The 72,089-nt window shown below is 34.3% G+C and overlaps 2 protein-coding genes across 4 annotated transcripts; one reads left to right on the top strand and one right to left on the bottom strand.

Moving 5' to 3' along the window:
- Positions 1 to 35,636: 35,636 nt before the first annotated feature.
- On the bottom strand, positions 35,637 to 71,589 carry LOC100250505 (uncharacterized). Its single transcript, XM_010646484.3, has 4 exons — positions 71,500 to 71,589; positions 37,035 to 37,082; positions 36,527 to 36,948; positions 35,637 to 36,437 (listed from the first exon to the last, which is right to left on the bottom strand). The coding sequence occupies exons 3-4, from the start codon at positions 36,911 to 36,913 to the stop codon at positions 35,823 to 35,825; spliced, it is 1,002 nt and encodes a 333-aa protein (XP_010644786.1). The 5' UTR covers positions 36,914 to 36,948; positions 37,035 to 37,082; positions 71,500 to 71,589; the 3' UTR covers positions 35,637 to 35,822.
- Positions 45,690 to 47,735, top strand: LOC132253463 (uncharacterized). Of its 3 annotated transcripts, none has more exons than XM_059735561.1 (4): positions 45,690 to 45,932; positions 46,051 to 46,357; positions 46,839 to 47,315; positions 47,506 to 47,735. In XM_059735561.1, exons 1-4 carry the CDS (start codon positions 45,909 to 45,911, stop codon positions 47,580 to 47,582), a joined length of 885 nt encoding a protein of 294 aa, XP_059591544.1. In that variant the 5' UTR covers positions 45,690 to 45,908; the 3' UTR covers positions 47,583 to 47,735. The 3 variants fall into 3 exon arrangements, with proteins under 3 accessions (XP_059591544.1, XP_059591542.1, XP_059591543.1); XM_059735559.1 differs by having other exon boundaries at positions 45,694 to 45,932; positions 47,398 to 47,735; XM_059735560.1 differs by having other exon boundaries at positions 45,697 to 45,932; positions 46,077 to 46,357; positions 47,398 to 47,735.
- Positions 71,590 to 72,089: the final 500 nt, after the last annotated feature.

Raw genomic sequence — 72,089 nt, 5'->3', positions numbered from 1 at the left:
GCCTCTTACTGCCACATTCCAAAAGTACTAGTCCTATCAAGTTTCTCTATTACAAATTTCGCATTAGTAACCATAGTTTCAACTAACAAAGTTTTTACCTTTTCTTTTAACTAGTGCAATAACAAATAACCTTGAACTAACCTTGAAACCAACCTTGGATAGAACTAATGCTCTTATACCATTTTTTTGTTCTTTAACCTAATCCCACAAGACTTCCAAAAGTACCAAATAAAATACAAACTAAACTAGTCCATAATATAAAGAGAAAATTTATGAGGTTTAGTAAGGATGTCTTACCTATATCATTAGACAATGATGATCAATCCACTAATCTTCAAATCAAAATTACAAAATCAAGTTGGGAAAGATTGTCTCACAAAGTGGCTGCAATTACAAAGATTGACTGAAGCTACTATAACAACTTTGCTAAAGTCATCCTCACACTACTATGATGAAAAGACTTAAGACTCATTTATAGAACCTAAATAAGTCCCTGAGCCTTGACAAAACTAATTCATAATTCTTATGGGACAAGGACTCATAACATATAGCAAATTATGAAATCATAATCCCTATAGGACAAGGATCCCTAAAATATATTAAACTCTTAATTGAGCTAAAAGCCAATACCTAATATAGAACCCACACCATATTTGCCATAACTCTACTTAGTAGATGGTTGTAAAGCAAAATTATCACTTTCAAAAGTTAAATAATCATTTATTTTTCCTTCCCTTTCCATTTTTCTTATCATCCAAACGACAACAATAAAAAATGTAGTGTAACTTTTGTTACTTTGCTACTTGTTCTCTCAAGTTACTTGCCTGCTTGTGAATGACCTCTATAATAAAAGTAAATGGAGAAATAATTTGGAGTTCCAAGATATAGGTAGAAAAGAGTGGAAAAAACCCTAGTTCTACAAAATAGTTTGCAATTTTGTCTCTAGATTTCTCATTTTCGTGGTAATGGCCATTGAAGATGTCATCACTGAGAAGATCACAAAGTAAAGAAGGCATGACTGAGGGTTGGTAGAGTAGAGAGTTAAGGTAGAAAATAGCAAATATAGGATTTTGACGTTTTTAGAATTTGTAAATAAAAAAAAATAGAATCCAAAAATCACTTTAAGAACATTAGGTTGAATTAGGGCACAAGGAATGGCTACCACATGTATGCTAGGTGAAATATTAGTGTTTTTTTCTTTTTTTTGTCATGGTTAAGGATTTGAGTAACTAAAGCCTCAATAAAGTCTTTGAGGTATCCACTAAAGAGCACAAGGAGTGTTGCATGGGGGCGTGGAAGAAGAATGTAAGTTACGTGTATCTTGTTTTTATATTTAGTAGATTGTTTGTGGTTGATAAACTATTCATGTAATGAGCTGCTCCCAACCGTGTAGATATCGCCCACTTTGGACCCAAAGGGGCCCTCATGGCTTTAAAATGCCTCTACAGAGTTAAGAGAAGTCCATACTTATATAGCGCCAAGAACTTTCCCCCCTATCCGATGTGGGATGTCAGAAACATCCCCTTCCCCATGTAGACACAATGTCCTCATTGTGTCCCACGAGATTGCGGGGCCAAACAAATGAACACCCCTACGGGGCCAAACAAACCCCCGAACTGAGGTCAAAGATCGACTTTGATACCATTTGTAACGACCCATTCCCAACCGTGTAGATATTGTCTACTTTGGACCCAAAGGGGCCCTCATAGCTTTAAAACGCATCTACAGAGTTAAGAAAAGTCCATACTTATATAGCGCCAAGAACTTTCCCCCCTATCCAATGTGGGATGTCACAAACACCCCCATCTCCCACCCTATTATATAAATATATTATTATTATTATTATTATTACTTTCAAAAGACCGTACAACACCATTACTCCAAGCCACCAACTACACCCATTATTATTATTATAATAACATCATATTTTTTTTCTTTTGTTTCTTCCTTCTTGGACATCCACATGCATTTTTTTTTCTGTTTTTTTTTTTTTTTTTTTGTGACATCCCACATCAGATAAGGGGAAGTTCCTGGCATTATATAAGTATGGACTCCCCGTAACCCTGTAGACGCGTTTTAAAGCCATGAGGGCCCCTTTGGATCCAAAACAGACAATATCTACACGGTTGGGAGCGGGTCATTACAAATGGTATCAAAGCCAATCCCCAACCTCGGTGTAGGGTTTGTTTGGCCTCGTAAGGGTGTTTGTTTGTTTGAACCCACAACCTTGTGGGACATAACGAGGATGTTGTGTCTACATGGGGGTTGTTTGTTACATCCCACATCAAATAGGGGGGAAAGTTCTTGGCGCTATATAAGAATGGACTCCTTATAACCCTGTAGATGCATTTTAAAACTATGAGGGGCCCTTTGGGTCCAAAGTGGACAATATCTACACGGTTGGGAACGGGTCGTTACAAATGGTATTAGAGCCGATCCCTAATCCTGGTGCGGGGTTTGTTTTGCCCCGTAAGGGTGTTTGTCTGTTTGACCCCACAATCTCGTGGGACACTACAAGGTTGTTGTGTCTGCATGGGGGTGGGGTGTTTGTGACATCCCACATCGGATAGGGGGGAAATTTCTTGGTGCTATATAAGTATGGACTTCTCGTAACCTTGTAGATGCATTTTAAAGTCGTGAGGGCCCTTTTGGGTCCAAAACAGACAATATCTACATGGTTGGGAGTGGGTTGTTACAATTCACGGATTTTTACACCCAAAAAGTTTTAAGCGGTTTTTTCATGTTGCATTTTGTGTCATATGTTTGATTGATTATTCCTATTCAAAGAATTGATGAAAAATTAATTATAATTGATATAGCTAGGTGTTTAGGAATGTTTCTATTTAAAGTGCTTTTAATTGAATTTTTTTAAGAAGATTTTTTAAAGAATCACATCTCAAGAGCTTCTCCAAAAAGCATTACAAGTGATTTTTAACTTTTTAAAGAATGTTTTCTAAGTTTTTCCAAGTGTATAGTTTTTCTCTAAAAACATTTTTTTTTTTTTTAATACCAGAAGCGTTTTCTAAAAGTACTACTAAATGGACTCTTAACTTTTAAGGATATTTAACTTAGACAACCCATTCATCCCCCTCACTATATAGTTTTGTGTCTCAAGATAAAAGTTCTCTCCTTTATTTTAACATAATCTTTGTTTGAAGAATTGTTCTAATTTTTACTTGACTTTTGTTTTTAATATGTCTTCCTAGGCTTTTAATGATCCCATAAATTGGTCAATGGCTATAGAATCCAAATATTTAGGCTTTTCAATAACAAAAAAATAAAAGATGAAAACTTTTTTTTTTAGTTACACAAATATCATTAAACTTTCACCATTTATTTTTACCTAATTTACATATGTCAATATTTTTGAAAAATAATCAAAGATTATCTTATATTTAAACTTTAAAATTCACTTTTAAAAGTATGAAATTGAACTTTAAAAAAAAAAAAACACTTATCAACACTTTTATATTTTTTGTAATATTTTTCATGTTTCCTTTGACCTAGTTCCACTTAAAATCATTTCAAAGGTGTCTACATCTATTTCTTAATAAATGAGGTTAAAAGCCTTCTTGTCTTTCTTTCTTATATATTCGAAAAGTCTATTTAATTTTGGGATAGATTGGTTTTATCCTATAGCTCCTTGTAGTTTTTCTCTACAATCTCTTGTATATCTTGCAACCAAATAAAACCTTTGTCTTGATATTCAAATCATCAAAATTGTTAAAACTGTCTTTATTGAGTTAAGCAACTTAATTGGATTACACGTCTTTTGAAAAATAAAATAAAATAAGAATCTTATCATACACATAAATTTCGTGAAAGTCTTGCAACATATAGGGGGTAGGCCTTGAAGTTACAGTGACAATTTATTCCACTAAAAATTTTGATCTCTACATTGATATCACAATTTTTTTTTTTTTGGGAGTAATAGGGATAAATACACAAATAATAGTACTATTAAAAGAGATAAATAGAGGAGGAAATTCAAAGAAATTTATTGTGTTTTTAATACTTTAATTGAAGTATTATATACAAAACTCCAATTACAATATGTTTTAATTCACTTTTAAAAACTAAATCAAATGTAATTTTTGAAAACTTCTTGGAACTCAAATTTAGATTTCGACGTGTGATTGAATGATAGGGATGATAAAAAATAGGTAAATAAAACATATGTAATATTATTGTATATTATTAATCTCTTCCATACCATTAGCATATCAATGGCATCTTGCTAAGAAGAAGAACCACCAACAACAGTCCATTATAACAGTTTCGGAATGAATGACATTTATTTGTTTGTATTCTATTGTTTTTCTATTTAGGCCATATTCACATGAACTGACTTTTTGTTTGGAGTAGTGTTTTAGTAGAGTATTCGTAGCACACCTAGATATAGCCTATGGGTTGCATTAATTAATGGTTTTGGCCCAACTTAACAAAATTCTATGCTATCATAAAGTAGCTGATTGCCCATGATTGCGCAATGCCATCATAAAGGAACTGAATGCCCAACACACGTACATGTGAGGTACCATATTTTTTAAGAAAGACAAGTCGGTTTGCAATTGATGTTAATATCTTTCCAAGGCAAAAACATCATTTTGTAGGTATAATTGAATTTGTTAAACTTAAACCCCAATTGACATTCTTTCAAGTAAAATCATTTTTAACCTATAATGCTCAACACTTTTATGAGAATCATAAAAGTATCAGAATCATAGAGAATTATTGAAAGTGATTTTGTAGTGTTGTTGATAATATGTCACATGACTATAAAAATGCTTTTAATATTAGTAGATTATAAAAAAGGACATCAAATTTAATTTCAAGGAAATATTATAATAAACTAATACTTTTTCATGATAAAAGAATATATAAACATTTATAGTAAAAGAATATATAAACATCTATATAACTAACAAAAACTAAAAGATAATAGTTCTTGTGATTATAAGAAAATTTTAGAAAATATTTGCAACATGATTTGGATTAATAAACAAACATCAATCATAATATAATAATTTTTAAAACAAAAAAAAATCATTTGATTATTTATTCACTTAAAAATAATAATTTTTTATTACTACAAAATTTTGAAAAATACTTACAAAAAATCTATATTAATAATGAAAAATTGAATAAAAACATATTAGTTTAGTTTCTAAAAAAAAAAATAGTAATTAAAAGCAAATTAGAAGACAAATTTTCTCATAGTAAAAAAATGAGAAAATTATATATATATTTTTTCATATTAGTGTTATAATAAAACATCAACAAGATATAAAATGACTAGCAATTCGATCACATTCTTCTTACATCTCTCTTGCATGATAGAACCATCTTTCTCAACTCATGAGTCCACTCTACTCTTTTTTTTATTAAAGCAGATGTTACCCTTGATCATCATCATAAGGTTTAAATTTCATATCTATCCTAGCATTAATCATTATTAAGTTGTAAAAACCATCAAAGTAATAACAATGTTGACTTATTTTTCAAGAGGAAAACTATGCATTTCTCATATTGTTCCACATCTATTCTTCAAAAAGGCAAATGTTCAATTGTTCTCCTCAAAGATGTCTATGGTTAAATATTTCCTTCTTACCTCTTGGTAAACTACTCCATCAAAATCTAGAAGATGGTAACACTCGCCCTTTAAGGGCCTAATTATATATCCACTCATTTGAGGATAACCACATTGAGTAAATAATATTTACCTACAAAACAAAAAATACTTATATATAAGATTATGAAAATCTAATCACAAAAGTAACTTTCACATTTTTAGTCAAAATCTCTAGAAGGATGAGGAAAACCCAATTCTAGCCTTTTTCTAATGCCTATGAAAAGACACATGCATCATGAGCAAAACCTTCCCATCTAGTCCCTTCATCCGTGGTTGGTGCTAAGACCATGTTCTAACACCAATAATTATGACTCAAGGAGAAGATGCAAAATTGAGAGAACAAATTTTTCTTATTGAGATTATTTTTCCTTTTCTTTCCCCATTACACTCTTCTTATTTTATATAGGAAACTATATAGAAATTAAAGATTGAAAGATCTTAGGGATCCTTTATTCCCTAATCTAAATAGAAACTAAAGATTGAGGGATTCTAAGAATCCCTTATTCAGGTTGAAACATAAAATTGATCTACAGTTTCATTGAGAGGAAAATAAATCATTATAAAAAACTATCTAAAGTCATATTATCATTGTTTGAGAAGGAGAATTGATTCAAATTTTAGTTGATTATATAGTAGAAACTAATTATATTGGTAGATTTTTCAAGGGATGTCCATATCTTCATCTTCATCACCATCCATTGATGAAACCCTAGCCCTAACCTTAAAATTAAATCTAACCTCAATTCCCAACTTCTCTATCACTTCCCTTAAGACCCACCATCACCAACCCATCCTCTTTGGCTCTAAAATCCTAGCATAATTCTGCTTCTATCACTTCCATTAATCTCTATTTACAACCTCATCTATGCCATTACCTTTGCATACATATTCCCAAAAAATTAGTTTTACTTTTTGTAGAAAAAGGAGTTGGAGTTGGGGGTGAAATCATAGTAATCCCATTCTTAATGGGTTAATCAATGAATGATAATAAAATGACATTTCAGTAGATATTTAAAGAAAGTAAGGTTGAAAAATAGTTAGAATAAAATTGTATCTCTGCTTTTAGTATATAGTATAGACATGTCCTTGGTTAAAGACTAAGAAACATGTGATAATAAATAAAATCCTATTAAGAACTTGTTTAGTAGTATTTTTAAGAAGAGTGTGTAGCATTTTTAATAATTAAAAGAGTTTATTTGGGTGAAAAATAGATGTTTGGCAAGATTTCAAAAACACTTTTAAGAACCTTTAAAAGAAAAAAATCACTTGAAGTAATTTTTGGAAAAGCACTTGAGAGATGATTATTTAAAAAATACTTTTAAAATTTTCAAATATAGCTAAAATAACCCTAAGTGTTACCCAATAACCCACTTTTTCCCTTTCAACAAGCATTCTCTTTCTCCTTCACTCTCCATAGTCCAAGCAGTCTTCTTCTACACTTTTCATGATTCCAATTCTCACCATTTTCTCATTAACAATGACTCTTTACATCCATAGTTGGAGGTACTTTCCGTTCCACATTTCTATTTAATTACTTAGAAAATGGAAGTAAAACATTATATGAGTCTTTTGATTACCTTGTTTTCCTTTGATTATATTTTCTTATAAAGTCCTTCTCAATTTGTTATTTTACTATTATAATGTTTTTTCATAAAATTAATTTTTTTGTGAATGATTGAAATCAAATTTTTGTGCACTGAGATTCGTGCTTTCTCCTACCTAGACTCAAATTTCATGAAATTTTTTTATGGGTTGCATCAAAAAAGAGATGTGGAAATGGGAGGGCAATTAATGAAGGAAATTACAACTACTAGGGGTGATATATTGATTTGGTTTGTAATTAGCTAAAATCTATGTTGTTTGTGTTAATAGTTGAGAGTGATTTATGCCCATGCGGATCAAGAAAAGGTGAGGAAGGCATTTGATGAAATGCCAAATAGAGATGTTATTAATTGGAATATAATATTTGATGGGTATGTTAAGGTAGGAGAGATAAATACAACATTTGAGTTGTTTGAGAAGATGACAGACAAGAATGTTTTGTCTTGATCCTTGATGGTCTTGGGTTCTAGCAATGCTAGAGATATGACTATGGAAAGAATGTTGTTTGAGAAATTATGTTTTGTAACCCTACTAAATTGAAGGTTTGACAGGCCTAGAAATGATGGAATATCATTAAAATTCATAGAATCTGTAGGTTTTAGAATCTAGAAGTGCTGGAAGCAACAACCAAAAGTTGTATTTGAGACAACGAAAATGTATACTCTTATTGAATGATCAATGCAACATTTATACACAAGGTTGCAACAGAAAAAAATAGAAAAGTAGCAAAAATAATTGGAACTAACAACTATTTCCTATAAAATAGCAACAACAACATAATAACTCCATGAAACTCTATCAACTTCATAGACTAAGTTGTTTTATGCTTGCAACCTCAATTTCAACATCTCTTCACACCTCAACAACCTTCTTAACAGATTCTTAAGCTTCCTTAGTTCACAACAACTTTCATACGTTTTCCAGCATGATTGTAGCTACTTAGGCATTTTTCTTAACACTCCTCCTTGGCTTGGGAGCTACAAACTCTAAGTATTTTTGCTGCGATATTCAAACCTAGCTCTTGGTATAGCTTTTGTTAGAATATCAACATTTTGTACTTCTATTTTACAATGTACCAAAGTTACTTCTCCATCATGTTGTATTTTCCTTAAGAAATAAAACTTGATTTTGAAGTGCTTTGTCTTGCCATGGAATACTGGATTACTTGCAATTGAAATTGCAGCTAGATTGTCATCAAAGACTTGTGTGCTCCTAGTTTGCTCCATGTATAAGTCTATTAGCAGCTTTCTTATCTAAAGTGCATGATTTGCAGTAGCAGTAGCAATGTACTCTGCTTCAACTGTGGATTGTGCCATGATATCCTCTTTTTTAGAGCACCATGAGAAAAAACTTGAACCAAAACTAAAGCAATAAGCTGATGTGTTTCTCATATCATCAACGTAGCTAGCCCAATCACTATAAGAAAATCTATGAAAATGAAAATTCTGCACCTACTTGAACTTGATGCCAAAGTCAATAGTGCTTTTTATATATCTCACAATACGTTTTGCTGCCTATAAGTGAATTTCCCTAGAACAATGCATGTATCTTGAGATTAAACTTACAACATGTACTATATCTGGCCTTGTTGTAGTCAAATACATCAAGCATCCAATCATGCTTTTGTATAACTCTTCATTTACTTTTTCAACACCATCTTCTTTGCAAAACTTTTCTTTTTGATTCATAGGTGTAGTTGTGGGCTTGCATTTCTCCATCTTGAATTTTTTTAGAATTTCCTTTACATACTCCTATTGACAGATGAATATCTCATGCTGATTTTGATGCACTTCCATTCCAAGGAAATAAGACATGTCTCCAAGATTTGTCATCTCAAAGACCTTCTCCATTTCATCTTCGAATTTATCCATTAATCATTGATTGCTTCCTATTACAAGCAAATCATCAACATATAATGAAATAATAAGTATGCCAGCATTAATTTTTCTAACATAAAGTGTGGATTCACTTTGACTTTTTTTAAATCCCAAACCAAGCAGATGTACATTAATCATGTTGTACCAAGATCTAGAGGCTTGCTTCAAGCCATACAAGGCTTTCTTTAGTTGATAAACCTTGTCTTCTTTGTCTTTTATTGCAAATCCTTTAAGTTGCTCCACAAAGATTTCCTCCTCAAGGTAGCCATTTAGAAAAGTTGATTTTACATCTAGCTGATAGATTTTCCAACCCTTTTGAGCAGCCAAAGCTAGCAACATTCTTATTGTATCCAACTTAGCTACAAGTGCAAAGGTTTCTAAAAATTCCACACTGAACATTTGAGCATAACCTTTGACAACCAGCCTGGCTTTATGTTTGTTTATAGAACCATCATAATTGAGTTTGGTTCTATAAACCCACTTGACACCAATGGCCTTTTTATGTGTTGGTTTGTCAACTAACTCATAAGTGTTGTTTTTATCTATCATGCTAGCTCCTCCCACATTACAACCCTTCTTTTTTTTTTTATCCTCAATAGTTTCATTAAACTTTATAGGCTCAAACACAGCCACATTACACCTATGATAAATATCAAAAAGTGATTTGGTGCTTCATACAGGAATGTCACCAATATTTTCATCAAGGAACTCAAAGTTCTGATTTTTTTAGCATCCCAACTCCATTTATCATCCTCCATGAATTTGACATCTATGCTAACAATGACTTTGTTAGCATGAGGCATATAGACGCTATAAGTCTTTGATTGGTTGTTGTATCCTACAAAGATCCCAATTTCTGCCTTTTTATCTAACTTGTCCTATTTCACCTGAGGCACATAACTAAAACAAAGGCAACCAAATGTTTTTAAGTTTAATGACAGAGGTTTATATCCAAACCAAGCCTTGAAAGGAGTCTTTTTTTGCAAAGCTTTAGTTGAGAGTCTATTCAGTAGAAACACTACAGTGTTTGCGGCTTTAGCCTAGAACTTTTTTGGTAGCCCTTTCTCATGCAAAAGGCATCTTGTCATCTCCATTATAGTCCTATTCTTCCTCTTTTCCACTTCATTCTGTTGTGGTGTGTAAGGTGCAGTCAGTTGGTGCTCTATGCCTGCTTCTTCATAGAAATTATTGAATCTTTCAGAAGTATATTCAGTGTCATTATTTGTCCTTATAACCTACATGACGACACCACTTTGGTTTTCTACTAGGGCCTTGTACTTCTAAAATACATCAGCAACCTCAAATTTAAAATTTAGGAAAAAATCCAACCATATTTGGTATAATCATCTATAAAGGCAATGTAGTACTTACTGTCCTTTAGAGACGGTGTTCTCTAAGGTCCTCCAACATCAGTGTGTACAAGTTGCAGCTTGTGTGATTATCTCCATGTAGATTTCTATGGGAAAGGAAGTCTGGATTGTTTTCCATACTGACAGGCTATGCAAGTAGGAAGATTTTGCTTTAGGTCAGGTATACCTACTACAAGTTGATTTTTCTTCATGTAAAGCACTCCATTATGATGAAAGTGCCCCAATCTCTTATGGCATAAAGCTCTAACATTATTTTCTTGAGAAACAGCAGCCTACTCTTTCTCAAGCAAATTCAAGGCAAAGTTTTTGCCTCTCATCTTGATCTTGAATACATTTTTTCCATTTGCATCCTTGATCATACAGAACTTGTCCTCAAATAGCACCTTGAAACCTTTCTCAAGTAGCTGCCCAACACTCAAGAGATTTTGATCAATATTAGGAACGAACAAAACATTAGGGACAAGTTTCAAACCTGAGAGACTTTCAATGGCAACAGTCACTTTGCCCCTTGCTGAGATGTATTCCCCATTTCCAATTCTTACTTTGGAAACGATTGTTTTTTCAAGTTCCTTAAAAAGTCCTTGATCATAAGTCATGTGGTTTGTGCAGCCACTATCTATTAGCTAACTTTCAGACATGTTTTTGCTAGCAAAACAGGTGGCAACAAACAACTATTCTTCGTGATATTGATCAACAACTGTAACCTTGATCTCTTTTTCTTGTTTTGTTTTGCATATCTCCTCCATATGACTTAATTGACCATAATTGTTGCTCTTGACATCTGGCCTCCACCAGCACTTTTGTGGAGGATGATTTGTTTTTTTGCAATGAGGGCAAGGTGGATGGGCTCATTTCTTATTCTTTTTGTTATTGCTTGACTTGTTTTTCTTTCTGTCTTTGTTGGAATCATTGTTTTGTGATTTGGCTTGGAATGCTCCCTCAACATATCCTTTTTGTCTCATCATTCTCCTTTGTTCCAAGGCCTGCAAAGCATTAACAATTTTTGCCAAAGATATACTTGACAAATCTTTAGAGTTTTCCAAGGAAGAGATTGTGGCTTTATATTTTTCAGGCAGAGTTCCTAAGATTTTCTAAACAATTCTTTCATTAGAAAATTCCTTACCATACAATCTTACCTTGTTTGCTATGCTAAGTAGTTGTTCAGCATAATCTTTGATAGTTTGAGACTCTTTCATTATGCTTATTCCAAATTCTCATATTAAATTCATTACCTGCATATTCTACACCCTTTCATTCCCCTGATACTCATTTTTTAGATACTCCCAGATTGCTGCAGCAGACTCCATTTGCATGATTCTGGTGAGAATGGAAGGTGAAACTATAGAGAAAAGGTAACCATTTCCTTGTTTTTATTTCCCTATGAATCTTCATTTGATTGATACTTGGATTGTCTCCAAGTGGTGGTACTTCATAATCTTCTTCTATTGCCTCCCAAAGATCCAAAGCTTCAAGGTGGACTATCATTCTAATAGCCCACGCCTGATAATTATCACCGTTGAAAACTGGTACTGACAGAAAGCTTGTATCTCCATCCATTTGCTATAGAATGATAGTTACAAGCTGTTAAAGGTTGTGTGTTTATGTTGGCTTTGGAGTTCAGTACGTGTGAAGGTATTTTGGCTTCACTCAATCCTCACAGGTCCCTTAAGATAGAAGGCTTTGATACCAATCTGTAGGTTTTAGAATCTAAAAGTGTTGGAAGCAACAACCAAAAGTTGTATTTGAAATAATGAAACTGTCTACTCTTATTAAATGATCAATGCAACATTTACACACAAGTTTGCAATAGAAAACAATAGAAAAGTAGCAAAAATAACTGGAACTAAGAGCTATTTCCTATAAAATAGCAACAGCACCATAACAGCTCCATGGAACTCTATTAGCTTCATTGACTAAGTTGTTTTATGGTTGCAGCCTCAATTTCAGCATCTCTTCACACCTCAGCAACCTTCTTAATAGATTATTAAGCTTCCTCAGTTCACAACAACTTTCACACGTCTTCCATCACGTTTGTAGCTACTAAGGCATTTTGCTCAACACTTGCCAAACCAACAAGATTTTAATCATAAGGTCATTAGTAAAGGATTTGATAATTTGGCAATGAAAATGATGAATTTTATTGTTTCTTTTAGAAAATTTATACAAGAATGCATTGTGAATTATACAAAGAAAGAAATAACAAGTATCCTAAAATTAAGGAAAATAAATATTATTTCCTAAATTAAGAGAATAAAATATTATTAATATTTGATTGTTCGTTATTTATTTAAAATAAATATTATATCCTAAATTAGGAGAATCAAATATTTTAAAGTTTCATTACCCTTTATTTATGAAAATATTAATTGAAGCGGATTTTTATCATCCTACGTGTTGCCATCCTATGTGCTTTTTGTCTTATTTTATTCTTTCCCTTAATATGCAAGCTCAAATTGGCGTGGGAAAGAATATGCACACCTAGCTTATCTCAAAACATGATGAATATATCCTTTGACAAGGACTTGACAAAATCATAAAAGTATATTTTTTTTTAAAGAATTGTGACACATAGAAAGCATTAAGCTTCTTCCTCTCAAATTAAAATTTATGCATTTTCAACCATTATGACCATAACTATGTTGTCCAAATAAAAACTTGTGCATACCCTATTAAAATTTTCTTTTCATCCCTTTGGTGGTGAGTAATTGCTTATGTCCCTAAAGAGTTGCTATGAATTGGTTAGAAAAGCATAGTAGTTTAAAAAAAAAAATTCATTCTATTATCCTAAACCATGAGTGAATCAACAAACTTTGTTTTGGTCTGAAATTAACTTTTGATTGTCGTGAGATTATCATATATATTTTTAAAATCTCTTAAATATTCTTGAAGAGATCATTTTTTTTTTCAACTATAATAGGAATCAATTACTCCTTAAGAGAAGTTTATACCTTATATATCTTATTAGCCCCAAGGATCATAATGAAAATGTCTTTTGTCATGGTTCTGAGAACTCATGAAGTGACAACTATGTTATTATTAATTGATTACTAGTCTTGTAGGATAAACCTTTTGCTTTCCTCATCATCTTTAATTCTTTAGTAGGTCTTTCTCCACCTAAGAGATGTCGGAGAACACACCATGAACTAAGAGGATGATTTGATTTTGCCATAGTAGAAAATTTATGGTGTTTAACTTGATTGAAATCAAACTAGAAATAACACCAATGAAAGGGTAAAACATTGATGAAAGGTTCGAACACCGAAGCCACAAGCTGAGAGGATGATTTGATTTCCCCATAGTAGAAAATTTGTTGTGTTTAGCTTGATTGAAATCAAATTAGAAAAAATGTTGATGGAAAGCTAGAGCACTAAGGATTTTATTTTATTTTATTTTATTTTATTTTTGAATGAATGAATGAAGAGGAAGACATTGTTTGTGTGGATAGGTCAAGTCTTTTAGGGTATTCAACCACCTTTGGAGAAAACCCAAGTTTGAGCCTCCTCCTCTAACTCTAATACCAAGAAGAATTTTATAATTTGAAAATAGACGCATTGTGAATTATGGAAGAAATAAATAATAAATATCCTAAAATTAAGGAAAATAAATATTATTTCTTAAATTAAGACAATCAAATATTATTAAAATTTGATTGCTCTTGATTTATTTAGAATAAATATTATATCCTAAATTAGGAGAATAAAATATTTTAATATTTGATTACTCTTGATTTATGGAAATATTAATTAAAGTGGATTCTTATCATCCTATGTCCTACCATCCTACGTCTTGTCATTTTGTGCCTTGTCCCATCATCTTGTGCCTTGTCCCATCATCTTGTGCCCTACCTTTCTCCTCTTTTATTTTTTTCCCTTAATAAGTAGGTGTGGATTAGTCTAAATAATGTAGCAATCTCAAGTATATATATTCTCCTTAAAAATAGGGTCTTGGAGTTGTTTGCACCTAGGGATGACAAAGTTTGATACGAGTCCTGGCATAACACAAACCTAACACGCTTTTCATGGGTTTGGGTCAATTATAAATGAGTTTAGGTAAAATTTGTGTCGACTTACATAACTCATTTAATAAATAAGTACTTTTTTGGTCAACCTGCATAACACGAATTTGACCCGAATGAACCTATTTAATAATCCCGCTAGTAACTTAATTATATTTTTAAGACGTTTGACCCATATTTGACTCATTTTAAATTTGTTTCTAAATAGATGGGTCAATTGAGCCAAAAACATCTTTTCTTGAGATATTAATCATATAGACATATAGAAGACCTAACTTAATCTGATTATTAAATAGTAGGACCTAAATATTAAATAGATTAAGTGGGTTGTACAATGTGTTACATGTTTAATAATTAGATTGTATTTAGGTTTATATTTTTGATATGATTATTAGTAGTGTCGGGGTTGGGTTGAGCTATGTAGTAGAATACCTAGGCTTTGACACAACACAAACACTATCCACCAACATGAATTGTCACCCCCATTTGCACCTCAATCATGGATATGCCCATCTTAAGCTTCTAATGCCTTTTAATAGTTTTCTCTTCTTTCTGTTTTTTCTTTCTTTTCCTTTTCCTTTTTTCTCCCTTACACTTTTTTTCCCACTTTAAAAGTTTAGGAATTAAACCTTGAGTCCCGATAAATTGTAATTGTAAAAAACGTTAATCTTTTCTCTTTGATTTAATATGTGAAGAAATATGTAAGCTTTAGGAAATTCAAAGTACACTCATATTAGATTTGAAGTTAAACTATACCCATCTATTCAATAAAAGTACTAAATAAGAAGTGGGTTTTGCAAATTTTAACTATGTTGGATGAGTAAAATGCTATCTGAAATTATTACTTGGTCCTCATTTCAAGTGTCCACTAGCACCCTAATTTTGTGTCAATCCAACACTTAATACTATTAAGAAATCCAAATCATTTCCTCCCTTTGCTTTAATTCATGGAGTTGGAAAATGTAGTGAAATATTAACAATTATCTTAAATTTAATGATTGACAATTTTAACCATTCATGTTATCTCATACTCTAATTACTTATTTTCCTCCTAAATCCTCTTCCATTTATTTTAAAAAAATTATACTAATTATGCATAATTTAATATTGAGATATCTCATTTGCCTCTTTGTTACTAACAATACTAAAGTTCATATAAAGCCTCTTATCCTTAAATCTTTCCACTTTTCTACCATAGTTTCTTACATTATTTAAAACATGTTTCATTTCTTATATTGGTAACATTAAAGTTATAAAAACAAAACCATGAAAGAATTTATTAGATGATATTTAAGTTCATTGAGTTAATTCAGTACTTCATAATGAGGCCATGATTGGATTCTTTCATGAGGAAAGTATTTAATCCATTTCATGAGGAATTCTTTTTCAAATTTTAGCAACCTAATGAAAAGAATTAATAAAATTACGATATTGTATATTAATTTATTCCATGAATGTGAGTCTTTCCTATTCAGTATTCCGAGATTCATTTTCCTCTAGTTGACCCATTTCTTTAAGGTTCACTTTTTTATGGGTCTCATTAGATGTCTAAACTATAAAATATAAAAGTACATTGACAACATTTGCTTTTAATACTTCTTTGTTCTTTACTTTGTTATTAGATTTCTAGCAATATAGTTCAACCACTACAACAAACAAGTGGTAAAGAAAATGATCAATAAAGCAAAGTAGATTGAATGATATTGTTGTTAATGCATATCTCACAGTTTGTGTTGCTAAGATTTTGGCTAAAAATAGACCAAATAGTCACTTTAGTAAATTGGATGGAAAAAAGTGATAAAGGTATTCAACAATCTACCTAGAAGAACCTACCTATATAAGCAACCTAAGAATATATTAAGTTCTCTTAAAAAAGATTGACAACTTTGGAATGCCTTGATTCAGAAAAAGATTGGCCTTGGGTGGGATCCTATGAGGCAAACCACTAATGCTAAAAATGAATGGTGGGATAATAAATTGAAGATACATTTTTATTTATTTACTAAGTTTATTTAGTTAATTTATATTTTGGTCATGAAATATAATAAATTGAATTGTTTTGTAGGAGAACCCCAAGGAAATAAATTTCACAGCAAAATGAGAGAAGAAGAAAGAAGATAAGAGATGGAACCAAATCTTGTGTTTTGACTATGCAGTTAGAGGCCATTTTTAAAGTTACATCTAGGGTAGATAAGCCTGGTTATAGCATTGTTAAAGTAATAAAAGTTATATGTGGCATGCTTGAAGTGAAGAATGACCTTAAGTTGTATATGAAAGTCACAGTTATTCAAGTTGTCAAGGGAAATAAGGAGATGTTTCTAGCATTAGAAAACTCAATTGACCAAATTGCATGAAATAAGCAGAAATATGTTTCACTATTTGAGTTATTTCTTATTCTAATGTTGAAACATATTTTGCTACCTAATATTGTTTTAAATTAGATTTGTATGTTGGTATTGAGTAAACTTTTTGAGTGAGGAAGACATATATGTCTATCACATGGTATATTTAATTGTTTCTTTCTCTAAAAGTTGTGACTATTAGATGACCTTTATAATGTATTTGATTTCACAACACAACACTTTTGAATCTAAAATTTTGTCTCAGTCAAGTTCCTAATTAGATGAGCTTTATAATGTATTTGATTTCTCAACACAACACTTTTGAATTTAAAATTTTGTTTAGTCAAACTATTAAGAATAGAAATGGATTGAAAATAGGGGTGTTATAGGAGGAGTCCTATCCTAGGGTGACCCACATGAGCTAGATTATTATTATTATTATTATGGAAAAATAGAATTATATGATTACATGTATTTCTACTCTTACTACTTTTCAGGCTATTATTTTTCATACTACTACTACTCTTGAATTTGCATGTTCAAATAAATTTTTAAATAAAAAATCCTTTTATTTTAGTAAACATGAGTTAGTTTTAGCTATATTAACATAAAATATACATTATTAGTTTTTTTTAATGTATTTCTTATTTTTATTTTTTGTATATATGTTTTCTAATTATAATAATAGTTGCAATCATAATATTAAAGATGAAAGCAATGGTGAAATGATTTTAATCAATTGGTGTTGGTTGGATGTGTTGTACCTGTAATACTTACTAACTACAAAAAAAATAAAAATAAAAATAAAAACCTTGTAGTACTTTTTCAAAATTAGAGTTGAGCAATTTAGAATGGAAAAACATGTATGCATTAATTATTAGAAACACTTATTAAAAGGCATGGTCTAAGAGAAGGTTTAGATATGCCCTTAATAGAGGCTTTAGCAATGTTTCTCACTACAATAGGTCATAGACTTGGCAACATGACGACCTAAGAAAGATTTTAGCACTCCAATGAATTTATTTCTAGATGTTTTGAGATTATATTAGATGTTGTTTGTCTTATAGCTATGGATATTATAAAACCAAGTGATTCATAGTTTAGGGTAATGGGTACAGTGCCTCAATCAATAGAAGCAAGATAGACTATCACTCATATGACATAAACTCCATTCAAACCAGGTTTTCCAAACTCAAATATCAAATTTTGAAGGTGAGAATTGGGAATTAGGAAAATGTAGGATTGGCTTCCTTACATTTAAAAGGAAGGGCCTTAGAAAGGTTTCAAGGGTACGAGGCTAGTAACAAGGAAATCAAATGGACACAATTTTATATAGATGTTGTTTCTAGGTTTAGCCCTAGTGTTTATGATAACCTTATGGGGTAAATAACCAAATTGAAATAGGTTTCTACGGTTATGGCCTACAAAAATTATTTTAAAGTATTGATGACCAAAACGAGTGGGTTATCAAAGGAATTTTTTATCTAGTGTTTCATTAGTATCTTGAAAGAGGCAATTAAAAATCAAGTCACCATGTTTCAACCGATCACACTAGCCCAAACCATCGAGTTAGTCTTGTTGCAGAAATGAATAGTGGAAGTAATTCTCAAGGAAGTCAAGGACTCTAATGAATGTGGGGATAGTACAATGAACTTTACAAGAATCATAATGAATCATAATAACAAATTACCACCTCTTAAGAAGATTTCAGTTGTAGAAGTGCAAGAGAGATGAAAAAAAGTTTTGTTATTATTGTGATGAGAAGTATGAGTCTGGCTATAAATATAAAATGAGACAATTTTTTCTATTAAATGGTCATTAAAGTGAAGGGAAAGCAACATGTGAAGCTAAAAATGATATCAGGAGGATGATCTTGTGGCTTTAATCAATGCAATATTTGGTTCAACATCTCATCAAACCATGAGAATCCGTGGCAACATAAAAAAGAAGGTCGTGACCATACTAATTGACTTAGGAAGCACCCATAACTTGATCTCGTAGTGGCCAAAAGAACAAGATGCTCAATACAAACTACCAAGCCCATGAAGGTGGCAATAACAAATAGAACTAGAATTACTAGTGATGCAATTTGTAGGCAATGTTAGGATAGACCCCTTAAAAGCATGACATAATATAATAAATTTGGAATTAATTATTTATTTAATGATATTCTAGTTTCACTTTTATCTATCCTTATTCCATGTATTATACTTTATAAGCTTTTTTGTCTACATCTTTTGCATTATACGTGACTTAGGTGCATTGGGAGTTGCACAGAAGATCTAAGTCATGAGTTCCTTGCAAATAGATGACTTGTTCACAACCAATTCATGGGTCTAGGCAATCCATTAGAGGTTTTAGTGCACCACTTCCTAATTAGAGGGATAACTGGTCTTGGCTATTGGGATGTGTTTCCCATGATGAGTGTACTAATATGTATGGATGCACATTGGACAGGACCGATGGTGAGTTATGACTTAAGGCTATCAAGTAGTCATGACTTCACCAAGTTGTTTCATTATGTTATCTCTCAACCTTGAGAGAATATTGCGTTTGTGTTGAAGTTAGTAGTGCCTTTGATCTACGGGTGAAATCGTAAACTAATCATATACTCCTTATGGATTGGATCACTATTGATGGATGCTAGTAGCAATAAGTATTCTAAATAGAGACACCATGATATCTCTTAGGAATAAGACAGTGTGTCTCCTCGGGTGATCCTAAGGAGGTGTGTTCATGGAAACTATGGTCATAATAGTTCCTTAGGTGGAACTTGATATAGGCTCTTTGAAAGCTAAGATATGTCAATTGAACACACAATAGGAGAATCTGTAACTCAAGAATGGTAGAGGTAGTCTTAAAAGGATTATAGCTTTCACTTTGTTAGACTACAAACACCAATTCATGGGGAAACTAAACACAATGGATAGTAGGTCATGGACCCGAGCACTTGGTGTCTTATTATTATTTACATAGGATATTTGAGTTCAGTTGATTCTTTATAGTGGGATGTTGAATCAACTTTAGAATTGGATTATGAGAGAACTGGTATTTCTATGGGTCCTAGTGGTCCCTATTTTGAGCTCATATACCTTGTTGGCACAGATTATGAGGGTCAGATTTGCTTTAGGTTCACTTTTGTACATAAGGGTGTTTTGGTAATCACACAAGGTTGCATAAAGGTAAGTGAGCAAGGTATTTGGATTGGGCTAATTGATTAATTAGTAGGCCTTATTAGGTTAACTAATCGATTAGGACCCATTTTGGGATAGATTAAGGGACCCAAGCCCTTAGTGAACTCAAGTCACTTAAGCCTAGTAGGAAACCATATAAATACCCCCTTAGGGGTTAAGGTTCCCATTGTTTTTTCTAGAGATCCATCTTCCATCTCCACAGAGAGAGAGAGAGAGATTCATAGCATGTACTCTTCCTTCTATCCCCACCGAAAGTGTGTCAAGATCAAGTTTCGAGTCATCGAGCGGAAGACTTCAAGTTTATGAGACTTCTATGATTTCGTTCTTCATCTTCACCACGTAGATTTGATTTAGAAACATCCGAATCTAAGGTATGGATTTTGTTTGCACTTTTTGAATCCCTTTAAAGTTTAAAAATGTTATTTTTCCATTGTGCAAAGGATTTAGAAAAAGCCTAGGGTAGTTATGCATATTCCTAACTTGATCCGATCATAGGAAACGAATAGATCCTAGTTTTTCCCATTAGGCAATTGACATGGAACATGCAAGGGAAGAAATTTTAGATAAATTTGAGGCTCATCCTTTTGAGTGGGTGCGATATGGTATTGGGAATTCAATGGCTAGATGAATTGGGAATTCAATGGCCAATTGAATTGGGACTTATATTATGGGATTTCAAGAATTTAAAAATTGAATTTATTGTTGATGGAAGAAAATTCGTGTTAAGAGGTACAACTATAGGTCCTAAGAAGTTAGTTTCAACAAATCAAATTCAAAATGATTTAAGGCATATGTCTCAAGCATCTACAATTCAAAATTTCACTATACAAGGGAATGAGGAAAATAAAGTTGAAAATGAACAACATGGCAACTGTCCAACTCATTTCCAAAAAACGTAACATAGAAAGTTGCTTACTTTCACCAAAAGTTTCCATAGTTTCAACCTTGAGGACAAGGCTTCTTTTGATGGAGGAGAGAATGTTACAACCTTGAATAAAGGATCCCTAGGATCCCTTAATCTTTAGTTTCTATTTCTACTTAGTTTTTACTTCTGTTTAGTTTCTATTTAAATTGGGGAATAAAGTATCCGTAAGATCCCTAAATCTTTAGTTTCTATTTCTATTTAGTTTCCTATATAAAATAAGGAAAGTGTAATGGAGAAAAAAAAATGAAAAAATAATCTCAATAAGAAAAATTTGTTCTCTCAATTTTGCATCTTCTCTTCATATCATAAAATTCTGCGTGTGGATTTTCTCCTTCTAAATCTCTATATAATACAAAATCAATTCTTTTTTACTCCAATTCCAAGTATGTATTTACAGAAATGGGTATGCTTTGACTCTCAATGAACACATTTTTTCAATTTTTCTACCTACCTAAGTGGAAATAACATAAGGCAACTAAACTTGCTTTGAGATTAATTGTGGTTTTGACGATACAAAACTAGGTATAGTACAAGACCTCCTAAACAAAGTTTCTAGCATTAATGAATTCAAAAGAAGCTGGGTAAAACAAGTTTCTACCGACCATCCCAAACATTCCTTTAGATGTATTGTATGGTAGAGGATTATTCTTTATTATTATTATTATTATTATTATTATTCTTTTTTCTTTTTCCTTTTAATGGTTTGGAGCATATTCAAATGGAATTATAGAAGTAGAATTTCCTAATTTAATTTGTTGAACAAATTTGTTTTGGTTTTGCTATATTTTGTGTTTTGAATACTTAGAAATTGAAATATAATAAGATAACAATTATAATGTGTTTTTAAGGGAAAAATGTTTTTATCTTCTATAATTTAAAAAAAAAAAAAAAAACCAACACCAACAACTACAATAATATAGACATTGCAATTTTTTTAAAAGTGTCTCTGTTAGGACATTGAGTTTTATTTGTATGTTGCCAATTTTGTTCCAATTTATTTTTTTGCCTTAGAAATCTTTTTAGATAGTGACTTACTCTCTATTGAAGATCAAGGATTGCTACTTGTCCAACTGGAAAATCACAGGCATGTCTAAAAGATTTGACTTGTGGCAAATTAGGGTTCTAAAGGGTATAAAGAGGATCGTTATTCTTTTTTTGGAATAAAATTGATTTTTATTTAACTTTGTCAAAAAGGCAGCATTGCTCGAGCAAGGAATAGTACTCAAGCGCTGGGACTGCTCAAGCACTTGACTAGCGCTCAAATGCCCAAGTTGCTCAAGCGATGGTTAAGTGCACTTGGCCTCGAGCTCTCGAGCATTCATACCAATTCTGCCAAAGATTGGCATAATATTTTTGGAGATTTCATGCAAATCCTTTTTGGAAACCTTGAGATACCAACTCTCTTCAACCTTTAAGCCTATATATACCCCATTATGGCCATTCTAAAGTTAGGAGATTGATTTATTATTGCCATTGATACAGAGTCTCCTAGAGAGAAAGCCTAATGAACCACACAATTCCTAATCTCTCATTTGAAGGATTCATTAGATAATCTAGGGTTGAAAACTTGCATCCCTTCAGTAAGGCTCAAGAGTACTTAGTGGAGGAATTAGAGATTATTGCATCACAGTCGTTGATGAAGTTGTAGGTATTAGAGGGTAAGTCTTTAGGATAAAACGACCAGGTAAATTTGTGTAACTTGATCTTGTATAGTGGATTTTGATTAGCAGTCTTAGACCTCGTGGTTTTTTATCTCCATAGTAGTGCGGGGATTTTCCATGTAAAAATCATTGTGTCCATTGTTATATCTTATGATTATCATGATTGTTTAGATTTTGTTTATCTCTAATATTATCTCACAGGGTAAAAATTGAGTATAACATATAATCTTTATTTTAGAATTCTTTTAATTACACCCATTCACCTCCCTCCTCTCTTTGGGTGTTACCATACTAGACTTGGCTTTTTCAGTCTCAAATTCTACATTAGCATTTTTTTACTTAAGTTATAAATGGAAAAAGTTATAAACCCAAGATAACTTGTTAAAAAAGTGAGAAATAATAAAGGACTCGTGTTAGAGTATAAATAATTAATCTATTCTAGGCTTAATATAGCTCCAATGTCAAACATGAATACTTAATTATTTATTATATTTTGAAAATAAAGTAAGTATTTTTTATATAAAAAACGAAACAACTTTTCTAGAACAACACAAGACACTAATGCATATAGTTGGTAACAAGTTGGAGAAAGAAAATAATGTGGAGAAATAAAACAACATGTAGAAAGAAACAAATTGGAGAGAAAGAAAATGACTAACAAAAAAGAAAATAGAGAAATTATAGAATATAAGATAATTAAACTTATTTTCATAAAAATAATATATTTTTGAAAAATAGAAAATTTCATTCATATTCTCTTTTTCACTTATTTTAAAAATAAAAATAAAAATTAATATTTATCAAATGCAAATATTAATAATTATAAAATTAATATTTATCAAATATATAAGATTAAGATTGAGATATAAAATTTTTATAATCTAAACTATTATTTTCATTTTAAACAAGAAAGTTCGATGTGACATAATAAAATTTGTACACAAAATTTAAATTATCTCTATTCATATAGAATTATATATAGGTATAGATTCATTTCAAAATTCAAATAATTATTTGAATTTTACATTTAAATTTTATTTTTAAATTTAAAACTTAATTATTTTGTAATAGGGTATGTGTCATAAAATTGAAGCTTATATATATAAATGCCTCCACTTCCATACCTCTCATAAAATTGAAGCCTACTTTTTTGTTTTCTTTTGTGTGTTTATAAATGTCTCCAATTCCATATCTAGCTGTGATATAGTTTTGTAGATGATTGTGATTGAAGTATAATATCTTTTGATTTTAATTTTATAAGAATTAAAAATCTTATCTAAGTTTGATTATTATTTTAGTTTTCTAAAAGTTCAGAGTATTACAAAGAAACTGTTGGGTAGAAAGATGTGTCACTCCATACATATATATTTAAAAAAAAAAAAAAAAAACACAAAGAAAGACAACAATAGATGAAAATTATTATTCATCTGTTATGTCAGTGCAAGATATGAAAGAGAAGATAGCAGCGTGCGTCTTCACTGTGACTGAGTATCAAATTCTCTTTGAGATTGATATAGTTTCATTGTTCGTGGAGAGTTGATTCAGTAGTGTCTTCCATTTGAAGACATACAGAAATGGTTAGAATAATCTATTCATTTCAAGAGATACCTTGCATCTATGACCCTTATACTCCCATGAACTTTGATCCGATTAACACAGTGGGCATCTATTATTTATAAAATATGGATGAAATTAAAGAGAATTAAAAAAAAATTCATGGGAAGTGTATTTTGGAAAAAATAATTCTCGTTTGATACATTGGAAAAGTGTCTACCTTACATTACCCAAAAATGTCATTATATGTGTACATGGGTCATCATCCATAGTAACCCAATTCACATGAGGATGATACATCATTCAACCAATAAAGGTACTTTAAGCTCAAAACAGTGGTACATTATAATCAAAACAATATTACTTTAATATCAAAATACATGTAAGGACATTTTCAGGTAATGTGAGGTAAATACTACTATAATACATTAAATAAGAATTATTTTCCCAAAAATGTACTTCCCATGAAAATGACTTATGTAGATTTTCTTTTATTTATATTTTATAATAGTGCATGTTTACATAATTCCCTCATTAATTAATATAATCATCTATACCTAATAATTAAGGAAATAAAAATTATTTACATACTAAGCAAGGATAATGGAAATTAAAGAGTATGTCAAAAGAGAGAAAAAAAATATTAAAGATAAATTAAAACTCTAAAATACAAGCCTTCATTTGCACATATAGGCCAATATCTTAGGAGGTATTTGATTAAATAATAATAATAATAATGATTAAAAAATGGAAAAAATTATGGATCCCATTTTTTAAGTGTTTTCAATAACATAATTATAAACCTCTTAAAATTTAAAATCATTTATTTAAACCACTTTATTCATTTAGCAACAAGGACTTAATTAATCACTAATATCAAACACAATGATTTATAATTTTTATAATTTTTTCTTCCATTACTATCATTTTTTTTGTTAATAAAATGAAGATTTCTATAGATGAATTTTTTTAATAATAAAACGTAACTTTTTTTAAATTAAAACCATTTATTATTAAAAAAATTTATTTTAATTCATCTATGGGATTCTTTTAGAATTTTTAGAATTTTTTTATTTCATATTTAAAGATAAAAAAATTATTATGAAATAATTTTATTCATTATAAAAATTTTCTTTCTTTTCTAAATCATAATTTTTGTCATGTCCATTCATATAATAAAATTAAAATTATAAATAAATAAAAAAACCTATTTTAATTGACAGCATCATGGAATCTCTCCATGCACACTCATGCAGCCAGCCATCAGTTCCCACGCCAGCCACGTGTCTTCCAACAAGTATATTCCATTTCTTTGGTTCTCCACGTTTGTGTTCTATTTTTATTTATTTATTTTATCTTGATTAGTAGTTCACAGAACAAGCATGCATGACAAGTAGATATGTCATGGCTATGATCACTTCTAACACTAAACCCTCTTAAACCAAGTGAGGTACGAATGCAGTATGCAAGTCTAAATACTGGTGAAAGAAAAAAAATGAAGGGAAAAATCATCGAGAAGGGTGAACCATGGGTGATAACCCACTTTAAGGTTCATCCTTTGGATAAATATTAGAAGTTAAAAGAGTATAAAATGTCAACATATGTCGTCATTTTTTTTTTTCACTTTTAAGTTAAATATATTCTTATTGTTATAAATGAAGTAATGAATGTCACCATATTTATTATATTAAATTTTCATTAAAAGCCTATAAAAATGTTTCCTATCCCCTATAAAATGTATCCCAAGCAAAGAAAGAAATTTTCTTTCTCTCTTATTTCATTTTATTTTAATTTTTTATTCTCCATATCTTTCATTCTTTCAACTCTCTTAATTCTCTTTTATGATTCCTTCCTCTCCATTATATATTATTATCAAAATAATATATAGTTGTTCTCTACTTTTATTTGCGTTGCATTTATCCTCCTTTTACAACACGTTATTAGCACGAATTGCTTTGAAGGTAATTCTCGTATCTTAAACTTGAAGTTATTTATATAGAATAAAATTTTACATATTTATATTGCTATTGTTAAATTCATTTAATTTGTGTTATATATTATTACAAGCTATAAGCAAATTATTTGATTTTTATTATAATCAAAAGTTATACCAATGCTATTAATTTATAACTAATTCTAGTAATATTATTTTTTCCATATATCTGAAGTTATTTAACAATGTCAAATCTCACAAAACTCGAATTTGTGGCACTTGACATTTAAGAAAAGAACTATCTATCTTAGATCCTTAATGCTGAAATACATCTTGATGCAATGAATCTTGGAGTTACGATTAAAAAAGGAAATCAAGCATCCTTGTAGGATCACACAAAAGCGTTGATTTTCCTTCGCCATCTTCTCTATAAAGGTTTTAAAAATGAGTATCTTATAGTAAAGGATGCTTATACTCTATGGAGTAATTTGAATGAAAGATATGGCCACCAAAAAATTGTGATTCTCCCAAAAGCTTGATATGATTGGATGCATTTGAGGTTGTAGGATTTTAAAACTATTAGTGAATATAAGTCTACACTTTTCAAAATCAGCTCTCAATTAAAGCTATGTGGAGAAAAAAATCACAGAAGAAGAAAAAACTTTACTACATTTCATGCCTCGAATGTGCTCGTACAGTAGTGATACCAAGAGCATAGATTTACAAAATAATCTGAATTAATATCATGTCTTCTTGTGATTGAAAAAAATAATGAGCTTTTGATGAGAAATCACTAGTCTCATCCATTTGGATCTGAACCATTTTTTGAAGTGAATGCAATATCGTCCCAAACTCGTGGATGAGGACGAGGAAATGGTCGTGGTCGTGGAAGGAATCCCCGATATAATGGTTATTATGGTAATAATTCCTCAAATTCTCATAAAAGAAAAGCTTCATTGCACCACCAAAAGTGGAATAATACTGAGGCAAAACAAGAAAATGGGAAGTGTTTACAAGATAAACCTCCAAAGAACCATGAGAATAATTGTTATAAATGTGGTATGAAGGGCCATTGGTCGTATACCTATCATACACTCAAACATTTGGTCTACCTTTACCAAACATCAATAAAAGAAAAAGGAAAAGAGATAGAGATGAACTTTACCAATGGTGATGGATTGGACTTAACCTACTATGACATTGATTTCTTTGGAGGTCTTAGTGAAAAAACAGACTATTTAATAAATTATAAGAATGCTAACATTGATTGGTGTTACTTAATATATCAAATAATATATTATTATGTCTTATATTTATATCTAATTATTATATTTTCTTTTATATTGTTATTTATATTATGCCTTATTTTTTTAATACTAGTTATATCTAAAATCCACATGTTATTTGGTCTCAAGATGAATGAGGATGATGTATGTCTTGCAGATTGTGAAACCATGCACACAATTCTTCAAGATAAAAGATATTTATTTAAATAGACATTGATAAAAGCTAATGTAAGTACCATATATGGTACTACAAACTTATTTAAATGATGCGTCAAATAATTGAACACTCACATGGGCATCCACTAAAGAACCTAAAGAGTCTTTTGCCCAATGAATTCTCATGTGTTGCTTGCTGACAAGGTAAATTGATAGTCAGACCATCTTTTACTAAAGTCATATCTGAGTCACCAGTATTTTTAGAAAGAATACATGGGAACATTGTGGGCCTATCCATCCACCATGTGGACCAATTCGTTATTTTATGATCTTAATAGATGCTTCTACTAGGTGTCACATGTTTGTCTCCTTTTTACATATAATGTTGCCTTTCCTAGACTCATTTCACAAATGATCAAATTATGAGCACAATTCCAAGGTTATCCTATTAAAACAATACGTCTTGATAATGTTGGCGAATTTACTTCTCGAACATTCATTGACTATTGTCTATTGGTAGCGATAAATATTGACCATCTTATTATTCATAGTCATACCCAAAATGGTTTAGCAAAATCCTTCATCATACATCTCCAATTAATAGCTCGATCATTACTAATGAAAACCAAATTACCTACTTCTACCTAGGGACATGCTTTTATGCATGCTGCAACTTTTGATCGTATTCAACCTACAACTTACCATGAATACTTCCCTTCACAACCCATACTTAGTGTTAGGAATTTGAGGCTAATCCAAACTATGGTAATCACCCTAGAGGGGTGGGAAGGGGGGGGGGGGGGGGGGTGGTAAATAGGGTGATGGTCTCTTTTTCACAAATTTAAACTATGCAAAAATAAGAGACAATTATATGCAAATATATAATAAACAAAATAAAGACAATTGCATATAATTTAAAAGAGTTAGGGAAGAGAGAGTGCAAACACGAGAGTTTATAGTGGTCCGACACTTCCTTGCCTACGTCCACTCTCCTCAACCTCCTAACCGAGTGAGGGTTCCACTATCTTGAAGCTTCAACCAAGCTTCCAATCTCTTTACAATTGGACTATGGTTCCAATTCACCCTTTTGGACTTTTGGCTCCAAGCACCCTTTACACTTCTCAAGAGTTATCCCACTCTTGAACAACCTCTCAAGTGATACCCCTCACTTGAGAAAATTCCTCTCAAAAGATATACAAAGATTGATCTCACAAAAATCCTAGTAATAAAACTTTAGGCTCAAAGATACAAGAAAAACTAGGATTGAATGGTGCATTAAAGATATGCAAGTTATGAAACAATGGTGCACTAAAAAACACTCTTCCAAGGCTCAAATATATTCAAGAATGATTTGGGAAGGTTAAGCTCATGAAACAATGAAGATTGGAGCCTTTTTATAGAAGAAAAAAGCCAAACTAGCCATTGGGGGTTCGACCGGTCGAGCTAGGGGTCGACCGGTTGACTAGCCGTTAGGAAAAGTGACTGTTGGGCCTCAACCGGACCTTGACCGGTCCTCGACTGGACCTCAACCGGTTGAGGTTCAACCTTGATCGGGAAGAGAAGGTCATTGGGAGAGAGAGAAACTTTTTGGCCTCCCTCAACCGGTCCTCGACTGGACGAGCACAACTAGTCGACCTGTTGAACAAGTTAAGCCATTTTTTTGGCTCAACACTCAACCTTTTTCAACTTAAAACCTTTTAACACAAGTTTGAAAATCATTTAACACAAGGTTTTAGTTGAAAACATGAAATCATCCAATTCTTAAGATATTTAAAACAATATTACTCTTGGATGATTTTGGTGTATAAATAAAGAATGAAATGCATGAAAGTCCTAGTGCACCAACAACCTTACAAAGAGATCTTAAGAAGCTTTGGTCTTGAAAAACTCTTCTCTTAGAGGTGGTCTTCTTCTTCATGATTTCTCCTTGGCTTGATTTGTCTTTGGATTGCCACTTTGGAAGTCGTCTTGCCTAATCACTCTTGAAATATGATCATTAGTTCTAAACCTTGTTTTGTTATCATCAAAATCAAGATTAACCAAACCTTGGTTTCACACTTAGAAAAAAACTAAATATCTCGCTTACGAATCTTTGGTTGTGCAGTATATGTACCAATTGCACTTACACAATACACTAAAATGGGTCCCCAATGAAGACTTGGGATTTATTTAGGTTTTAATTCTCCATCTATCATAAGATATTGTTAGAAAAATTAGGCTAATTCAACCTAGGGTAATCACCCTACAGGGGAGAGGGGGGTGAATAGAGTGATGGTCTATTTTTTCAAATTTAAATTATATGAATACAAGAGACAATTATATGCAAATATATAATAAAACACTATAAAGACAATTGCATATAAAGTAAAAGAGTAGGGAAGAGAGAATCCAAACACATGATTTTCATAGTGGTTCAGTGTAACCCAACCTACGTCCACTCTCCTCTAACTTCAATCCCAAGCTTGAGGTTCCATTATTTCAAGGCTTCCAAACTAAGCCTTCAAGCAATACAATTGGATTATAGTTCCAATCCACCCTCTTGGACTTTTGGCTCCAAGAACCCTTTACAATCTTCAAGAGATACCCCACTCTTGAACAACCCTTCAAGTGATACCCCACACTTGAGAATCCCTAAATGATATAACACATTTAGACTTCTCTTCTCAAAGATTTACAAATGAAGATAGGATTGAAAGGTGCACTAATGATATGGAAGTTTTATAATAACGGTGCACTAAAAAACACTATCCCAAGGCTCAAATATATTCAAGAAGGGTTTTGGAAGGTTAAACTATTGAAACAATTAAGATTGAAACCTTTTTATAGAGGAAAACGACCAAACTAACCATTAAGGGTTTGATCAGTTGAGCTAGGGGTCGACCAGTTGATTAGCTGTTAGCATTTAATGCTTGGCAGGTGACCGTTGGACCTTGATTAGACCTCGATCAGTTGAGCAAGCGTTCTTGATGAGAGAAAAGGTTTTTGCACCCTTCGATTGATTGAGCTAAACAGGTCGACCAGTTCCTCATCTAGTTCAACAAGTTGAGCTGTTTTTGGCTCAACAACCATCATTTTCAACTTAAAACCTTTAAAACAAGTTTGGAAAACATTTGACATAAGGTTTCAATTGAAAACATGAAATCATCCAATTTTAAAGGATTTAATACAAAATTACTTTTGAATGATTTTGGTGCATAAAGTAATAATGTAATGCATAAAATACCTAGTGCATCAACAACCTTACCAAGAGATCCTATAAAGTTTAGGTTTTGAAAAACACTTCTCTTTGAGGTCTTTTTCTTCTTATTGATTTCTCTTTGTCTTGATTTTGTCTTTCTAGTTGCCACTTTGGAAATCTTCTTGTCTAATCACACTTGAAATATAATCATTAGTTCCAAACCTTTTTTTTTTATCATCAAAATCGAGATTAACCAAACCTTGGTTTCACAAATATCTTGAACCTTTGACAGGCGATGTTTTAATAGCCCGCTTTGCAGATTGTCATTTTAATGAGAGTGTTTGCCCATCATTAGGGGGAGAAAAGTCAATTCCTGAAGAACGGTGAGAAATTACTTGGAATGCATCTATTATGTCCCATCTTGATCCTCGTACAAATCAATATGAACTAGAAGTTCAAAGGATCATTTATTTGCAAAATCTTGCAAACCAATTACCAAATGCATTCATTGATACAAAGAAAGTGACAAAGTCACATATCCCGACTATAAATACTCTAGCATGGATTGATGTCTCTGTAGGACAATTAACAAATGAATCTAAGATATGCTTGAAAAGTGGTAGACCTGTCAACTCAAATGATGTAACTCCCTAAAAGAGGAGAACACAAGAAAAACTTTGCACTGTAGAAGAGGTCCTTGAAATGATTGATTAGTCTAAAATTGATAAATCTATAGCCCTAAAAGAGGCACAAATAATGTCAAAAGCCCTTGAAAAGGTACATATTGAACAAAAAGACCTTGAAGAGGCACATATTGAACAAGAAGCTCCTGAAGAGGTACAGGTACCTGAAAATTGTGAGATCCCAGTAAGTTATGTACACACGGGAGAAAAATGGGATCTAAATAATATTGCAATTAACAATATTTTTGCTTTTCAAGTGGCCCATGATATCATAAGAAATTATGAAGATCCCGAACCACGAAATGTGGAAGAATGCTGACATAGAAATGATTGGCCAAAATGGAAAGAAGCTATGCAAGCAAAGTTAAACTTATTAACAAAACGAGAAGTTTTTGGACTTGTACTCCAAACACTTGAAGATGTAAAGCCTGTTGGGTAAAAATGGGTATTTGTATGAAAACACAAAGAGACTAATGAAATCATAAGATATAAAGAGCAATTAGTAGCACAAGGTTTTTTTTAGAGACCAGGTATTGACTACAAGGAAACATACTCTCTCGTCATGGACGCAATCACATTTTGTTTCTTAATTAGTTTGGTAGTCTCATAAGGACTAGATATGCGCTTCATAAATGTTATTACAACATATTTATATAGATCTATAAATAATGATATATACATGAAAATCCCTAAAAGATTTTAAATTGCCTAAAACAAATAATACAAAGACTTGTAACATGTACTCAATCAAGTTACAATGATCCTTGTAAGGATTAAAGTAAGTTAGATGCATGTGGTACAATCACCTTGGCAAATACTTACTAAAAGAAGGTGTGTGAATAACCCTATATGTCCATGCATCTTCATTAAGAAATTAGAAACCGAATTTGCAATTATTGTAGTGTATGTTGATGACTTAAATCTTGTTGAAACTCCTAAAGACCTCATAAGAACAAAAAATTACTTAAAAAAGGAATTTGAGATGAAGAATCTTGGAAAAACAAAATTTTCTATTGGTCTGTAAATCGAGCATTTTCCAAATGGAGTTTTAAGATATCAATCAACATAAATTAAGAAAATTTTGAAGCATTTTTATATGGATAAAGTGCATCATTTAACTTCTCCAATAATTGTCTAATCACTTGATGTGAAAAATGACCCATTTCGGCCTTGCGAAAAAAGTGAAGAAGTACTTGGTCCTAAAGTACCATATATTAGTGTTTTTGGTGCACTTATATATCTTGCCAATTGTACATGTCTAAACATTGCTTTTTATGTCCATTTATTATCAAGATACAGTTCCACTCTAACTTGAAGACATTGAAATGGTATCAAACATATATTGCGCTATCTTTGCAAAACTACGGTCTATTTTACTCAAGGGAATCAAGTAACAATTGCTTGGATATACAAATGCAGGATACCTTTTAGATCCACATAAAGGTAGTTCACAAACAGGGTATATGTTTAATTACAATGGTACTATTATTTCATAGAGATCTATCAAACAAACAATGATGACCACATTATCAAATCATTCAGAAATACTTGTAAGTCATGAAGCAAGTCATGAATGTATATGACTAAGATCTATGATACAATATATTCGAGAACCATGTGGACTCTCCTCTATCAAAAGTGACTCGACAATATTATTTGAAAATAATATTGCATGCATTGCACAAATAACAGGAGGTCATATTAAAAGAGATAGAACTAAACACATTTCATCAAAATTCTTTTATACACATGAACACCAGAAAAGTAGTGAAATTGATGTGCAACAAATATGCTCAAGTCATAATCTAGCATATTTATTCACAAAGTCATTGCCAACCTCAACATTGAAGAAGTTAATACACAAGATTGGAATGCATCAACTCAAGGATATTGACATGAGGGCGAGTATGCTTGTAAAAGGGTGTTAGTGTACTATACTTTTTTTTTTCCCTTCGTCCAAGTTTTGTCCTGTTGGGTTTTACTAGCAAGGTTTTTAATGAGAAAGTCCTAACATATCAAGATCAACTTAAAGAATTATTAGAATATTGTACTATTTTTCCTTTGCTAGGTTTTTCCTATAGGGTTTTTTTACTAGCAAGGTTTTATTGAGACATATTCTTTTAATGTGGTAGACATCCAAGGAAAAGTGTTATAAATGAAGCAATGAATACCACCACATTTATTATATTAAATATTCATTAATATTATTTATGACTTCCATTAATATTCATTAATGGAAGCCATTTGGAAAGCCTATAAAATGGCTTCCCATCCCTTGTAAGATGCATCCCAAGGAAAGAAAGAAATTATCTCTCTTATTTTCTATGTCTTTCATTCTTTCAACTCTGTTAATTCTCTTTTCTAATTCTTTCCTTCCCATTATATAATATTATTAAAATAATATATAGTTGTTCTCTACTTTTTATTTGTGTTGCATTTATCCTCTTTTTACAACACTTATTTTTTTTGTTCTTTTCTCTATTTTATTTTATTTTTTCTTTTCTAGTTATTATAATTATAATTGTTATTATTATTATTATTGTTATTTTATAAAAATAATATAACCTATCAAAAAATGATAATAATAACACATCTATAAATAATATAATAATTAATTTACAAATTATAGTTTCATTAGTTATTATTATTGTTATTATTATAATAATTATTATTTCAAAATTTTAAAAATATTATATATAACTTATACAATAAGAATAATAATAAAATAATTTTACAAATATTGTTTCATTCATGTATTGAAGACAGTTTTCTTATATAAACTTTCATAAATTTTCAATTGTTTTTTACAATATGATTATTAAGAAAATATTACAATAAAAAATTAGTATTGATAATTCTTATAATGATCATATACTAGATGCATTCTTATTAGCAATAATTCTTATAATAAAACTCATACACCTTATAAAAAAAATGTCTTATAAGGTTAATTTATAGTAGATGAAATGTTAAAAAATACATAAAATATATAACAACCATTCATCAATGCTTGTTTAAAAGGAAAACTTTAAAATAAAGTTAGGTTATGCAGTAATGTATAAGACATTTGAAGTATTCATGTTGTAAGATCATTATATTTTTGTGGTACGTATACGTTGGCTTTTATTTTAATACATAATATCAGTGTACTAGCATTATACATTTAATGAATCATTATTAAGCATGATTTTTATAATAAAGCCTATAAGTTTTAAGAATTAGATGAAAGAAAGATTATATTCTAAGATTGGTTTATAATCAATAACATTATAATAATAAAAATATGAATAATGATACATATGGAATATTAATGATATAAAACTAATATCCTAAATAATATGTTAATAATGATGATAATAATAAATATATAATTATAATTTTTTAAATAAATAATATAGTTAGTCTTAACATATAGTAAATAAAGCACAAAAGGTAGAAAAGAAAGTAGAAAAGTAAAGTTATATGGGAGTAAGAGGAAAAGACAAAATGTTGTAATTGGAATTATGAAATGATCAAATTATCAAACTATAACTTGTGAATTTGACAAGACTTTGGGACTTGGTGACCCTTAAGGGAGCTTATCATCACTTCGAGCTAGGTGACCTTTTTTTTTTAAAAAAAAATTGAAAATAAAGCCCATGAAAAATTTATTTATAAAGAATAATAACAATTTTGTATTTTTTTATACAAATTAGATATTTAATTTATTAGAATAATTTTGATGGTAATGACAAACAAAATAACTCCTTAAATAGGTGAAATAATTCATTTTCTCAATTTTATATGCAAAATTATTTTAAAACAAAAGGGACCATACATTATTTTTGTTCATCAATCCACATTTTGACTTTCACTTTAAAATCCAGCTATAAAAATCTCTCTTTATATATATTTGCCTAGATTGCCTAATCATCCATTCGTTCATTGTCTATAACTTCTTGCCTGATTATCAATTTAGATGTTCATATTTGCATATATTTATTCATTCCACCATGTATTTTGTTGGCTTATTTGTAATGTATACAATTTTGATGAAATGTTTGATTATTTGAAAACCGAATTTCCCCTAACCCACTAATAAAAAGCAAGTAAAAGTCCGACCAAGAGGGGTGTTCTTGGCCGGTGGCCTTCCTGATAAGTCACCTTAGCCGTAGACTAGATTTAGATTTTGCAATTAGTACCTTTCTTTTCCTTCTAGGAATCACTATCATCTTGACCAATCTAGCCATGTACCAAAAAGTCAATTTTGCCAAGTTTAAGAAGTTTGCTTTAAGCCTGTTCATCATAGTTGACAGAAGAGAAAATGTCCGCAGGAGCAGAGAGAGAGAGAGTGAAGGCAATACATTCAGTCATGAATTTGATGCAAATCCCAAAGTACGTAATTGTCTTGAATACTCTCACCATGATTGTCGATCTATCGGATCAGACGATTACTATGTTTGCCAAAAATGCCTGGGCCGTATGTGGAATAAATCAGTTCCACAAGGAGGGGAAACTGCAAATTTCCGTACAAGGTCACTGGAAAACAGGCTAATGCAGCCAAGGCAATAAGAATCCATGCCTTCTTTTCACCAAAGAGAAGATAGATTGCGCCACTGTAGGCTATCATCATGAATGTTACGGAGAGGAATAGAGTAACAAGGCCAAATATCAACCTCCTGGGAAGGGCAAAAAGAAAATCATCTTCTGCATATCGTGCCGTGAGAATGGATAGGCATATCAGCACCGAAGCAATGGATAGGAAGAGGGAAAGCGCATCCGAAACTGCAAAAACTTTGAAGGCAATTTCTTTGGAGAAATTTCGTATGCCAGTATCATCATGGTTGCCACCCGGGATGGTAATTGCAGCTGCAAACACTACAGTAGCAATAAGCGCTGCCGCCAATGTGTAAAATTTTGCTGTGCCTTTCATCCATTTCTCCCCTTCTTTTATCAAATTTTCATGTTCCTTTATAAATGCCATTTTCGGTTTATCTTTGTTTTCGTTCTCAGATTCACTGAAGGCTCTCGGTGCATATTTTTCAATTTCCTGTGTAAAAATCATAAAGTTTCTAAGATACAGAAAAAGAGTGGATATGTATAAGAAAATTAATTCCCCTTCAAAACAAAAATTATTACCTTAAACCAATGTAACTCGCGTTGCATTTGTAGAGCTGCACCAGAAACGAGACTGAGCCGGTGCGGAGGGGCCAATTTTCCAGCCAAATGCAAGATATTATCGTTATTTGTATCATCTCTGGTTCGTATTATAAGTTGTCTATGCATACCAGTTTCGCAGATGAGGTTGAAAATCTTTTCATAACGATTTAATACTACCAATTTGAATAGATCCTCATCCAGATACTCGAGTGCAAAAGGATATGACTTTATAATCTCTTCCAGAATCTCGGGAATCCCATATTTTGCCCCATTAATGAATGATTGTCTAAATATTTCCTTTGCTCTTGACACTTTCAAAACTTCAGTACATACGTGGTTAAGCAATTCAAGAGTCAGAGTATGCATTGTTTTTGTTTCTTGGATGTGCTTGATGGGTGGTACTGCAATTAAAATTATATTAAGGACAACATAACATTGCATTCAAGACTTTTGCATGCTTTAGTGGTAGTTTTGTTGTGTTCCTTACCTAACCATATAACCAGTTCCCAGAATATTGCATTCGCCTTTCGGCAAGCTGTGTGCAACGTAAAATTGAAGCAGTTCAGATGCAAAAGCAGGACTAACAGAAGAAAAAACAAAAAAGCAACCCTGAACCAAGTACCAATTAAACACTAATCTAAATTAAATTCATTGTGAGAAGTTGCCAACTCATATTGGCTGGTGTAAAGTTTTTTTGGGATTCAATAGGTTACATATGTTTCCCTAAAACCGTCGCACTTGAATTTAAAGGCTAGAATCAAGAAGCCTAATGAAACTTGGTACAAGCTCAATTACTCGACTTCTTATTAATTAACCAGGAGCATCAAGTGACAAGATATTCACAAAATCTATCAAAGCAATGAAAATTGTGTATCCTGCATAAATCTCTGAGTAGTAGAGTATTATCCATTGGAATTTGATTGTAGAGCTGATTTCAAATCCATTACTCGAACTTAAAAGGAAAAAAAATGAAGACAATTTTGTGAGGACAAATTAAAATTGTGAGGACCTTGAAGTCAACAAATTAGCATTTCTCGACCTGGTGCAATTTGGCAAATTGGTTTGACCTAACTCGAATCTCGGTGAAGTTGAGAAACCATTTTTAGTACTCAAGTTAGGATTTGGTTGAGTTTCTCAACCAAAAGTTAATTTTGGTTGAGCTCAATTTTGGGTTGAGTTCAGACCAATGCTTCAACAATCTAAGCTGAATTAAACTCCATTAATATTTGTAGAATGTATTACTATATAATAATATCAAATTTTTTTTATAAAATAAGTTTAAGGGAAAAATCATCAAAATATATTAAGCTAACTCTCAGAAATTTGCCTACCCCCTTGTGAACACTATTTGGAAGGAAATTTATTTAGGAAGCCTCTTAAGCAAGCCAGAAAGGTATCCTGTCCTTTGTAGCCTATGCATTCAAAAGTACAGGGCCTAATGAACATGAGACCCAAGCATGGTGCCTACTACTTCATCACATTTACGGATGGTTATATCTACAAGTCCAAAGAATTGCATTGATCTAGATGTTACATGAATATTGTAAAAAATTGAAAAGAAAAAACTATTACAGCATTAAGGATAAATCATGGACATGAGTATCCATTGCAGATTTTTAAAAATCTCTATGATGAAAAGGAAATCTAAAGAATAATCAATAGCTTCAAGGACTCCATAGTAAAATGGTTGAACTAAAAAAAGTAACCATAAACTTTTGGATATGGTTCACTCAAAAAGGCACATGCCAACTATCTAACATCTTTTGGGGTGGGAAAGGAGGGTTGCTGTTTTGATTGCAACTTAAATCTTGAATAGAGTGCCCTCAAAATCAATTACTTCAAATCCATATAGTTAAGAAGCCAAACCTAACTCAATTGTGATCCTAAGGGTTAGCAAGTTTAGTTCATGTAAATTCTCATAGATATTGTGCTATAAAGGAAACAAGTGCACTTTCATTAGATATTCTAATAAATCAAAGGTTGTGTGATGCTTAGTGAACAACTCAATGGGAATATAATTGAAATTAAGTCATAAGAAGTTAATTTCTTATAGGATGATATTTTGAGTAGAGGAGCATTGAACAGAAGTCTCAATTTATTAGAGGCAATTAAACCAAAGGAAAATACTATGATATCTCATATCGAAGAGGGGAAAAAGTTCTTGATATTATATATATATATATATATATATATATATATATGAGCTTCTCTTAATTATTTAGACACATTTTAATGTTATGAGGGCTCTTTAAGCCCAAAGTGGATAGTATATATTTACATGGTTGGGAGTGAGTCATTACAAATGGGATCAAAGTGTATCCTCAACCATGGTATGAGAGTTTGTTTGTTTGGTCCTGTAATCCTATGGGACACAATGAGGACTTTATGTCTTCATGAGGGTGATTTTAATATCCCACATTGAATAGGGGAAAAATTTCTTAGCATTATATATGTAAGAGCTCTTCTTAACCATGCAAACGTGTTTTAAATCTCTGAGGTCCCTTTTAGTTCAGAGTAAACAATATCTACTTGATTGGGAGTGAGTTGCTATAGATGTTAAAGATTTTGCTAAGGATATGAGTGACTTGACAAGATAGTAACTTTGAGTAGTGACTTGCCACTTACTAGATTATGCCACTAAGTGGGATTTTACCATTTCATATTAATTCACTAGATTTAGATGTGAGTGGAAAAAAACTTGGAACTATCTCATCATTGTAATTGTGGGCATTAAGGTGAAGTTTTCATGTTTGCATCATAAGATCATGATGTTGGGATAGATTCTTTAAAAGCATGATATGATGCAACCATAAATGGAGTTCATTAATACTTACATTATGACTTCGATTTTCTATTTACTATCCTATTTATGAATTATGTATGTTAAGCATTCAAACCTACATCACTTGCATGTACATGACTTGAGTGATTTATGAGTTACATAGAAAATCTAAGTCATAGATTCCTTGCAAGTTAATGACTCATTCACAACTGGTTCATGGACTTCAATAATCCATTTGAGGCTATAGTGTACTACCTCCTTATTGGAGGGATGACTTGCCCTAGTCATTAGGATGGGTTTCCCATGGTGAATGTACTAGTGTGTTTAGTTATGTTGGGAAACCTAGATCTCTCCATCCCATAACCCTAGATTGTATAGGTGCATGCAAAATATCCTAGGGTTCTAAATCCTATGCAACATAAGCAAAAATCAAAATTTTAACATTCTATAATCTAGAGAAAAGTCATTAAAAACTTTGAGAAAATAAAAGGCTAATCTTAACAGAGAAAACACCTAAGAGGGGGAGATGGGTGAATTAGGTTTTAAAAAAATATTTTTCAAACACAACAAATTCAAGCAAAGAAAACACAAATATAAAGAGAGACGGTTAGAAAGAGCAAACTCGGATTTTATAGTGGTTCAACACTTCCTTGCCTACGTGCACTCTCCTCAACCTCTTAACTAAGTGAAGGTTCCACTATACTTGAAGCTTCAACCAAGCTTTAAATCACCTTTACACTTAGATTCCAACTCCAATGGGCTATTACACAATCCCTTCAAGTCTTAACTCACTTGAAGCTTTTAACACTCAAATAATAAGTTTGAATCTCTCAATCTAGCTCAACAAGGGTTCAAATACAACTTAAATGATAGGAAGAATCACGAAGGTGCACTAAAGAATATGCATATGAAGATTTAATACACTAAGAAAAGAATGAGAGCTTTTGAGGTAAGAACAAGCAGGTGGACAAATAAATGCAGGTGTTCTCTACCTCATAAATGAAGTGGAGTTCTCAATTTATAGGTTTCTAGCCTCAGGAGCCAAAAATGCTAAAAAGTAGCCTTGATCGGTCGTGTTGAGGGTCAATCGGTTTACTAGCCATTAGACGATAAATGCATGGTAGGTGACTGTTATGCCTCGACCGATCCTTGACCAAACCTCGATTGGATCTCGACCAAGAAGGCATATTCCTCGACTAGGAATACAAAGCTACAAGAAGAGAGAGAATATTTTTTGCATTTCTCAACCAGACCTTGATAAAGAAGGTGTAATCGATCGACCGGTGGCCTAACCGATTGAGCCGGTTGACCAATGCCTTGACTAATTCACCATTTTTGGCCTAGGCAAGGTATTTAGGTATATTAATATGCCAATTTTGAAACAATTTGCCTAAGGTTCATTTGATAAAACTCAGGTTTTGATGGAAATTAACTTTAATGCCTATTACCGAGTTTTTAAAGAGCATGAAAAAAAATGAAATCCTAAGTGCACCATGCATTCATCTTACATATGTTTCCTATTATTAAAAAGTCTTCCAATTGTCTTGATCTTGCATCCATTGGGTCTTTTGATGACTTTCCAAACTAATACATGGAATTCTTTATAATTCAAACCAATTAACAACTTAACCATGGTTTGTTATCATCAAAATGTGATTGGGAGAACCCTTGGGCTAACAAACTTTACCTTTGATTTGAATGGTTCTCAAATCAATTCTGCTTAATGAAGATGAAGCCTAAAGAGTCCAGAGGTCTCATACACCGAAAAGCTTTTGCTTGATGACTTGATCCATGATCTATGTGGGCTTTGGAAGAGAGGAATCATAGGCTCTCTCTCTCTCTAGATATAGAAGACGATTGTCTCTTAAAAAGTGATTGGAACCCTAACCCTTAAAGGGTATTTATAGTGTTTCCTTACTAGGCTTAAATGACTTGAGCCCACTAAGGCTTAGGTTACTTAATCTTGTCTAAAATGGGTCCTAATTGATTAATTAACCATACATTATCATCTAATTAACCAATTCATGTCAATGAGATAATAAAGAGAAAACAAAAAATATAAATAAATAAATTTGTAAATAAATCTATATCGTTACATCATGTCATTCTTTTTAGGGCTCAATTCTAATAGGTTACACATTAGATAGGATTTATGGTGAGTTAGACATTGGTCATTAGGTAGTCTTGACTTCACCAAGCTACTATGTTGTATAAGCTCTCAACCTTGAGAGAATATTGATCTAGTGCTAAGGTCTTCAATGGCTTTGACCCATGAGTGAGACCCTAAAGTGCTCATATATTCTCTATAGATTAGGTCACTATGATTGAGCCATGCGATAATAGGTATTCTCAAGATAAGCACCATGATATTTTAGGGGTTTGAGACATTATGTCCCCTTAAGTGATCCTAAGGACATGTGATCATGAAAATTGTGGCCACAATAATTCCTTAAGTGGAATTTGATGTATTCTCTTTGAGAGATATAGTATGTCAATTGATAACATAATAGGAGGATCTAAGACTTAAGGATTGTAGAGGTAGTCTTGAGAGGTTGATAACATTCATCTTGTTAAATTATGAATACCAATTCATGGGGAGCTTGCATGCAATTGTTAGTAGGTCACAGACTGAAGTTTTCTATCTCAATCTAATATCATAAGGATACTAAAGTGTAGTTGACTCTTTATAGTTAGATTTTGAGTCAACTTTAAAATTTGATTTTAAGGGAGCCAGTACTTCCCTACAGGTCCTAGTGGTTCCCACTCAAACTCATATTCCTTGGTAAAAAAATTATTTGAGGAATAGTTGAATTCTTTATTTATATATGTATAAGAGCATTTTGGTAAATACAGAAGGTTGCAATAGTACATATAAATAGTCTTTTTAGATTCAGATAATTAATTAATTGGAACTCAATAGAGCAAATTAGTTAATTAGGACCTAATGAGTTAGATTAAGTAACCCAAACGTAAGATGAGTTCAAGTCACTCGAGCTAAGAGGTAAGCCTATATAAACTCCTTAAAGGGTTTAAGGCTTAGTACTTTTCATCCATTCAATCTTCTATCTTAATATCTATCCCCACAGAGAGGACTCCAACATCCTTATGTGTTAGGATACAGGAAAGAGAGCTATCAGGAAAAAGATCATGAGGTATTTTAGATCTAAATTAACCTTTTCACCAATTAGATTTAATTTTTTGAGCACTTAAATCTAATATTCAGTGTTTTGAATTCTCCCATTACATAGTTCTAGCATTTCTATGAAGATAGTAGCATGTACCTAATGGTCTAAGGCTTGAAGTTAAGTAATCTAGATGTTCCAACACATGAGAAGCCTGAAATTTTTAATAAATCTCTCTTATCCATACTTGTGAAATATGAAAAGCTACAATGAAATAGAATATGAAGTTTATTAGCAAGAACTCTATTTGAGAATTAATTAAACTATTGTTAAGATGTAAGACCTTAAGGAAAAAGTAGGTTTTTAAGGTCAAACTTAAGGTAAATGATGCAAGGTGTTAAAATTAACTCATGAAGAAAGGAAACAACCAAAATGAGAGTGTAGAGATAAAAAAAAAAAAAAAAAAAAAGAACTTCTCATGAGAAGTGAGGTTTGCCTCAACTCTCCTTATTCAAACCATTATCACATCTTTGGATTTGAAATTATATCAAATAAACATTCAAATTTTTTTTCTCAATGGAGAACTAAATAAGAAGATCTATATAGATCAATTGACTTGTTTTATGGCAACTAAATAGAAAGGCAAAGTTAACAACTACAAAGGTCCATTTATAACCTACAATAATCATCTAAACAATGGTATATTGCACTAATGGGTTTATGATGGTCTAAGAACACTATTGCATGTTAAATGGTGTAAGGGTAGATTCTATATTCTATTTTTTGTATACAAATGAAATGTTGGTTATGGATGACAATGAGATAGTTGCCTCTAAAGTGTGGTGGTCGTCAACTTTTAAAATGAACAGCATGCTTAAAGCAAACTGTGTTCAAAGTTATGATCCTAATCAATCAATCAATCAAGGAGACTTTTTGGTTTGTTTTACAAATCATACACAATGAATATTCTTGAAAAAATTCTAGATGTAAAATTGAAAATCTATTGGCATTCATATAGAGGAAGATAAGACCTTAAGCTTTAATCTGTGTCGTGAGAGTTTTGATGAATAGGAAAAGATCACTCAAGGTTCCTATATGCTAGCATTGTTAGTAGCTTAAAGTATCCAATGATGTATGCATGAATTAATATCCAATGTACATGATTTGGGTACATTAGGAGTTACATAAAAGCATAAGTCATGGATTCCTTGTAAATAGGTAAGTTGTCCACAGTTGGTTCATGAATTTGGGCAATCCAATCGAGACTATAGTGCACTACCTCCTAATTGGAGGGACGACTAGTCTTGGCCATTGGGATGAGTTTCCTATGATGAGTGTATTAGTGTATGTGATGCACACTAGATAGAACCTAGAGTGAATCATGACGCAAGGCTATCAATTTTCATGATTCACCAAGCTACTATACTGCATACACTTTCAACCTTAAAGGATATTGAGTTTGTGCCAAAATTAATAGAAGACTTTAACCTATGAGTGAAAGCCTAAAGTGGTCATATATTCTTATGAATTGGGTCACTGTTGATGGAGGTTGATGACAATAGGTATTCTCAATAGAGGCACCATGATATCTTATGGGATTGAGACAATATGTCCTCTTGGGTGATCTAGAGGACATGTGATCATGAAATCTGTTGCCATAGTAATTCCTTTAGTGGAATTTGACATATGCTCATTGGAGATAGAGTATGTCATTTGATCACATAATAAGTGAGATCTGTAACTAAAGGATTTCAAGGGTAATTTTGATAGGTGACAACACTACCTTATTAGATTACAGACATCGGTTTATGGAGAGTTTGCATGCAATAGATAATAGAACACAAACCCAAGTATTTGGTGTCTTGTTGTAGTATACATAGGGTACTAAAGTGCAGTTGACTTTTTGTAGTGAGATGTTGAATCAATTTCAGAATTTGATTCTAAGAGAGTCAGTTCTCCTATGGGTCCCAATGGTTCTTGCTTTGAGTTCATATTTCTTGATGATGTGGTTTATAAGGGTCAAATGAGTTAAAATTAAAGATTAAAATATTCAAAAGTTGGTGAAGGTACAAAGAATGTGAGGATGGTACAAGAAATGTTAAAAGGGTATGAGAATTTTGTTTTTTCATTTCTTATACCATCACATTTCATGCACCCTCTTCGCATTCTTCATACCCTTTTGACATTTTTTGTACTCTTTAATTTTTTTGAAAATTTGAATTATATGTTTTTTTTTTCACTTCACTCGACAATAATATTGTGTAAAAAGACTAAATACACTTAAAATTGAAGCAAATAATTTTCGAAAAAAATTGAAAGATTAAAAAATTTAAAAATTACTATAGGTATGAAGAATGTGAGGAGGGTACAAGAAATGTGAGGCACTTCACATTCTTCGTTCCCTCTTCACATTTTTGTACCCTCTAATTTTTTTGAAAATTTTAATTCTAATTTTAATTTTTATATATTTTAATTTTATTTATTTTTACTTCATTTGACAATAATATTGTGTAAAAACACTAATTACACTTGCAATTGAAGTAAATAATGTTTGAAAAAAATTAAAATATTCAAATATTCAAATGGGTCGGGCATGAAGAATGTGAGGAGGGTATGAAAAATATGACAATCCTCACATTCTTTGTATCCTTATATTCTTTGTAATCTCTAAATTTTTTGAAAATTTTATTTTTTATGACAATAATATTGTGTAAAGATTATCATTGTTTTGGGAATGTGGAATTTATGGAAATAATCTCCAAAAGAATTCAAAGATTGAAATACTAAAAGGTTATCATGTAATTATGATTTAATAGCCTTGTATCCTTTTCTATATTTTACAAAAAGTTTATCGTTTTTTTTAAACTTTATCATTTTACAAAAATATTTTTTCCTAATTTTTATTTATTTTAATAAATAAAAATCCAAAAAGTTAATTATATAAAATATTTTAACAGATTTTATATAACCGGTTATTGTAAACTATCATAGCAATGTCTGTATGATACCTTAGAGTAAATTTCGGTAACCAAGCATGGCTCGATAATAAAACATATACCATTGACTATATACCATACCTACTACTTCTGGATATCATCTTAAAATAAAACATGAAAAATTAAAAAGAAAAAGCAAAAGAAAAGACCTAATAATGCCCAGCAACACAGTCAGAAGAAATCATGCGAAAACAAACAGCTCAAAGTTACCCCTAATTTTCTTTGTTTATTTTGAATGACTGCCATCCACCAGTCAGCGTTTCAACGCTATCTACTCCTTACCCAATACTCAACTAAATAAAGTTGACTTGGAAGACTCTATCATTGCACCTCTTATGCTTCAATGGTTCCTGGCCCATTTCCTGTATCTTTTGCAGACAGTGGGAAAAAGGGCTGCTGTTGTCTCTCCTTGGATGAGAGTATCTTCTCTGCCTCGATATAGTTGAATATAATCTTCTATCATGGATAACAAATCCATCTGCGAGGTAATTTAATTTTGACCTTTGTCAACTGCAGATTTTGTTTAGGTTTTCTGTTACAAATTAGAATAACTTCGCTAAACATGGCAATGACTATAATCACGATAAGGAATTTGTTGTAAAGGCTTCTTCTTCTTCACTACGTCTTAGAAATGACAACAGCGCAAACAGTCCTAAAAACAGTAACATGGACATTGCTGAGCATGATGAGGAGTTCACTGTAATGGCTTCCTCTTCATTACCACTCTCGGTAAGCGATGCCAGCCCAAACAATATCCACTTCATCAATATGGCGCAGGATACTGATGAATATGCCCCAGTCTCTTCCACTTCATCATTGAAAAGAACTACTACCATCGACACGGCACACCTTACCAATGAATATGTTTCAGTGGTTTCATCTTCATCTTTGCGAAGGACTAGCAGCTCCGGTAAGATGCTGAAAGCCATGTTCATGTCCATTTCCGTGTATTTTGGGCATAATTAGTATACAAGTAGAAGTGTAGTTTATTGGAGGTTCAAACTATTATTGAAAGATATAAAGATGTTGATTAGAGGTAAACAAAGAAGTCCAAGAAAATAATTAGCAAAGAAAAGATATCAAGGAAAATGAAATTTTAAAATATTTAATTTTTATATTGAATAATTAAAATAAGTGAAATGAGTAGCATATAAAAATAATTAATTTATTGATTTTAGATGTATTTTATTTCACTTTTTCTTACCTTCTATTTTTTCAATTTACTTTCTTTCCTTTGTATTTTTTGTCAAATTTTCTAAGAACCAAACATAACTTAAATGATTTATTTTTAAAAAAATAATTTTAGTATTAGGATGTTATGAACGTTGAAGAATTATACATATCAGGGAAATCTAGGCTGACCTATACATCTTTTGGTTTTGTGACTGCAGAATTCTATTACTTGGAACTGTACAAAGCTGTGCTCAATGGTGACTGGGAAAGTGCTTCAAAATTATTGAAGGATGATCCACGATCATTCTCCGCCCCGATCGGAACAGATGATTCCCGAATGCTTCACATAGCAGTTGAGTTAGGAGAGGCCAGAATGGGTTTCGTGGAGAAGTTGGTTAAGTTTATGCCAAGTGAGGCACTGGCTCTGCAGGATTCTGATGGCGCCACTGCCCTTTTCAACGCTGCAAGGGCTGGCAATATAAAAGCAGTCAAGTTGTTAGTGAACAAAAACCCAAGCTTGCCCAATATCTGCCAACGCGACAATTTTGCACCTCTTCACAGCGCTATTAGGTATGGTCATAAAGAGCTGACTTTATATTTATTAAGCGTCACCAGAGATGATAAACATCCATATCCTTTCTCAAATTTGCCTGGAATCGAACTTCTGCGCAGAGCACTAATGGTGGGGTTTCATGGTGAGCTATATTTACCATCCCCTATCTATTTTCTTGATATGAATTACTGCCGGGTTCCCATGTACAATTTCATAATATGCAGATGTAGCACTGTATCTGGTTAAACGTTATCCTGACCTTGCCACATGCCATTTCGATTCCGCCCGCCACGATGCTAATGATTCTGATGAGGATTTTGCCCCTTTGACAGTATTGGCTAAAAGGCCTTGGGCTTTCCCAAGTGGAAGTCGCTTCAACTTATGGCAACTCATAATATATCATTGTTAGTTTCTTTACTCGCTTGCCCCTTTTAAATTGCTTTGTGTTTGTCACTGCATCTCCCTTGCTTTTGTTTATAAGTCAAGGTATTTTCTTTTATGTTAATCCTGTTTAGCTCTGTCCTATAAATAAAAAAGAAAAAAAACTTGAAAGGAATAATTAATTTTCTGTCTTTGGATGCTATAAAAATGTAAGAAAAATATTACAGAAAAATACAGGAGGAATTTAAAAAAAAAAATTCTCCATTTTCCCCAGAAAAGTTGGAAACAATTTGGAATTCTGCACTGAGGGTGAGATTGACCAAAAATTTCAATACCACCCATTGCTAGCTTCAAATGCCTTTAAATTTAATGTGATCCCTTTCTGTCCAAATGCTCATTCCACTGAATGCTTGTTGGATTATTTTAGTATTGTGGCTATTGACTTAAACAAATTGGCTTGATTGTTCATTTTTATCTCACTTCCTTATCTTATATAGGCTCAGTGTTTTGGTTTTACCATTCTTTAGAGTTTTCATGTTGCGTTATTGTGTGTGTTCTTGTTTGAGTGCGTGCAAAAGGTAGTGAAAATTACTTCTTTTATATAAAACTTAGAAGACTTCTCGGTTACCTACCCACGCCTCAATTGATATGATGGTGGGGTGGACAAAAGTCTCTAAGCAGTTATGGTTTTATTTGGGAAGGCGTTTTCCTTCCAAGAAATGATTGCGCACTTATGGTGTGTAATTTAAGCTGGGCAATATAAATGGTTGCTTAAAGGTGTGCAATTTTTAGTTGCGCTCCTTCGGATGCAGCGTTTAAATTATTCTCTTAGGGTGTGGAATTTCAGTCATGCTTTCAAAGTGTACTATTTGAGTTGGGTTAGCGAACCTCAAAAGTGCGCAATTCCTTTATGTCCTACACTTTCTGCACTTTCCTGGTGCTAACATTTTACACCTACTCTGAAGCATGATAAAACCAATAGAGTATAGAGAAATTTATACTTGAGTTCTTATGAGATGATAAAGGTTACCCAAATGCATTGAGTGGACTGAGAACATAATAAGGTTCATCTCTCTCTAATTAGGGTCAAAGCAAAGATTTATACCAAAAAGGTTTCCTGCTTTAAATGAACAAGAACCACCTTAATAAGGTTCATCTCTCTCTAATTGCTCTTTATATATATATATATATATATATATATATATCCTTACAACCAAATGATTTAGATAAGATTATTTTCATGTCAATAGGCCTATACTTAGTTGAAAGAATCATTAAAACAATGCCCAAGTATGCTTCCAAGGTTGCTTGACTTAAAACGCTCACAACCAATGCAACATAGACTTTTCTCCCCATGGTTACTTATTTTGGTCATTATAACTACTGATAGAGATCATATTGTTTGTAACTAATGCACGGATAAACCAATAGACAGCTAAACTAAGATGTGGGAGACTTGATCTCCTCTCACCCCTTAGAGTGTTAAAGGTTATCTAAGCATGTTAAAAATTAAGTAAATAACTAAAAATGCAAATTTGTAAGTTGAAATTGAAAAACTGAAATGTAAGATTAATTAAAAAGACTAGAAAATTCATTAAACTAGAAATTAGGGAAAGTTTATAATGAAAAGAAAAGATTACAATGTAAAACTAAAAACTAAAATTACATTAAGTTACTCTTATTCCTACTTTTATTCCTATAAGAAGAAAAAACTTATCTACAATTTCACTTTCTATAATTTGCTTCCACTTGTGTATTCACAATCCTTCATTTATAGGCAAAAAAACTTTCCCCCTCCCCTCCCCGGTCATTCCAACTACTCCGACACCACTCCATCTAGACTTGTCTCTTCTTATACTAAGGGTCAAGTCCTTTGTCATTGCAATTAACCCACCATCATTCTTGATGTGTTAGATTATGGTTGGTAGTTGCACCTTTTTCTCTATGTAATTTGGTCTGGGTACATTTTGGTAGTACAATTGAAGACTTTGAGGTATGAACAACATACTACTTTGGTGGGTGAGCCAATCATTATAAGAATTATTAAGTACTTAGCTATTGTAGAGGTAAGAATGGTTTGTAATTTAGATGACATCAAGGGGTTGCACTACTACACATCCTGTTGACTCAAGTGAGGGGGTGCATAGCATCTTGGCTTAGAGCACTTAAGAGGTTTGCATATTGAGTTGCTTAAATAGAGTGTAAAATTTGGTCCAAAGCATTAGAGAGGTCTTGTGTGTTTGGTCTTTAAGGTATACATGGGAGGTGCACTGTGTGGCTCTACACAAATAAAGAAGTGTATGATTGAGTCTTGCACACCTTTTAGGTATGCAATCTGTGTTTCCTCCTTACTTAGGCATTTTTGTCTTTATAAGTTCCTAACAAGGTTCTATTGCACCAAAAATGATGGGAAAAACCTGAATCTTTCTCCGTTTCCCAAGTCCAAATCAGGTTAGGAACATGCATAACTATCTTAGGTTTTTTTCTAAATCCTATGCACAACGGAAAAATAGCATTTTTATACTTTAAAAGGATTCAAAAAGTGCTAACAAAAACTATACATTAGATTCGGGTGTTCCCAAATCAAATCCACATGGTGAAGATGAAAATTGAAATCCCAGAAGTCTTCTGCCTGATTACTCAAACCTTGATCTTGGCACACTTCCGATGAGAAGCAAAAGATGATGGAGGCTATGTCTCTCTATCTCTCTGGATGATGGAAGACAAAAGTTATGGAAACCCTAACCCCTAGGGGATATTTATAGGGTTTCTAAGTGGGCTTAAGTGACATGAGCCCACATGGGGTTAGGTCACTTAATCTAGACCAAAATGGGTTCTAATTGCTTAATTAACCCAATAGGACCTACTAATTGATCAATTAGCCTAATCCAGAGGCCTTGTTCACTTACTCCTATATAACCTTGCATAATTACCAAAATGCCCTTATGCATAGAAGTGAACCTAAAGTCAATCCAACCCTCATTACCCATGCCAACAAGGTATATAAGCTCATAGCGGGGACCACTGGGACCTATAGGAATATTGGCTCCCTCATTGTCCAATGTTAAAGGTGATTCAACATCGCACTACAAAGAATCAACTAAACTTCGGTATCCTATGTAAATAACAACGAAGACACTAAGTGCTCGGGTCCGTGACCTACTGTTCATTGTGTTTAGTCTCCCCATGAATTGGTGTTCGTAGTCTAACAAGGTGAAAGCTATAAGCCTTTCAAGACTACTTCTACCATTCTTGAGCTACAGATCTTCCTATTGTGTGTTCAATTAACATATCTTAGATCTCAAATAGTTTATGTCAAATTCCACTTAAGGAACTACTATAGCCATAGTTTCCATGAACACTCCTCCTTAGGATCTAAGGGGACATGTTGTCTCAATCCCAAGAGATATCATGATGCCTTTATTAAGAATACCTATTGCTACCGACTTCCATCAACATTTACTCAATCCATAGGGAATATATTATCAGCTTACGACCTCACCCGTAAGTCAAAGCCACTATTAACTTCAGCACAAACTCAATATTCTCTCAAGGTTGAGAGATAATACAATGAAGCAACTTGGTGGAGTCAGGACTACTTGATAGGCTTAAGTCATAACTCACCATAGGTCCCATCCAATGTGCAACCATACACACTAGTGCACTTATCATGGGAAACTCATCCCATAGCCAAGACTAACCATCCCTCCTATTAGAAGGTGGTGCACTACAACCTCTAATGGTTTGCCTAGGCTCGTGAACTGATTATGAACAAATAATCTATTTGCAAGAAACCCATGACTTAAATCTTCTGTGGAACTCCTAATGCACCTAAGTCACGTACAATGCAAAAGATGTAGGCAAGAATGCTCATAAAGTACAATGCATGGAATAAGTATAGATAAAAGTGAAACTAGAACATCATTAAATAAATAATGAATTCCAAATTTATTACATCATGTTATGCTTTTAAGGATTCTATCCTAACAAAAAAACACCTTAAAGCATCTAGAATGGTCATAGAATGCATCAAACACAATTTTCTAAGGTATTATAAAAAACACAAAACCTTGGGTTAATTTTTTAATACCTCAAACACACTAAAGTGGGCTCTTTAAAGCTATTAAAGTATTAAGTTTGAGTTCTCATCACTTAGTCCTTACGTTAATAACATGCACTTGGAAGTAACATTAAAGCTTCAATGTGGCGTTCTAAAGGGCAAGCACCAGTTTTTCAATATTTATATATATATCATGTTTCCACATCTAAGAGGGCCTTTTAGACATAGTAAATTGGTAACACTCCACTTACTGATAACCCGACTCTTGGTAGCTTGGCATGTAAGGGTATCAACAAAATTTATACCTAACGTCCTTACACTAAAGTAGCAAAGCTACTATAGCATAGTGGCTCTAGGATCGAACACTGGGAAGGGTTTTTACTTTAACTGATGAAGTTCGGAGGATGGAGTGAACTTTTCTTAATAAAAATTAGGTTAAGATGAAAACATAAAAAGATGAAAGTGTTGTAAACTAAACTAACATGCAAATAGGTTAAAAGATAGAAAAATAAGTTTCTCAAAGCTTTGGATAGCCATGCTTAACTCACGGTGTAAAAATGGAGATTTTGGAACTTTTCACCTCGAGTTGGGGAAGCAACTCAGGTGATGCTTACTTCCCGAACCGGTATGTGTTTAACAACTGAGTTTTAGTCCTTCAAAACTTACAAAAAGGGTAGCTGAACCTCATAAATGCTCTTTTAATGATATAGGTCATCTCCTCGACTTGCAATACAATGGCTCGTAGGAGATAACTAATGAACGTCAGTGGATCTAACAATAAGAATCCACTGAGACCAAAAGGTTATCAAGTATTGGCCATTCAAAGCAAGTCAGAGGGATTAAAAGCTTTACTTTGGATGAAAACATTTATGATGCTCAACTACTTACATTCATGGCTTGGAAATCTCCATCCTGACACGGGAGCTTCACATGGCATCCATTACTTCAAGAAACTAAAAGGTTTTAGCCTCTCATCCTTGGGGATTTCATCCTCCAAGGATGTTTGGCTACTAAGAAAATAGAAAGTAGTAGAGAGAAAAAGAAAGCAAAAGATATTTCGTATTTCACTAAGTGTAAAATTTACATAAGTTCGTCTCCTGGGGAAAGTTCCCCGACGTTTTTAAAGTGAAAATTACAAAACAATACATATCAGGTTGTTTACCCCTGCATCCTTGCTCAACAACTAAGGAATCATCTAATTGGTGGATTACAAGGAGAGAATTGGCATTTAGACAACAAATATCTGAGGCAAAATAACAAAAAACGATGGTCGCAAATATCTGGAAGCACTCGGGAGAATTTCGCAGGCGCACAAAATGGCTGCGAAATTTCGCAGATGAACAAGATGGCTGCGAAATCATTTCGCAGCCGAAGGCTGATTTCGCAGCCAAAGGTTGATTTCGCAGCCAAAGGCTGATTTCGCAGCCAAAGGCTGATTTCGCAGCCCTGCGAAATTGGCCTTCAGCTTGGAGTGATCTGCTTCCATTGGCTCTAACTTCTTCATTTCAACTCCGATTTGTGAACCGTTTCAAGCATTGGATTGTTGACTTCCCGATCTTCGAAACGACATAAAGTATGCATAAATTGGACTTCAGGAAGTACTCCAAAAGTGGCTGAAATGACTGTCATCAAGAATGCTTCAAGGTGGATTCTCTCTTTACTTCTCCTCCTTGCAATCCGGATTGGTTATGGCAAAGGACTTTAAGGCTTCAAATCTCTGATTCTTCATGTTCCTGAGCTTTCTATTGCTTTACCATGGATTCCAAATAACTCTCCTCCATCTTGGATTGCTTTGGTGATCAAATTACTAACAAAAACACCAAAACTTACACAAAGTGATTAGAAGTGATTGCAAAGGTCCTTAATATGTTAATTGGGTTAAAGGGCAATAATTACTACTCAAAAGTGTTTAAAAGAGTTAATTACAAGCTATCAAATAGCCCTTTTTGAGTAGTAATCACTCCCCCCAACCGACATATTGCTAGTCCCTTAGCAAATAAGGAGAGAAAAACTAAGCAAACAAAGTAGTAAACAAAAAAAAGAGGTCATGCAAATCATTCCAAAAAAATAATTGAGTGGCATGACCGATATCAAAACACATCTCACATGGTGAACTAAAGATATGAAGATTCAAAATGCAATAGGAGTTGTCAAAGCTAAAAACTTAAACAAAAAGTACAAAGAGTGGAGATTATGCAATTAAGTGTCAAAAGAATCTCTACTCTCAAGGCTCCAAATCAAACTCTTCCATAATGAGCTAAGTGTTAACGAGATTAGGCTCCGGATATAGTATATACAACTATCCTCACCCTCCAACCTAAGCTTTTCTCGAACAAAGGCAAAATTAACCAACTCTTAATAGGTTAGGAACGCACCTTCTTATTCACAATTCTTTTTACTCACTAAACTTTAACCAATTCACCTATGTAGCAAGCAGAGGATCGATGACTCCCAACCAATCAAGGTTTAGGGCATCGGGTTTTAAAGGCTTTCGCCACCCCTTCGGATCATGCTTAGGCTTCAAGGAAAGAATAGAAGCTTATTCTCTTTTTCTTTTTCTTTTTCTTTTTCTCTTTTTCTTTTTCTTTTTCTCTTTTTCTTTTTCTTTTTCTCTTTTTCTTTTTCTAAGACTCATTGGCCTTTTTGAGGTGTCCCAACACTATTAAAAAGAGGTTAAGTAATGAACCAAGTCAAAATTTTCCTAAGCTTAGAAGGCGAGAAAGTTTTACATCATATACCCGGGATCTAATGTGCACTGTGTGTGTAAAGCTTGAAATGGAAGAAATAAGTTCGAAAACAAAGAGAGTTTTAATAGATTATCAACTTTGAGAGCATAAAACAAACTCAAAGACTTAAATAATTAAGTTAAAACTCGACTTATCCTATTTTATTTTTGAGAAATTATCTTTAACAACCATAGAGAAAAATTTTTAAAATTAAACAAAAGTAACCTAAATTACCAAAAAATTTAGTATTAACAATAATAATAATAAAAAAAACTTCCTTCCTCAACTGTCTCCCCCCAACCAAGCTGAGCATTGTCCTCAATGTGGTATGAGCGATTGAAATTACAGGGAGGGAGTGGTGCCTCCTGAGTGGATGTAATTTGAGTAGACAAGGAGAAACCACATGTTTCAAAAAGAAAATAGATATGAGTAGAGGAATAAAAATAAAATAATACCAAGAGTATGCAAAAAAATGATAGAGTTGTATTACTTCATGAAAGTACATTAAAGATGATAACAAGTAATACAACCAATCCCAAAATATATCATAACAAAAGCATGGGATTGCAAGTGCTACTATAATAAGAAAGTGCATAAAGAAAATACATAAAGTAAACTATGGAAATGATCAAGTAGATGGGTGCTGATGATGTGAAGATAATGACTCAGGTGGATGTCTGTGTGTCTCCTGGAGTCGGCTCTGTGGGCTCTAAGGGGGCAGGCATCTGGTGCTGAGGGGCTGATGGAATACCCAGATGGCTCTGAATTTGCCTCAGAATGGCAGTATGCTGAGTCTGAGTAGCAATAATTTGCTCCTGATGAGCACGAAGAGCTGCCATCTCCTGAGTAAGAGTGCTCTGTGAAGTGGTCAATGTCTGCAAAGTGTGACATAGAGCTCTGTACTCGGAAATGGATATGGTAGTCCTCGGCTCTGCTGAAGAGGAGGGCTGTGATGTGGCTGAAAAAACAGGGGAAGGCTGTGGTGTGGCAGGAGAAGTAGAGGGAGCAACCTCAGGTATGGGCTCTGCGGAGGGCACTGCAGGGGCAGGTGCTCTCGTGTCAGCTGGTATCTCAATGGGCTGTAGCTCCTGTGGCTGCTCTGCATGTGGAATCTCTGGATGCTCTACTCCAACTGGGGCCCCTGGCTCTGCACTATAGGCTGTCATATTCGTCCATTTGTCAAGAGTGAATAACTCTCGACAAATCCGTTTGCGCTCAAATCGAGGCTCAGTTGGGTAGCCCAAGTGTTCCAAAATCTGACATAACAATCTGGGGAATAGCAGAGGAATGGCATCAGCTCTGAGCAGCTTCTTCTGATGGACCTTCTCTTCAAAATACAGAAGTGCGGCCATAATGAGATGATGAGGGCCAAAGAAGAATCCCTCAGATATCCGATATAATGCCTCCAGCAAAGCTCCTCGCCTCTGCACCCAGTGCTGTAGTGGAAAGATATTGTGGCGGAGGAGAGCATCTATGAAAAACATGCTAGGGGGGAGCTCCTTCCTCTGTAGATACTGGCCTGTGGATGCCCCTCTGGATAGAATACGAACTATGTCGCTCGGGGAAGGATTAGTCCAGACTCGATAATCCTCTGGCCTAGCTGGCTCGTAGGGAATGCGCAATGCCTCTGCTATGTGCCTAGCTCCCAGAATACCATGACGTCCGTCTATGGTGAAGTGGATGACAGTAGGATCGCGGACATGGTGTGTGGTCATGGATTGGTAAAAATCCATTGCCACACGGGGATAAAAGAAATCCCTTGGAGTAAGCAATTGTTCCATATGATACCTCCGGAGCAGATGGAAGGAGTCCCTGAGCTGGGGCTGAAGTCTGAAAGTGGCCATGTCAAAACAGAGCTCAGAGTGGAAAGGCCTAGCCCTGCAATCTAAATTACCCTCTATGGGCGGCTGAGTGAGCATGGGGCGCTTGATAATCATCTCAGGAGTCATGCCGGAGGGGATCTGAGAATCTGAAGGCGGCGGCTGAGACGGCTGAGGCTCTGAAGCTGGCTGAGACGGCTGAGATGGCCGAGACGGCTGAGATGGCTGAGACCCTGAAGCTGGCCGAGATGGCGGAGACTCTAAAGCTGGCTGAGACGGCTGAGATGGCCGAGAAGGCCGAGACGGCCGAGAAGGCCGAGACGGCCGAGACGGCGGAGACGGCTGAGGCTCGATAGCTGGCTCTTCTGGCTCTGATAAATCGATTAACGTTGGCTCAGATACCTTAGCTTTCTTCTTGGGTGGCTGGCTACTCGCCCGTGTATGATAGCGCCTGACCGGAGGGCTCATTGGTGCGCCCTCAACTGGAGGTGGGACGCGCGGTGGTCGCGGAGGCTCAGATGTGGAGCCTTGGACAGGGGTCTTTGATGAAACCCTCGTACGGCTTGACGGGGAGGAGGACTTAGCTCCTCGGGTTCTTGCCATGGCGGGCCGGCGGAGATGAGCGGAGGTGCGCGCGGCCGAGGTTCAGGCGAGAGGGAGAAGATGGAAGGTTGCTCTGTTTTTGGGTCTTCTCTGGTACTATTTAAAGTTCAAATGACCGGTTATATTAGAAATTTGGAATTTATACCGTTAAAAATTGGATACCAAGGGTCACTTAAATTTTCGCAGCCGAGGGCGGATTTCGCAGAGAAAGGGCATTTTCGCAGAGGAGGGCCCTTTTCGCAGCCCATTTCGCAGCCCATTTCGCAGCTGCGAAATTGGGTTACTGTGTTGCGAAATGGCACACGAGTGCCAAAGGGGTGTTTCGCAGCTGCGAAACACCCTGCGAAATGAGGCTATCGCTGCGAAAATTGAAAATTTAACTCTTTGGGGATTTCGCAGCCATTTCGCAGCTGCGAAATGGAGTTACTGTGCTGCGAAATGGCACACGAGTGCCAAGAGGTGGTTTCGCAGCTGCGAAAATTTTCGCAGAGGAGGGTGTTGGGCTGCGAAATTTATTTCGCAGCGGAGGGCCATTTTCGCAGCCAAACCTCGATTTCGCAGCAGACACCAAGGGGCTGCGAAATTATTTCGCAGCCGATGGCCATTTTCGCAGGGGGCTATTTTGGGCTGCGAAATTTCGCAGACCATTGAAATTTCTTGGTTTTGAGCTCCTTTTTGCTCCCTGGGACCTTCTTTCATTTTCTTCGCAATTCCTCCTACAAAAGATCATTCAAAAAGATGAAGTTACATATAATTAACAAAACTTTAAACCAAAATTAAAATCAAAAGAATTAATAAAGCTTTCAAATTAATAAACTTAAGCAAAAATATGGACTTTGGTGAAACCAAGCCCATCTAACCCTTTTCTGATTATGCTTTCTGTGGCTCAAGGAGGTTGATTTCCTCCTTGTCTTGCTTGAATGGCTCAATGAATGGCTTGAGACGATGGCCATTGACCTTGAAGGTCTTTGCACTATTTGAGTTGAGTAACTCAATTACTCCATGTGAGTGTACTTGGTGGATGACAAAAGGCCCTACCCACCTTGATTTGAGCTTTCCCGGAAATAGGTGAAGCTTAGAGTCATATAGCAAGACTCTTTGTCCCTTGAAAAATTATTTCTTGGTCACCAACTGATCATGCCATCTCTTTAGCTTTTCCTTAGCTATTTTTGAGTTGAGATAGGCATCATTTCTCAATTCCTCAAGCTCATTCAAATCCAAACTCCTCTTTAGCCCAGTCTTAGTTAAATCCATGTTGAGCTTTTTAATGGCCCACCATGCCTTGAACTCAATCTCGACGGGAAGATGGCAAGCTTTGCCATAAACAAGACGGTACGGTGACATCCCAAGGATAGTCTTATAAGCTGTCCTATACGCCCATAGGGAATCAAGGAGCTTAACAGACCAATCTTTCCTATTGGTGTTCACCACCTTCATCAAGATGTTCTTAATTTCCCGGTTGGCTAGCTCTACTTGGCCACTCGTCTGAGGATGATAAGGTGTAGCTACCTTATGCTTGACTCCGTACTTGGCCAAAAGAGCTTCAAAGGGCTTGTTGCAAAAGTGAGTGCCTCCATCACTGATGATTGCTTTAGGCACTCCAAACCTCGAGAAGATGTTTTCTTTTAGGAATTTGAGAACCACTTTGTGATCATTGGTTCTACAGGGTATAGCTTCAACCCACTTTGAAACATAATCAACTCCTACCAAGATGTAGGAGTGGCCAAAAGACATAGGGAAAGGTCCCATGAAGTCTATGCCCCAAACATCAAAAATATCCACTATCAAGATGGGGTTCAAAGGCATCATGTTTCTCCTTGAAAGCTTGCCTAGTCTTTGGCACTTATCACATCCTTTACTTACCTCATGGGCATCCTTAAAAAGTGAGGGCCACCAAAAACCCGATTGAAGAACTCTCATTGCCGTCTTTCGAGAGGCAAAGTGGCCTCCACATGCATTCTCATGGCAATGAGATAGGATCCCATGCTTCTCTTGTTCAGGCACACACTTCCTTATAATTTGGTCCGCACAATACTTGAAGAGAAAAGGCTCCTCCCAATAATATGCATGGACCTTGGCAAAGAAATTCTTCTTGTCCTGAGAGCTCCATTCACTTGGTATTTCTCCCGTGACCAAGTAATTGGCAATGTGTGCAAACCATGGCACTTCCTCCACAAGCATCAAGGATTCCTCAGGGAAATCATCATTTATGGGAAGTCCATGGGTGTCATGAGCAATGTTGAGCCTTGACAAGTGGTCAGCTACCACATTCTCAACACCTTTCTTATCTCTGATCTGGAGGTTGAACTCTTGAAGCAAAAGTATCCACCTAATCAACCTAGCCTTGGCATCTTGCTTGGTTAGCAAATACTTCAAAGCTGAATGATCCGTGAATACCACAATGGAAGACCCTATCAAATAAGCTCTGAACTTATCCAAAGCATACACCACAGCAAGTAATTCCTTCTCAGTAGTGGTGTAATTCCTTTGAGCATCATTCAAAGACTTACTGGCATAGTAGATCACATAAGGTTTACCATCTTCTCTTTGTCCCAAAACAGCTCCAATGGCATAATCACTTGAGTCACACATCACTTCAAATGGCAACTCCCAATTTGGTGCTCTCACAATGGGTGCTGATGTTAAGAATTGCTTAAGAAGCTCAAAACTCCTTTGACATTTATCATCCCACTCAAACTTGGCATCCTTCACCAATAATTCACAAAGAGGTTTGGCAATCTTGGAAAAATCCTTTATAAACCTCCTATAGAACCCGACATGCCCAAGGAATTGCCTTATTCCTTTTACATTGGTGGGAGGTGGCAACTTCACGATTAGTTCCACCTTAGCTTTATCAACCTCTATACCCTTCTTTGAGATTACGTGCCCAAGAACAATACCTTGATTTACCATAAAATGGCACTTCTCCCAATTGAGTACGAGGTCTTTCTCTATGCATCTTTTCAAAACATCTTCAAGATGTGACAAACAATCCTCAAAAGAAGTCCCATACACAGTTATGTCATCCATGAAGACTTCCATGATTCGTTCAACCATGTCACTGAAGATGCTAAGCATGCATCTTTGGAAGGTAGCAGGAGCGTTGCATAATCCAAAAGGCATCCGCCTATAAGCATAGGTGCCGAATGGACAAGTGAAGGTAGTCTTCTCCTGGTCCTCCACATCAATCTCTATTTGGAAATACCCGGAATAACCATCCAAGAAGCAATAAAAAGGATGCCCAGATACCCTCTCAAGGACTTGATCCATGAAAGGTAAAGGGAAGTGATCCTTTCTTGTTACTGCGTTTAGCTTCCTGTAGTCAATGCACACCCTCCAACCAGTTGTGAGGCGTGTGGACACTTCATCTCCATTTTCCCCCTTGACTACGGTTATCCCGGACTTCTTTGGAACAACTTGGGTTGGGCTCACCCAAGCGCTATCCGAAATGGGGTAAATGATACCCGCTTGAAGAAGCTTCAACACTTCAGCCCTCACTACCTCTTGCATATGAGGATTCAATCTTCTCTGTGGCTGACGAGTTGGCTTAGCTCCCTCCTCCATATAAATATGGTGCGTGCAAATCAATGGGCTTATCCCCTTCAAATCAGAAATTTGCCATCCGATGGCCTTCTTGTGCTTTCTAAGGATTCTTAGAAGATTGTCCTCTTGTGAAACGGTTAAAGAAGAAGAAATTACCACTGGGGCTTTATTGCCTTCCTCCAAGTAAGCATACTTCAACTCGGCAGGAAGGGTCTTCAATTCAAGCTTAAGAATTTCATCCTTAGCTTCTTTCATCTCTTCCTCATCCTTGAACAAAGGGAGGATCACTGGCTTTTGTCTCCAGTTTGACATAACGGCATTCATTCCCATGGGTTCAGCTAACCCATCATCAAGATCTTCATGGCTTTCATTTGGATTCTCTTCAAACTGATCAAGCATACTCTGATTACAATGCTGCTCCACCAGGGTATCTATCATACAAACTTCTTCTGGGCCCTCATCTTCTTCCGGATGGATGTGCTTTTGACATAGATGGAAGATGTTGAGTTCCAATGTCATATTCCCAAAAGTGAGTTGCATGACCCCATTCCTACAATTGATGATTGCATTGGATGTTGCAAGGAAAGGTCTTCCAAGGATGATTGGAACATAGTTGATCCCTTTGACAATGGGATCCGTATCAAGCACCACAAAATCTACTGGATAGTAGAATTTGTCAACTTGAACCAATACATCCTCTATTACCCCCCTGGGAATTTTCACTGATCGGTCAGCTAAGGATAGGGTGATCGATGTTGACTTGAGTTCTCCCAACCCCAGCTCCTTGTATACAGAGTATGGAAGCAAGTTAACACTTGCCCCCAAATCAAGCAATGCCTTCTCCACTTGGGTTCCTCCAATATTAACTGAGATTGTAGGACACCCCGGATCTTTGTATTTGATTGGAGACTTGCATTGGATTATAGCACTCACTTGCTCGGTTAGGAAAGCTTGCTTTGTAACATTGAGTCCTCTTTTCACAGTGCACAAGTCCTTCAAAAATTTTGCATATGTGGGTACTTGCTTGATCATATCAAGTAAAGGAATATTCACCTTCACTTGTCTTAGAACATCAAGAATCTCAGAAGCATTCTTGATCGGTTTCTTCCCACGCAAGGCTTGAGGAAATGGAGGAGGCATGTGCTTCTTCATCATGCCTTCCTTTAAAAGAATTTGAGGTTCCCCATCCATGCTAGGAATGATGCTTTCTTTCATCTGAACTTCCTTTCCTTTTCGTTCATTCTTCTTTTCTTCATTTCTATCAGCCTTGTCTTCTTTGGCTTTCCTCTGATCATGCTCTGGCTGATGCACTTCCTTACCACTTCTCAAAGTGATAATGGCTTGCACGTCCCTCACCTTTGAAGAATCCTCGTCTTTGGATTCCACTTCATGTATCCCCTTAGGATTTTGGTGAGGCTGAGAGGGAAACTTCCCTTTCTCATTGACAGTGTTCAAATTTGTGAGTCTTGAGATGGAATATTGGATGTTGTCAATTTTCTGAGACAACTCATTATACATCCCATCTATCTTCTTGTTCAATGTACTCTCAACGTTGTCAATCTTCTGATTTAGTTGAGAGTTGATGGATTTTTGCTCACTCACAAAGTCACCCATAACCTTGCTAAGGCTTACGAGTGCTTGCTCAACTGAGGATTGACCTTGACTCTGTTGGCTTGATTGGGCTGGTGACTGATATGGGTTTGGCCTTGGCTTCCATGCAAAGTTTGGGTGGTTCCTCCAGCTAGAGTTGTACGTGTTGCCATAGGGAGCATTTGAATTTGGCTTCCATTGGCCAATCAAGTTAGCTTGTTCCCCAAACATTTCTCTTACTGCCGGAATGGTGGGACATTCTTCCACCATATGTTCAAACGACTGACATATGGAGCAAGGATTGGCTGGTTGTTGAGGTTCTGAAATAGCTTGGACTTCGTGAACTTTTCTCAACTCCATTTCCTCTATTTTTCTAGCCATGGCAGCTACCTTGGCTTTCATCTCCATGTCTTCACTCAGATTGTACATCCCCCCTTTTGACATTTGCTGAACTGGTCTCTTCCCTATTTCCCTGTTAGTGGGCTCATCCCATCCACGGGAAACCTCTGAGACGTAACTTAGGAAATCCATAGCCTCCTCAGGGTTCTTGCTCATGAAATCGCCCCCACACATTGTCTCCAATATCTGCTTCATTGAAGATGACATGCCATCATAAAAATAACCCACCAAAAGCCATGTATCAAAGCCGTGGTGAGGGCATGCATTGATGGCTTCCATGTACCTCTCCCAGCATTCATAAAATTTTTCATTCTCACGTGCTGAGAAGTTGGAGATTTGTCTCTTCAATCCATTTGTTCTGTGAGTAGGGAAAAACTTCTTCAAAAAATCAGCTTGAAGTTCTGTCCATGTTCTTATGCTTCTCGGCCTCAAGGAATTGAGCCATATCTTGGCTTTGTCCTTTAATGTGAATGGAAAGAGCTTCAACCTCATAAGCTCAATAGCTGTTCCCCCTTCTTGAAAAGTATTGCACACATCTTCGAATTCCTTTATGTGTGCATATGGATTTTCACTTTCCATCCCATGGAAAGTAGGAAGCAGAGGCACGATGTGTGGCCTGATAATCAATTGCTCTGTAGGAGGAATGATGCAAGATGGTGCACTCATCCTCGGAGGGTGCATCCTGTCCCTCATGGACCTATACAAGTTCGGATCATTCCCCTGCCCGTGTTGTGAATGTTGATCCTCTGGCTGATTCTCCATGACTTCTAAAATAATCTCCAATTCAATAGCTCGTGGAGTCTCTATCCGCACTAACCTTCCCTCTTGGTCTCTAATCCAATAGGGCATGCACGGATTCAGCTGGAACAAAGTAAACAAACAAAACAAAGAAAAAGAAGAAAAAACAGAGCACGCGGAAGGAAAAACAGAGTATGAAAAATAAACTAAAAATGAAAGTTAAAAGCTAAAAAAAACTTATCTAAACTAAGTTAAAAATGTTCTAAAACTAAAATAAAAGGTTAATAAATGAAAAATGAGATAGAATTCACCTTACTCATGAGAAGTCTCACAAGTTACCTCCGGCTGATATATTCATAGTGAAGTAGCACCCTCCCCGGCAACGGCGCCATTTGATAACCCGACTCTTGGTAGCTTGGCATGTAAGGGTATCAACAAAATTTATACCTAACGTCCTTACACTAAAGTAGCAAAGCTACTATAGCATAGTGGCTCTAGGATCGAACACTGGGAAGGGTTTTTACTTTAATTGATGAAGTTCGGAGGATGGAGTGAACTTTTCTTAATAAAAATTAGGTTAAGATGAAAACATAAAAAGATGAAAGTGTTGTAAACTAAACTAACATGCAAATAGGTTAAAAGATAGAAAAATAAGTTTCTCAAAGCTTTGGATAGCCATGCTTAACTCACGGTGTAAAAATGGAGATTTTGGAACTTTTCACCTCGAGTTGGGGAAGCAACTCAGGTGATGCTTACTTCCCGAACCGGTATGTGTTTAACAACTGAGTTTTAGTCCTTCAAAACTTACAAAAAGGGTAGCTGAACCTCATAAATGCTCTTTTAATGATATAGGTCATCTCCTCGACTTGCAATACAATGGCTCGTAGGAGATAACTAATGAACGTCAGTGGATCTAACAATAAGAATCCACTGAGACCAAAAGGTTATCAAGTATTGGCCATTCAAAGCAAGTCAGAGGGATTAAAAGCTTTACTTTGGATGAAAACATTTATGATGCTCAACTACTTACATTCATGGCTTGGAAATCTCCATCCTGACACGGGAGCTTCACATGGCATCCATTACTTCAAGAAACTAAAAGGTTTTAGCCTCTCATCCTTGGGGATTTCATCCTCCAAGGATGTTTGGCTACTAAGAAAATAGAAAGTAGTAGAGAGAAAAAGAAAGCAAAAGATATTTCGTATTTCACTAAGTGTAAAATTTACATAAGTTCGTCTCCTGGGGAAAGTTCCCCGACGTTTTTAAAGTGAAAATTACAAAACAATACATATCAGGTTGTTTACCCCTGCATCCTTGCTCAACAACTAAGGAATCATCTAATTGGTGGATTACAAGGAGAGAATTGGCATTTAGACAACAAATATCTGAGGCAAAATAACAAAAAACGATGGTCGCAAATATCTGGAAGCACTCGGGAGAATTTCGCAGGCGCACAAAATGGCTGCGAAATTTCGCAGATGAACAAGATGGCTGCGAAATCATTTCGCAGCCGAAGGCTGATTTCGCAGCCAAAGGCTGATTTCGCAGCCAAAGGCTGATTTCGCAGCCCTGCGAAATTGGCCTTCAGCTTGGAGTGATCTGCTTCCATTGGCTCTAACTTCTTCATTTCAACTCCGATTTGCGAACCGTTTCAAGCATTGGATTGTTGACTTCCCGATCTTCGAAACGACATAAAGTATGCATAAATTGGACTTCAGGAAGTACTCCAAAAGTGGCTGAAATGACTGTCATCAAGAATGCTTCAAGGTGGATTCTCTCTTTACTTCTCCTCCTTGCAATCCGGATTGGTTATGGCAAAGGACTTTAAGGCTTCAAATCTCTGATTCTTCATGTTCCTGAGCTTTCTATTGCTTTACCATGGATTCCAAATAACTCTCCTCCATCTTGGATTGCTTTGGTGATCAAATTACTAACAAAAACACCAAAACTTACACAAAGTGATTAGAAGTGATTGCAAAGGTCCTTAATATGTTAATTGGGTTAAAGGGCAATAATTACTACTCAAAAGTGTTTAAAAGAGTTAATTACAAGCTATCAAATAGCCCTTTTTGAGTAGTAATCACTTACTAATGCTATTGAGACCTTGCAAGATCTCCTTATCCTAGGGTTTATCCAGAATGGGGGTTAGTATCATGCAATGCTTTAGTGATTTATAGGCTTAGTTGCATTTTTTGGTTCCTTTAGTCCATTTTCCCTTCTTGCTAATGTCAAAGAAAGGATGACATATATTTGTTGTTCAATATATAAATCTATTTCAAGAACCAATCTTGTTAGTGAGCTTTCTGACTTCTCTATCCCTTTTGGTCATTGGTATCTCCAAAGTTGATTTTATTTGGTATGGGTTAACTTTTATTCCTTTGTATGTAACCAAGTACCTAAGGAACTTTCCACACCCTACATTAAAGGTGCACTTCACTAATTTAGCTTCATTTAGTACTTTCGAAGAGTTTGAAATGTTCTTAGGAGGTCGATCAAGCACTCATTCCTCTTCTTACTTGTTACTAACATGTTATTAATGTAAACTAGCATACTGACTTCTATTTGTTGTTAGAAGACCTAGATGACTAAATCTAGCATCTAAGAGCCTAGATACCTTTTCTTTCACAATCTAATGTCTGTAAGGAGCTAACCACTAAGGTTTATGTTGAGTCATTGACATGTAACTTGGGGATCGATGCCCACGATGTCCTGTAGTTTCCTAGCAAAGATGTGTTCTTTTCAAGTAGCCATCTTAAACCATTTTATTTTTATTTTTTTTGCATGGGCTAGAAAGAACCTCTTAGATTTAGGGGATCTAGAATAATGACTCCCTAGGTTCTCTAATTGCCTTCTCGGGTCACCTACTAATTTGTATTTGATTTTTGATTTATGACCTTCCTAAGGGTCTCGATTGATGCAGTTGCTAACTACTTTAAGGGCTATGGTGTAGCATACTCATGCTACCACCTAGTCCCGATATATTTCCCATATTCCTTGTAGTATTAGGAATTTAATGGTGTGATGGTATGTGAATAATGTTCCTCTTAGGTTGTATATCCATGGTCATCCCATAATGGCATTATCAGGAAAATGGTATCCATAACAAAGAATTGTGTCATTATATGGCAACAACTAATTGGAACCATTAGAGCGACTTCCCCAGTTGAGCCACATAGGACTTTGTTTAGTCCCAACAATAACCCAAGACTTGACACTAGTTTTTCTTTGTCCATATACATTTGTTCATATATGGGGTAATATATTTAGCAAGTTAACTAAACTTGTTAGGTCAACTAAGAATAGGTGCATGTTGTAGTAAATAATTCTTAAAGTAATAACCAATGGATCTTGAGTAGAGTTTGGACTCCTCTTAAGTCTTTATTAGAGAAGCATATGACATGTGGGCAAGTGGTAGTTGCTTCATGCGAGAACGTGAAGACTTTTGCTTCAATCGCCATATGCTTCTGTAACATCTTGATACCCTGCCTAGTTGCTCAAATCTAGTAGATGATCCACCATGGATGGTAGCTATAACTACCTTAGGTTATTTGAGGCTTTTCTTTTATCTTTTTAAGTGCATGAACTAAGAGGCAAACTTCACCCTTAGGGTCTCAATATCAGGAAAAAACTCTAAGGTAAGTTGATAAAGACAAAATAAAGTTAGTCCTTAGAAGATGGAGGAGAAGATTTTGCATAAAAGTCGATCGTTTCCCTTCTCTAAGATCATCATATGCATAGAAATCCAAGAGTAGTCTAGGGTGTCTTTAGTTTCATTGAAAGAAATTGAACTTAGGGAGGGAAAACTCTCATATGGCTTCATTCTCCTCTTAAAGGGACTTGGGCTCAATCACCTTATTCACCAAGATTATGCATTTTGTGGTAGCTCTGGTGGCAAGAAGCCCTTAAAGCATTGGGGCCTTTGGCAAGGTGGTCTGTTTGGTTAGTTTAATTAAGGTTTCTTCCACCTTTCTCTCCCAATTTAATCTATATGTTGGTCTAATTGCTTCGATAACTATTATTCATTAACTTGCATCTTATTAGTGCTTGCTAATGAGAGTTGTTGGTCAAAATCACATTGGCAATTGTCTACCCTTACCCTGAAGGCAGCATTTTCTTAAGTGAGTTAGTCACTTCTTTTAGTGAGCTCCTCCATCTATTGAAGGGTTTGCTCTCAATCATTACTCCACTTCATTTCTATCATGATTGCCTTTTCCTACCAAGACTTTATTGCATAGTCTTCTATTGCTCAATTGTCACTATAGATCTAAAAAATGTTTTCAAGGCTTTTAATGCATTCCCATATGAAGAAGCTAAAACTCTTCATAAATAATCAAAAAATTTTATTCCACCAATTTTTGGATACAAAGGAAGGTTTCTTGATACAAAAAAATAGGTTTCTGCATTCAAAGAAAGCTTTTTCAAAGGAGGGAGGGACTTTTTTTTCTTTGTTGTTTATGATTTCCTTTTGTAAGTCTTCTTCCCTTGTAGGTTCAGGTTATTCTTATAAAGGGGCAAGCTTTCTGCAGGTTTTTATGTAGGCTTTTCAACCTTATCATGCATGGAACCAAGTTTAGTTGACTTCATTCTTGCCTACATCTTTTGCATTGTACGTGACTTAGGTGCATTAGGAGTTCACAGAAGATTTAAGTCATGGGTTTCTTGCAAATAGATTATTTGTTCATAATCAGTTCACGAGCCTAGGCAAACCATTAGAGGTTGTAGTGCACCACCTTCTAATAGGAGGGATGGTTAGTCTTGGCTATGGGATGAGTTTCCCATGATAAGTGCACTAGTGTGTATGGTTGCACATTGGATGGGACCTATGGTGAGTTATGACTTAAGCCTATCAAGTAGTCCTGACTCCACCAAGTTGCTTCATTGTATTATCTCTCAACCTTGAGAGAATATTGAGTTTGTGCTGAAGTTAATAGTGGCTTTGACTTACGGGTGAGGTCGTAAGCTGATAATATATTCCCTATGGATTGAGTAAATGTTGATGGAAGTCGGTAGCAATAGGTATTCTTAATAAAGGCATCATGATATCTCTTGGGATTGAGACAACATGTCCCCTTAGATCCTAAGGAGGAGTGTTCATGGAAACTATGGCTATAGTAGTTCCTTAAGTGGAATTTGACATAAACTATTTGAGATCTAAGATATGTTAATTGAACACACAATAGGAAGATCTGTAGCTCAAGAATGGTAGAAGTAGTCTTGAAAGGCTTATAGCTTTCACCTTGTTAGACTACGAACACCAATTCATGGGGAGACTAAACACAATGAACAGTAGGTCACGGACCCGAGCACTTAGTGTCTTCGTTGTTATTTACATAGGATACCGAAGTTTAGTTGATTCTTTGTAGTGCGATGTTGAATCACCTTTAACATTGGACAATGAGGGAGCCAATATTCCTATAGGTCCCAGTGGTCCCCGCTATGAGCTTATATACCTTGTTGGCATGGGTAATGAGGGTTGGATTGACTTTAGGTTCACTTCTATGCATAAGGGCATTTTGGTAATTATGCAAGGTTATATAGGAGTAAGTGAACAAGGCCTCTGGATTAGGCTAATTGATCAATTAGTAGGTCCTATTGGGTTAATTAAGCAATTAGAACCCATTTTGGTCTAGATTAAGTGACCTAACCCCATGTGGGCTCATGTCACTTAAGCCCACTTAGAAACCCTATAAATATCCCCTAGGGGTTAGGGTTTCCATAACTTTTGTCTTCCATCATCCAGAGAGATAGAGAGACATAGCCTCCATCATCTTTTGCTTCTCATCGGAAGTGTGCCAAGATCAAGGTTTGAGTAATCAGGCAGAAGACTTCTGGGATTTCAATTTTCATCTTCACCATGTGGATTTGATTTGGGAACACCCGAATCTAATGTATAGTTTTTGTTAGCACTTTTTGAATCCTTTTAAAGTATAAAAATGCTATTTTTCCGTTGTGCATAGGATTTAGAAAAAAACCTAAGATAGTTATGCATGTTCCTAACCTGATTTGGACTTGGGAAACGGAGAAAGATTCAGGTTTTTCCCATCATTTTTGGTGCAATAGAACCTTGTTAGGAACTTATAAAGACAAAAATGCCTAAGTAAGGAGGAAACACAGATTGCATACCTAAAAGGTGTGCAAGACTCAATCATACACTTCTTTATTTGTGTAGAGCCACACAGTGCACCTCCCATGTATACCTTAAAGACCAAACACACAAGACCTCTCTAATGCTTTGGACCAAATTTTACACTCTATTTAAGCAACTCAATATGCAAACCTCTTAAGTGCTCTAAGCCAAGATGCTATGCACCCCCTCACTTGAGTCAACAGTATGTGTAGTAGTGCAACCCCTTGATGTCATCTAAATTACAAACCATTCTTACCTCTACAATAGCTAAGTACTTAATAATTCTTATAATGATTGGCTCACCCACCAAAGTAGTATGTTGTTCATACCTCAAAGTCTTCAATTGTACTACCAAAATGTACCCAGACCAAATTACATAGAGAAAAAGGTGCAACTACCAACCATAATCTAACACATCAAGAATGATGGTGGGTTAATTGCAATGACAAAGGACTTGACCCTTAGTATAAGAAGAGACAAGTCTAGATGGAGTGGTGTCGGAGTAGTTGGAATGACCGGGGAGGGGAGGGGGAAAGTTTTTTTGCCTATAAATGAAGGATTGTGAATACACAAGTGGAAGCAAATTATAGAAAGTGAAATTGTAGATAAGTTTTTTCTTCTTATAGGAATAAAAGTAGGAATAAGAGTAACTTAATGTAATTTTAGTTTTTAGTTTTACATTGTAATCTTTTCTTTTCATTATAAACTTTCCCTAATTTCTAGTTTAATGAATTTTCTAGTCTTTTTAATTAATCTTACATTTCAGTTTTTCAATTTCAACTTACAAATTTGCATTTTTAGTTATTTACTTAATTTTTAACATGCTTAGATAACCTTTAACACTCTAAGGGGTGAGAGGAGATCAAGTCTCCCACATCTTAGTTTAGCTGTCTATTGGTTTATCCGTGCATTAGTTACAAACAATATGATCTCTATCAGTAGTTATAATGACCAAAATAAGTAACCATGGGGAGAAAAGTCTATGTTGCATTGGTTGTGAGCGTTTTAAGTCAAGCAACCTTGGAAGCATACTTGGGCATTGTTTTAATGATTCTTTCAACTAAGTATAGGCCTATTGACATGAAAATAATCTTATCTAAATCATTTGGTTGTAAGGATATATATATATATATATATATATATATATATATATATATATATATATATATATATATATATATATATATAAAGAGCAATTAGAGAGAGATGAACCTTATTAAGGTGGTTCTTGTTCATTTAAAGCAGGAAACCTTTTTGGTATAAATCTTTGTTTTGACCCTAATTAGAGAGAGATGAACCTTATTATGTTCTCAGTCCACTCAATGCATTTGGGTAACCTTTATCATCTCATAAGAACTCAAGTATAAATTTCTCTATACTCTATTGGTTTTATCATGCTTCAGAGTAGGTGTAAAATGTTAGCACCAGGAAAGTGCAGAAAGTGTAGGACATAAAGGAATTGCGCACTTTTGAGGTTCGCTAACCCAACTCAAATAGTACACTTTGAAAGCATGACTGAAATTCCACACCCTAAGAGAATAATTTAAACGCTGCATCCGAAGGAGCGCAACTAAAAATTGCACACCTTTAAGCAACCATTTATATTGCCCAGCTTAAATTACACACCATAAGTGCGCAATCATTTCTTGGAAGGAAAACGCCTTCCCAAATAAAACCATAACTGCTTAGAGACTTTTGTCCACCCCACCATCATATCAATTGAGGCGTGGGTAGGTAACCGAGAAGTCTTCTAAGTTTTATATAAAAGAAGTAATTTTCACTACCTTTTGCACGCACTCAAACAAGAACACACACAATAACGCAACATGAAAACTCTAAAGAATGGTAAAACCAAAACACTGAGCCTATATAAGATAAGGAAGTGAGATAAAAATGAACAATCAAGCCAATTTGTTTAAGTCAATATCCACAATACTAAAATAATCCAACAAGCATTCAGTGGAATGAGCATTTGGACAGAAAGGGATCACATTAAATTTAAAGGCATTTGAAGCTAGCAATGGGTGGTATTGAAATTTTTGGTCAATCTCACCCTCAGTGCAGAATTCCAAATTGTTTCCAACTTTTCTGGGGAAAATGGAGAATTTTTTTTTTTAAATTCCTCCTGTATTTTTCTGTAATATTTTTCTTACATTTTTATAGCATCCAAAGACAGAAAATTAATTATTCCTTTCAAGTTTTTTTTCTTTTTTATTTATAGGACAGAGCTAAACAGGATTAACATAAAAGAAAATACCTTGACTTATAAACAAAAGCAAGGGAGATGCAGTGACAAACACAAAGCAATTTAAAAGGGGCAAGCGAGTAAAGAAACTAACAATGATATATTATGAGTTGCCATAAGTTGAAGCGACTTCCACTTGGGAAAGCCCAAGGCCTTTTAGCCAATACTGTCAAAGGGGCAAAATCCTCATTGACTCATGCCCAATTGGTGTCTCAGCTGATTTGTGTTCAGCTGGTGCTCCTTGATTGAGGAAGTGATCAACAAAATTTATACCTATAACACCATACACTAGGGTAGCAAATACAAAGCTACTATAGTATAGTGGCTCTAAGGATCGTTCACTGGGAATGATTTGCAAGCAATCAAGGATACCAATTCCAAGTGAATTGGTTTTGTTTCATTTCACGGTTAGCTTAAGGAATAAAACACAAACTTTGATTGGTAAAGGTTTAGACTTAAACTAACTAACTTAACAGAAGTTTGGAATAATTTAGGAAGAAAAGCATTCCTTGGAGATTTAGGTTCACTGGGGTGGTTCCTCATGCAAAAGACATAGCTCCGGTCAGATGGTTCATTTCCCCGCATTAGAGATTCAACTAATAGTCAATCCTCTAACCGGTGATGTACAGAGACTCCTTCAATTAGATTTCACTTTAATTCTCTCACTGATACAACTTGCAATGG

This window comes from Vitis vinifera, chromosome 19, assembly GCF_030704535.1.
Source record: "Vitis vinifera cultivar Pinot Noir 40024 chromosome 19, ASM3070453v1".
In the NCBI taxonomy this organism is placed as follows: Eukaryota; Viridiplantae; Streptophyta; class Magnoliopsida; order Vitales; family Vitaceae; genus Vitis; species Vitis vinifera.
The sequence above is the reverse complement of the archived record's forward strand: the minus strand, read 5'-3'. Positions and strand labels throughout refer to the sequence as shown.

Coding starts and splice junctions, on each gene's coding strand:
- LOC100250505 (XM_010646484.3), bottom strand. CDS start 36,913: ATGCATACTCTGACTCTTGAATTGCTTAACCACGTATGTACTGAAGTT. Junction 36,438..36,526: donor GCGAGTTACATTGGTTTAAG/GTAATAATTTTT, acceptor ATTTTTACACAG/GAAATTGAAAAATATGCACC.
- LOC132253463 (XM_059735559.1), top strand. CDS start 45,909: ATGGATAACAAATCCATCTGCGAG. Junction 46,358..46,838: donor GCGAAGGACTAGCAGCTCCG/GTAAGATGCTGA, acceptor TTGTGACTGCAG/AATTCTATTACTTGGAACTG. Junction 47,316..47,397: donor ACTAATGGTGGGGTTTCATG/GTGAGCTATATT, acceptor CATAATATGCAG/ATGTAGCACTGTATCTGGTT.